The sequence below is a fragment of the Protobothrops mucrosquamatus genome, unplaced genomic scaffold (genome assembly GCF_001527695.2).
Source record: "Protobothrops mucrosquamatus isolate PMUCROS unplaced genomic scaffold, P.Mucros_1.0 scaffold1915, whole genome shotgun sequence".
Classification (NCBI taxonomy): domain Eukaryota; kingdom Metazoa; phylum Chordata; class Lepidosauria; order Squamata; family Viperidae; genus Protobothrops; species Protobothrops mucrosquamatus.
The window spans coordinates 237,121-305,425 of NW_015388039.1; the positions used below are offsets into that span (position 1 = coordinate 237,121).

The following is a 68,305-nucleotide window of genomic DNA, read 5'->3' on the forward strand; positions in this document are numbered from 1 at the left end:
TTTCAACTAGCAGGACTGGCCTAAGGGGAAATTTTTAGCGGGGTTTTAAAAACAATTTTAAATTAACAAAGGCCAAATCTAATATTTCATTTTAATTATGTTTTTAACGATAGTATTGGGGTATTTTTTGTATTTGTTTTTATCAGGCTGTCAGCCGCCCTGAGTCCGCAAGGAGAAGGGCGGGGTAAAAATTCAATTATAAATAAATAAATAAAAAATAGTCAGCTAAGCAATGGCCAGGGCTTAGGAGTACCCTGTGTTTAGGGCATCAGTTGGCCTTAATCCAGCCCTTGGTAATCCTATTTTCATATAGGTAGTCCTCAATTTACAACAGTGACCGTTCAAAGTTACAACAGCACTTAAAAATGACTTATGACCATTTCCATACTTACAACTATTACAGCATCCCCATGTTCAAGATTCAGACACTTGGCAACTGACTCACATTTGTTACAGTCACAGTACCCCAGGGTCATGTGACCACCTTTTGTGACCTTCTAACAAACATAGTTAAAGGGGAAGTCAGATTCATTTAACCACAGTGTTACTCATTTCATAAGTGCAGCGATTCACTTAACAACTGTGGCAAGAAAGGTTGCAAAATGGGGGAAAATTCACACAACAACTGTCTCAGTTAGGAACACAAATTTTGGGCTCAATTGCTGTTATAAGGCAAGGACTACCTGTACTTCAGGCATTCTGCACACAAGCTATGGATATACATGCAGCATGTATTGGAATAACAGAGTTGTGAGATTATTGGGGCATGGCTTATCAAAACTACTAAGAGTAGGTCATAGCTGGACGTCACCACATTTCATCACTGAAACCACTTCAACATATGATGACAGTTTTGCTTTCCCCATGTCCCTCAGAGGAGTATTTCTGTTGCTAAACAGGCTGCCTCTCTAGTCCCTAAAAGCCACTAAGCCACTCCTCCATTTCATCAGGATTCAGATTTAGTTTATTAGCCTTTTTGTCCATTTCTGGCTTCCAGTAGCGATAATCGTATTTTCATGGCTTATAGTTTTAAAATGTTTTCACCGTATGCTTAAAAGCAACTATAAAAGAAAAGGAATCCAGCTGTTTTCAACTCTGAGGCACGGTGTTTTTCTAGCAAAAAAAAAAAAAGTGCAAGATTTCATGATACAGCTTTAATTTAGCATGGAAACAAATTTACTCTTATCATGTTATTTGTATTAAAGGAAGCAAGGCAGGAAGGAAGTGCTTCATTGCAAAAAGGAAACACGAGGCAGTGTCTAAGTAAAGTTGCANCCACAGAACTGAAAGGAGAGAATCTTATAGAAAGTGAAAATTGGAAAGGAATGACAGCAATCTTTTTTACCAGGGCTAAATGGTCTTTTGTAGGCTGTCTTAATGGCTGATCTTTTAGTACCCTCATAGCTGCTGTTCCTCTCTGTATATGTTTTCATTTGTCTGAATTTTATTAAAGTGTAATGCTGGATATGATAATTAAGGTAGGGTCTGACTAGAGCAGGGGTGTCAAACTTGCCAGCCCGCAGGTCGGATGCATCATGGCAAAACTGCGCCCACCCCAATTGCCGGCAATGGAAAAAAAAGTCACAATACGTCACGACACATCATGTGACATTGTGAGTTTGAGACCCTGGACTAGAGTGAAGTAGAATAAAGTGAAATTTCCACTTATCCAGGTTGAAATACCCTAAAGTTCCACTTGCCAACATGTAGTCCAGTGATGGCGAACCTTTTAGACACTGAGTGCCCAAACTGCAACCCAAAACCCACTTATGCATCGTCGAGTGCCGGGTGGGTGTGGCCCATTGGCTGGGCGTGGCCAATTGGGGTGTGTGGCCCATTGGGTGGACATGGCTGCGGTGGTAACGGCAGACTGGGTGGAACTAAAAAGTTCAATCAATCAATTCCAACTTTGCAAGAACTTTTTTTCCCCGCGAGATGTTGAAATTGACTGATTGAACCTTTTTTTTTTTTTTTGCACATGGCGGCCTAAAGCGAAAAGGTTTTATAAAACCCAGCTGAAGGCCTAGGACTGGGGCGACGATGCGCATGCCCACAGAGAGGGCTCTGAATGCCATCTCTGGCACCCGTGCCATAGGTTCGCCACCACTGATGTAGTCAGTACTAATTTTTTTTGACAGAAATACTAATGACAAGCCATGCAACTTTGCATTTGTTTCTGTTAAATTTCGTTCTGTTATTTCTGTCCTCCATAGTACTAGCTATTAAACCCAGTTTTGTGTTATCTACAAATTAGCTAAACATCTTCCCATTCATGTCATTAAAATATTGAAGAATAATTGGATAGTTGCTCAAAATTGCCTAATGCAAGGCCCAAAAATCAATAATCAAGGCTCACTGCAGTAATTATTCAGTAATTATTCTGGAGGAATTCCCTCCAGAAAATAACAGGAGGGACTCCTACAGACAAAAGGATGCACTCATAGTTATACTTTTCAGGTAAGAAGGATAAATAATAATTGTGCATGTGCATGGGTAAACAGATGATGTAAGCACAAATATTCATAATTAGCAAACCTCAAGCTTGCTTTCCCACATACCCACTGCTACTGTCCTCAAGGAAGTTATTGTCTTAGTAAAGAGAGAATGCATCAGTTCTGTTGCCATAGCAATTTTGATAAATGTACTGAGAACTGAGGACTTCAAGATTGCCCCATTAGCACACATTACTTTTATGTTTCTATTTTGCTAACATGCTCCCACTTCTCTAAGAATTTGGACATAAGTTTAATAAAGAAATAAAAATTGCACTCCATTTGGCAATTTTAATGTGAGCACTCTTATTATTTTTCTGCCAGTTATAATCCACTTACCTTTCCTGCCATCCAATCCATACTTAATGAGCTTACTAATGAAACCGTCATGGCATTATCTAAAAAGGTCCATCATACTGGATTTTTGGAATTGGCAATTTCCCCAATAAATGCTTTGAGTCTCAAAAAGCTTCTGTGATAAAGAAGTCATTAGTTTAAGATGTTACAAAACTAATATTTTAATTTATTGTATTGTTTACTGCATCCTCCAAGAAAGATCAACACTTGTCAGCACAAATACTAGCTGGATTGCTTTTTGGAATAACTTTTTATTTTCTTTTAATTGAAAACAGAAACTCTTGTTTATAAAAATCATTTGACTAAGTCAGCCATATTTATGACTGAGTTAGTAAAATAAACACAGACATGAAAAACTAGTTCTGAATTTTGGTTTACTTTGATTTTTTTTTAAGTGAATTGTTACTTCATCTATTGCAATATAACAGAAAGACAATCTTGAAAAAAATCTTGAAAAAAACCCCTAAAATAGCTACAAGTTTTTTTTACAAGTTTTTTTTTTATTTTCTGTTATTACATTTGATTAGTGCATAATAATCATGTTGTCTGGGTTGTTTGCTTAATAATACAAATTACATTCTTAGTCTCCATCCCCCTTTTTTCCAACCATTGATAAAACAAATTGCATGTTTGAAAATATTCTGTATCTTCTTTCTCTTTGATCCTCAATGTAAGTCTGTCCATTTCAGCAGTCCAATATCTTCTTATCTCTTCGTCTAGTGGTATTTCTTCATTCTTCCATTGCTGAGCAAATATAATCCTTGCTGCTGTTAATACATGCAATGTTAAATATACACTTTGCTTATCAAATTTTTCTGATATTATGCCTAATAAAAAGAGTTCAGGTTTAAAATCTACATGTTTTTCTAACATCTTTTCTAACCAAGTGTGTATTTTTGCCCAACATTTTTTTGCTTTAACACAAGTCCACCGCATATGGTAATATGTGCCAGCTACACAATGTTATGTGGTATAGCGTGCCAATACTTTAGGGAGTCAGCATTTAAGGCTTTTGGTGGAGCTTTTAAGGCTTGCAGTCAACCCAGAAGCGAAGAAAAAGGTCCAAAACTGAGCGAGTGGCTGCTGTTAAAAGCAGTGTCCAAATTTCAATGCAAAAGGACAAAAAGCAGCTGTTTAAAATGTACACATGTTGCGGCTGTACAAAAATCTTGCTTGAGATTAAAAAGAGCAGATAAGAAATAAAAGCAACCATTGGATTGAGGGTGTAAAAAAGTGATGTGGACCAGGTGTGAGTACTATTGCTGCAAGCGTCCATGTGTGGACCCAGGAATCTTCACATTTGAGTTAAGGAGGGCCCTGCAGAAGATAATTTAATTCAAATAGTACCCTTGTTTTTCTGCAAGTGTTTGGCCCCCATGTGAGCCCCCCCCAAAAGACAGGGCTCCTCTGAAGAGGCACTGAGAGATCCTGCCAAATATTGTATATTTAGAGGCATCTTTTACACTTGAGATCCCTTCCTGAGAAGTTAGGTTTACAGCTCTCTTGATGAAGAATCAGGAAGTACTTCTGGTAAAGATACTAAAAGATTTCAGAGGCAGATGAACTACAGTCTAATGTGGCAGCATGTAGCTGATCATGACTGAACTCACTAACCTAAGCATAATTAGTCTTGATTATTTCATAGATAACAATACACTGAGTAATCCCCAGGGCTGTAAAAATTTCAGAGATGTTAGTTTATAGAAAAAACAAGAAATATGGTAACACACACCCACGCACACCCACACACACCTATAGCAAAGGTTTGAAGAGGTGTTGTAGGACAAGAGATAGGCAAATGTTTCTCCAGTCTTTGCCAAAAACAAAGACCTGGGAAAACTCAAGTAGATCAATCCATTCGATGTAGAACATTATACAACAATTTATAAAGTATCCCCTCGTTACACATCTTAGCAGGAAAACATTTGTGTGCCTTCTTTCAATTGGAATGCTAAGCTTAGTGGTTTACAGCAATGCTGTCTGCGTAGATTGTATTTAGTTTCATCAAAGCTACTGAACAAATTCCCTATCTTATTTTAGTTAATAGACTAACTATATACAGAATGAATAACAATACATGCAGGTAGATAGAAAACTAATTGAAACAGTGCTCCTTCTGAAATTGGTGCTGGTGCTGGTAGGGGGTTAAAGCAGAGTGTTTTGGCTAGAGAGCACAGGCATCCTTGAGGTCAGGTAGTAAAAATCACCCCGTCTTCATTTTTTTCCCCTTCTTCCCAGTTTCCGTTTGGAATTCTTGTACCCTGCAAATTATGAATAATGTACCTATAATTTTCAGCAAGCATCTTGCCAACCCTTTCAAGAATACCTCTTAAGCTCCACAAAGCATTTCTTTCTATGTTTATAAAATGATAATTAAACAGAAATGTTGTATCTGTTTTGGATTTTCATTTGTGCCTGGAATGTGCTGGTGGCCCCTCTGAAAGGACCAAGCATTCTTCAAGATTCTTCCCAGGAAAATGTAAATTTGTCAAACTGTAATACACAAATGCTCTGACCCCCTCTTGTGGTCGGTTTTGAACACTGCAGGTTTGGGTGGCCAAAAAAAAAAAAAAAGTTTTTCTGGACTTCTTTCAACATGACACAGTATTTTAGAAAGTTCCTATATAGGAACTTGATAACAGTTTTGGACTCCCCCCCCCCAAAAAAAAAATCCTAAACAGGGAATCTGATCAAAAAGTGCCTTCTCTTTTCATGTTTCTTTTGAAATACTCAAAAGGGAGCTCTAGCAGGCAGGATAAATACATACTGGATTTTTCTTGTTGCCCTTTTGGTACATTCTCTCTAGATTTAAAGAGTCTTAACGGTGGTTAAGATAAACTGATTCATGCTTAATTTAGGATCTGGGGCTAGTTATTAATTCAGAAATGCTTTCAGATTTGGTACCAAACCTAACCTAAAATAGTCCTCCTAAGTACAATTCATGGTGTTGCCAATTGTCGCTCCAGATATCTTTGGCGGGGAATATACTATAACCCGTCCATAACTGGAGAGTCAGGATTAAATTTGTACCAAACCTAGGAAATATCTGCAGGAAGCATGCTGCTTTGTTTCATTTCATAACTGTTTTAGAAAAAGATGCATATATGTTAAATGGTTACATTTAAAATATGTAAGAAAAGAGGGTTAGAATGAGGATCTAGAAGGCATTTTCCTCACTGACTTTGTGCAATCCCAAATCATGTTTTTAAAAAGGAACTGAACATTTCAGCCCCTTAACTTTGAAAGGCTCAGGTGCCTAAAAATGGGGTTCTTTAGAACCGTTAAAGACCCCTTTTAGAGTTTATTTCGATTACAGCAAAGAGAGACACTCATTCTTTGGGGTGACTGATTCAGTTTATCAACATTAACAGAGAGGAAAGAGGAGAGGTTGTGGTTAAGAGGGGGAGGAAGGAAGAGGGAAGTAGGTAGGAAGGTTGAGGGAGTGTGGATGCAGGGGGGGGGGGGACCGCCGATTATTTCTGAATACTTACTGAGTAGGCTTTTTATGTGTTTGTCTCTCTAATGAAATGCACCATATTTGTATTATTTGTTCATATGTTTATTTGAAAAATTAATAAAAAATTGTTAAAAAAAACATTAACAGTGACAGCCCACATTATAACTTTTAGTGGAATCCTCCAAATATAATAAAGCAAAGTGCACCTTAAACCTTCCCTTTTTGATTATTATGGTACATCTAAACACGTATCGTCCCTTTAAGAAATAAAATGGTTAGCCATAAAACTGTAAATGTGCTTTTCCAGCATCCAGATGTGTTCTCTTTAATTTTCATCTATAAAGTATCACAAGCTTTACAAAATCAAGTGATTTCTTTGATCTCCACATGCCGAATTCCTCTGAAGCTAAGATGGCTACCATCCTTCAGTTATCACAGTACTGTACCTTTAGTATAGACAGCATCAGCACAGTGATAACTGAGCCAGGGCAGCCTGTCAATCATTGCCTCTCCTTGGAATAACTGACTTCATGTAGAACCATCAGATAACCCCAAGGTACAGGTTCCATCAGTTGATCCACAGCTGTGGGTTCAAAAAAATGAGACCACAATGAACTCATAACTTCATGAAAGCTTTACGTTGCTTGTCTCAGACATACCTGATGTGCATATAATTAAGTACATATAAGCAGAAGTCTTGCCTGAATAGTATATCCATTCATTCAGAGTGCTTAAGGTTCTCTAGTTAATTATGCATTAGATAACTAGAAAATTATTAAACGAAATACTGTTAGTATATTTATTGATAAAATGGTAACGGAACCATCCAGATTAGTGCTAGCAACGTAGATTTCCGATGAGAGAAAATGAAAACATCACCGGAACGTAAGTTTTGCTGCAACACATATCGACAACATGGGTCTTAGATTTTTTTTCTCACAACTTTGCTGAAATTAATGTCACTTAAGGATGCACTAACTATTCTGCTGTTTGTCTAAGCCAGACCCGTGTTTTACAAAACAGATGTATAGGGTTTCCCATAAAAGAAATCCCCAAGGCACATCTTCTATATAAATAAAAATGTACCGTAAATGTTTGTTTGTTCAAAATCTTAAATCTCCAAAAGTTCTTCACCGATTGCTTTGAAATTTTGGCACAACGTTGCATTAGAATACGCGCGTGTTTTTATGTACCTACTATTATATAGATGTCACACCTGTGACAGGTAAAACATGCTTTTTTTGAAAAACAGCGCCATCTGTTGGACGTAAATTTAACCAGACTGAGCCACAGTAATGCATGGGCGGGTACAGCTAGTTACAAATAAAAATACAGTTTAGTGCTAAACTTGGGGCTCCTATAATTTTTATCTCAGAAGCCCGCCAAAAGCTAAAACACGTTCACCTAGTTGAAAAAAAAAAAGACACTTCATCTGACAAATGTTTCCCCTACGCCTGACACAGCCCACTTACTTACATCAGTATGTACTCTACTGGGGTCCTTTTTGTATCTTAATGTTTTTAAGTGCAGTTCCACACAGCAAAAGACTGGATTCACCTGCTCTTATTATCCATAAGGTATTCCTAATTATCTGCTATAAACTTAATAATTTTTGTGGCCAGTTATGCTACAACTGGACTTTTATGTTATGTTAGGACTGGACTTTTGGACAGAGTCCAGGGAACAGAAGTGGAAGAAACTTACCTCTCCTCTCCTGTTCTGACTGAAAGATGTCACATGATGCACACCTGAAAAGAAACATTTTTTTAGAAAACCACAAGAGGGCACTAATGAAATGAAAACATATCTGAAAAATGCTCAACGCTTAAAAAAAAAAGTTAGGACAAAACACAGAGACAACCCACTGAACTGATTAATTAGCACCTGGCAGAATTTAACTACAAGTAGTGCTTGCTTAACAACCATCCATTCAGTGACCATTCAAAACTATGTGTTTATAGCATGGGACATTTACAGCATGCCCCCAGAAATGAGAGAGGGTCCTACACTGCCAACACTCCCTGCTGCAAATACTCCATGCCAAAATCCTGCTCAATGACCACTTTGCTCAACAACCAAAGATTCTGGTCTCAGTTGTGTTTGTGAGTCAAGGACTATCTGGATTTTAATTGTGTAAACTCATGTGGATCTTCCCCAAAACCCATATTAGTCCATTTTTCCATGGAAAGTTTGTGCCATTAAGTTTTGATAACAATAGAATTGACCTTAGGGGGAAAGATGGCTCAGCAGTTTAAAGACTCTGAGCTTGTCACCTGGAAAGTGATTTTGAGACCCCAATGCTGGGTGACGGGCTGAGCTCCTATTACTTGCCCCAGCTCTTGCCCCTCTAGCAAATGCGAGTAGATAAATAGGTACCACTTTGGTGGGACGGTAACAGTGTTCTGTGCACCTTGGTGTATAGTCATGACCACATGACCATAGAAATGTCTTTGGACAGCACTAACTCCCTTGGTTAAGAAATAGAGATGAGCAACATCGCCTACAGACGGACATGAATAGACAGGGGAAACCTTTATCTTTAGAATTGACCTCAAACAACAAATTGGGGTATAATCTCCAAACAAATTTAAGCAAGGTGTCCCCCCCCAATATTTTTCATATTCTTCCAAAAGGGTTTGCTGCAGCCTATTTATCATTATGATTTTGAAATTTTGTAAGGCTTTACTTCACTTTAGCCCAGTGTTTCTCAACCTTGACAATTTTAAGGCATGTGGACTTCAACTCCCAGAATTCCACAGCCAGCATTGCTGGCTGTGGAATTCTGGAAGTTGAAGTCCACATGCCTTAAAATTGTCAAGGTTGAGAAACACTGCGGTTTAGCCAGACTAGATGCACTGTCCTCAGCAATATTTTTTGGATTTTTAAGGATACTGTAACATATTTTTGGTTATGTCCATGTGGTGAGGGCTCAGTAAAAACTCTATGCTACTCAACAGAAATACTATGCTACTATGCTACTTCTAGTAAAAAGGACTGCAGAAAGATCTTCATTCATCTGATTGAATTGAAGACATTTCTGGATAAGGAATGTGATTTCTACTTACATATTCTGTTACATATTTCAGATCCAGACTAAAAAAAATCCTCCAAAGTTTTGTGCTACCATCTGTACAATTCACTTAAGTTTGCAACTTATACTATGGATGGAAACTAATCAAGGAGAGAAGCAACCTAGAACTAAGGAGAAACTTCCTGACAGTTAGAACAATTAACCAGTGGAACAACCTGCCTTCAGAAGCGGTGAATGCTCCAACACTGAAAGTTTTTAAGAAGAGACTGGACACCCATTTGTCTGAAATGGTATAGAGTTTCCTGCCTGAGCAGGGGGTTGGACTAGATGACCTCCAAGGTCCCTTTCAACTTTATTATTATTATTATTATTATTATTATTATTATTATTATTATTATTATTATTATTATTATTATTATTATTATTATTATTATTATTATTATTATTATTTTCTAGACTCTAGCTCTTATATTTGTTGTTTTCCTTTTACATGTATAGTACATAACAGTGCTACTATTAGATATTTTATTATATCATGTCTTACCATTCTAATAAATTAACTGATTAACTGATAATGATTAATTCATAACAGCTCACACATTGAAAGGACTGGAGGACAGATGCTATCAGGCCTTCTTGGTCCTTCTTACTGTTATTGTTAGAATAACAATCATGATAACCCAACAATAACTTGCTTCAACATATATATTCACGCTACTATGTTTTCTTTCTCGGAATGTTTCTGTAATGATTTCACACCATGAAGGATACCACATCTCTTCCTTTGTGGTTATCTTGGTTCCTTATCAGTTGTAAAGCAATTTTTTCTGGATTTGAGATCTTCTGCTAGTGTATATGCTTGCTTGGATAGTCTTTGAGTAATATTCTAGATAAGACCTGTGCACATTTTGTCATCTGATATTACCAGGAGACCGGTGACTTGCTGTAATCTGTTAGCTTTGGACTATAACAATTATTTACCCCCTCTTCAATTGTCCGTATTTGGTGATAAAGTTTTCTATCACATAACCCAATATTTATGAAGTTCAACAACTTTAAGATGTGTGAACTTCAACTCCCAGAATTCCCTTGGCAACATGCATGCTGACTGGGGAAATCTGAGAGTTGAAATCAACACAACTTAAAGTTGCTGGTGGTTGAACAACATTGATACAGCTCATCCAACTCAAAAAGGTCACATTAAACTATTATGTTCCTAACTAGTTATTTTCTCTACCAATGACTCATTTATTTATCCTTTTATTTTGATGCTCTACATCAGGGTTCCCCAACCCCTTGGACCGTGGCATATCAGTAACCGGTACACACAAGCAAAGCCCCATCCACGAGATGCAGGCAGTACACAAAACCACGCACCCTCCAGTCCATGGAAAAACCTCTCTCCACTGAACCGGTCCCTGGTGCCCAAAAGGTTGGGGACCTCTGCTCTACATCATGTTATTTTGTCATTTTAAAAAGGTGTCCTGTATTTTGCAAACCAATGCCAAGATAGTCAATTTATTTGCCACTAAGACTGCTGCCATTCATTTTCCTGTATCAACTAAAGATGTAATACATGAGCTTGGAGACTAGCAAGTATTAATCTGATTTATACTTGTACTTGTTAAAGCTATATCCCACATTTTCTCCAGAAATTCAAGGTGCCTTATGTGGAAATCTTCATTTTATTCTCCTGGTAATTTGTGAAAAAGTTGTGCTAAAAGAAAGTGACTGCCCTAAAGTCATCTAGTGAATTTGCACTATTGAAAGTGGACTGGACCTGGATCTCCTCAGCCTTAGTGTAACACCTTAATCACTTAATTCCTAACTTTCCCCAGGTATTCATGAGTTATAAGCTACAGAAACACTCTAGTGTACTAGCATAAATGCATAAAAACAGAAAGAATATTCCCTGTGTAGATTAGAAAATAAGTAGGCCAACAGAAGTTAATATCTTCTACAAATAATTCACTATTTTATGCTTTCTGTGATCTTCACTCACCTTATATTTTTAAATGTCCAGACTTATTTTTCTGCCAAGAAATGGAAAAGCTGGAAAATGCATTGAGAAAGAGGTAGCATTCTTACTTAAAACCTGTAGCAAAAGACAAATGAAGCAAACTCTTATTTTAAAAAGCGGTAAACACTTCAAAAGATCTCATAGACTAAATTCATATGATGTGTTTAAAACATGCTGTGGTTTGTTTGTTTTTGGTTTATGGTGACATATTAAACCATTAATTATGTTTCAGCATCATATGAACACCAGATCATTATAATTTAGTCAACAAACTAAGTTTAAAAATACTGGCTTAACTCTATACGCATACATTCATGCAATTTTATTGACAAAAATAAAGACAATATTTCCCATTGCTTTTTTCCAAGCTAATTTTTCAGTGTAGCATATAGTTGTGAGATTTTCTACAAAGTTCTTATCCAACTACCAAATAAGTCCAATATTGCTTAGGTTTGGGGAGATCAGCCAAGATTAGCTAAATGCTATCACATGCTATTATGATTCATAGCATACTCTTTCACATATCAAATTCATCAACTGAGATATGCAACTGATTTCATTATTCCTTCCTCTACTTTCCTCTAGTACAGGCTGCATAAATAAATACTTCTAAGGCTTCATATTTTGGACTTGAATTACTGGACTGCAAGAAAAAACAACCTTGAAGCTTATCCCCCCCCCAAGTTTTAATTATAATTTTACAGGAACAAAAGAGAATATACTGAAACAAATTAAAAAAAACATTAATATATACACATCATGGCTGGCTCAGGAATTCTGGGAGTTGAAGTCCACGAGTCATAAAAGAGCCAAGGTTGCCTACCCCTGGTCTAGAACATCTAAATATATCACATATTGAGTCAATCAGTTAGTAACTAAGTATCAAACTATACATAAAATTTATTTAGAACTTTCTTAATCGATGCCTTTTAGAGTCGAGAGGAAAGTGTTGATACCTATTTCATTATTTTTTCCCAAAAAAGGACACCTGTACAAAACAATCTGGCCAATGTTAACTGCAACTCATGAGAGGGCAGAATCAAAACTGTACGTGGACTTCATAAAAAAGCAGCTTGCTCGAATTTCAAGGACAAATGTAATTCCCTAAACCTAATAGGCTAATATTTGTGAAAACACTTTTTTTTTTCATCAAATGAAAAAGTGTTATTGCCTAGGAATGTGCATATAAATTCTGAATTCTTCAGACGATGCTGACATGTTGGGGAAATAATCATAACAAGATGAGGTTATGGTTTCCCTCTGCTCAGAAATAGCATTCCAAAGTTTAAAATAGACTGTAGCATTTGGACTGGGTGCAATTTTTTTGCTCTACAATAAAACACATCATTGTAACCTACTTCTTTATATGCATTAGATTTCATATCCAGTTGAAATCTTTTAGATAGGGGGAGACTCCTGAAAAATTCTATTCAGAACAAACAATATTAGAATATATAGACTAGTAATATATTTGGTCTAAAGAAGCTTGCTTCATTCCTTTGTATTCCTTATTATTATTATTATTATTATTATTATTATTATTATTATTATTATTATTATTATTATTATTATTATTATTATTATTATTATTATTATTATTATTATATGCTGAGACATTATGGATCAATATCAACACTCAGATTGGAACGTGTGGACATGGCTGCATAGAAAATGAAAGTTTTATTTTGCATTTTAAGTCCAAACATTAATATACATAGTTTATTTAAGGTGTGGCGGTAACATTATTTTTTTTCTGGTGATGTCTTCAATTTAGTCATGAAGGACTGGGGAACTCATTCATATAACATTAAATCATGGATCAGTACAGGCATTCTGAACATAGTAACCTCTTAGTTGTTTTAGGAGACCAATTGCCAGAATTCCCAGTCACAATGGGCTGGGGCAGGAGTAGGCAACCTTGGCTCTTTTATGACTCGTGAACTTCAACTCCCAGAATTCCTGAGTCAGCATGGCTGGCTCAGGAATTCTGGGAGTTGAAGTCCACAAGTCATAAAACAGCCAAGGTTAGCCTACCCCTTGCCTGGGGTGTGCCTTATATCTAGCTTTATTTGTGAATTTATACTCAGCTTTCCATTCAGAAACTTATGGGTACATACACTACGCACCTTCTCCCCATTTTACCACATAACAACCCTGTGAGATAGGTTTAAATTGAGCTAGTCCAAAGGCACCCAGGGACTTAGAAGTCAAGACTGACTCCATATGACAGTTATGTCTGGCACTTCACCTCAGGAAAACAGTTTAAGGGAGACTAAGATTCCTCTTCCTTCTCAAGTTATAAACAACGCATTCCTCTATAGAGCGAACTTTCTCAATCCTGGCAGCTTTAAGACTTCAGTTTCTAGAATCTCCTCCCATCTTTGCTAGCTACATTTTTGCTAGCTAGCTACCCACCCAATGGGTGTTATTATGATAGACTGTTAAATATGCAAATGTGGAGGCAATGTGCCAAAGACAAATCTAAGTCCTTCAAATATTTGATTAGCATTCACTGATATGGTTGCTACAATGATTGTAAGAGATTAAAAAGTAACCATAACATCTGTTGTTAAAATGCCCTGAAGGTGGGCTTTTTATCCCCAAACAATTTAATTTGGTATATTTGGGAATAACTTTTTTTTTAAGTTTGGTGAAAACCTTACTACATGTTTTGCCTAACGTGGTTACTCTGACTAAATTTATATGCAAAAAAGCTATGATAGGCAATCTTTATACTGCTAAAATTCTATAGTATGTTCCTATACTGCTGCAAGTTACCAAACATACAATTGAAAAGATATTCCATCTCTGCCTTTAAATGCATAATTTATCTTTCTTTTCAATTTCCACAGATGTACTGGTCATTCCTTCTGCATAGCAGCATGAAGTTTTTCAGTCTTTATACTTAACTACTTTTAAATTGACAGAAATGCATTAGAGAAAGAGATATTAGTAAGAATTATGTGTAACCATGACCAAAATATGAGACATTATCATCTGGGAACTCATTTCAGGAAAGTTTGAGCAGAAGGTGTTCCCAATTTAACCATTTATGCCTGTTGCATGTAATACTATTAACGCCTGAAAGCACTGTAGATGCTATGAAAAAAGAAAATCTATAGATCTGAAGCTGATAAATTAATTAGGGGTGAAAAATACAGATATACTCAGAGCAACATATTGTTTAAGGCATTAAGTATAATCAAAGCCAATGTATTTTTCTATAAAATTAAATTAGCTAGATCTCTCCCATATATTTTCTTTTTTAAAAAATAAATAAATAAAACCTTTTGGCCAAATTCTGTCTTAAAATACCAGTCGGTAATTAAGACTTCTTTAATTTACATTTTAATTTTTTAATTTTAATTTTAATTATTTATATTCTACCTTTATTCTTTTTACAAATAACTCAAGCTGGTGAACATATCTAGCACACCCTCCTTGTCCTATTTTCTGACAACAACCCTGTGCGGTGGATTGGGCTAAGAGAGAGGGACTGGCTCCAGGTCACCCAGCTGGATTTCATGACTAAGGCAGGACTAGAAGTCATCCAACTGGCTTTTATTTTATGGCTAAGGTGGGACTTAAACTCACAATCTCTCACTTTCTAGCTTTGTGCGTTAACCACCAGACCAAACTGGCTCTAATAATTACATGTTACTTTTAATGTACTATATTTTTACTTAGTTGTCTTTTGTTTGCTCTCTTTTCCCATATCTGATTTCCCCCAATTCTCTTTCTAGACAATAGTTGCTGGAGATAAAAGGTGCTGTAACCAATCTGGGGATTACATCTTAACCACTCAAGATCCACACTGTACGAGCTAAACCTAACATGTTTACTTAGAAATATTTTAGGTCAAGCATACAGTTATACTGCAGGATTAAAAATACCACTGTTTGCAGATAAAGAGCAAAACATAAGAAACATTGATAAATCACAAAATCATACAGGCATCACACCCAAATCTCAACTGCACCATCTATCTGCAAAATGTTGTACATACTTCTTGCTAACTTTTTATTTTTAAAATTCCACTCTCTTCAATGACATTATTTTTAATAATTGTTTAAGAATTCTGTGAGACAGGAGAAGTGCCATCCACCCCCAAATGATACTTCTCTTATCAAGACCACCAAACAAATATATAATTCAACACATTCATCTTGCAAGCACCTTATTTCTGTCAGTCATAGTTGACATTCAGTCCTAGTATTTTTTTTCCCCATCAAAGTCTCATAGCCCAAATCAACCAGTCCACAAAGACAAATACTTACAGATTTGAGGCTGGCAACATTAGGGGCTGCATTCCTCAGAAAAAGGTATAAGGTATCTTATGCTGCTTCACTTCTTCTTTGCCTATAGGGGGTAACAGAGAGAAAGGGAAATAATAAGACTAATAAATATAGAGAAGTCAAATTCTATTCACAAATACATTTAGAACTTCTCTGTATTTAAAGACAAGTTTCATGAAAACCACAAATGCTGCAATAAAGGAATCAAGGTCAGAGACCTGGACTTTTGTTACTTACTGGCCAGAGAGAACAAACACTCCTATATTTTGTTAAAATATAACCCATTCCATCATTGTGAAGCAAAAAATTGGATCCAACAATCCCAGCATTGCAGCCATTCTTCTTCAAGATATGAACAAGGGAGGCCCTGGACAATCCTTCACTTTGCTAGATTTATTTTAAAAATCCCATGTTATAAAGCAAAATGTAACCAGAGGAAATAACACAGATGATTTCCATAAGATAGTGAGATACAAACTTGTCAAGCACAGAAGTATACATTGTAACAGAAAAACAGTAAGAGAAAATGGAAATGTCAACTGGATTTTTGAATTAATATTTCTGGGGACTACTTACATCCATTATTTTTAATATCAGAACGACAAAGGCTATTAAGACTTGTTTAGATAGGGTTGTTAATTTCTGGAAGGAAAGGGGCAGCAGCTCAGGCCTACAAACCAAACTCCCTTGTGGGAACTAGTGATAGTAAATCAGTGGGGGATGGAAAGATACTACAAGGATGCCGCAGATTAAACAAGTTTAGGGTTAAGCCTGTAAACACAAACCTATGTCTCTTATTGTATTGAAATCTAAGTAAATATACCTAGGATCAGTCAGCATATCAGGTTTTTTTCTTCTGTAACAAGTCAAGACTTTATGTCCTTTCTCTACTTATACTTAACCAAACACGGCCAGTAAGTGAAAAAAGTCACTTGGCATTGCTGTATCTTTGTTATATTGCTTTCACTTTGCTCCTGCCGAGGAGTAAGGCAAATTAGCTGTACAGGGGATTAAGCAGTATATTGCCACTCATTCTAACATCAGTCAGGACGGTTTCAAGGTATATAACATTTGCCTAGTTCCTTACAGGAAGTTAGGTGGTAGGCAGTGATTTTAATCAGAGGCAATAGAGCAGGGGTGTCAAACTGCCGGCCCCGCAGGCCGGACGCATCATCGGGAAACCACGCTCACCCCATTGCCAGCAATGGCGGAAAAGCTCTGATCCGTTGCACATCATGGACGTCGCGAGTTTGACATGTCTGCAATAGAGGCTAGAAATTTGTATGGGGATAGTAGTTATTATGCTTATTGTATATAGCTTTTTGCAGATTCCAGAATGGGTGGTTAGCACTTCATCTCAATTGTGGTGAAAGTGTGATACAGGGGGAAAAAAAAGATACTGAGACATAATGATACAGTCAAGTGTTCACGAGGTAGCTAGGATAAGCCAATGGTTAAAAATGTATTTCGAAGACAAAATATATGGGAAACATGAAAAGCAAGGCTTCTGGAATTCTTTCCAAGGCCCTAAATTACAGCTGTACTCTGGGAAGGAAGGGGGCTCAAAATGAGTAGCCAATAGCATTCTGAGCCGCTGCCCAACTACTTCTCCCATGGGGATACATTGGGGATTTGCATTTCCTGGCCAGATCCAGCCCCTATTCCAACTCACAGTTCTTCTATCGAAATTTCCTGCCAACAAATTGGTCCAGTTTTGTTTTCCAAGAGTTATCCTGTTGATAAACAAAGTCCCAACTCTCTTTATGTAATCTCTATCCTGGATTTTGCTGGATTGGAAAGAACAACAAGGTAGGGAACACATGTAGAACATGACTTCTGGAATTCTTTCCAAGCCCTGATCATTCACCCTGGGTCATGTGACCAGGAAGGAGGCAGGAAAGGAATCTTAAGATGGAGCAACCAGCAAAAGTCTAAATTCATGCCTTTCCCCAAAGGAATGCACTGGGAAATTTTGATTTTTTCTTCTTCCGCAGACTCCAAACCTGTTTGGCCATTCTCAAACTCAGCCTTACTTTGCCAGCTTTTTTTTCACCTTCACCAATTTTGGGCCCATCCATTCTGCTTTTGAAAGTTTCTGCTGATGGACAGACAAATGGGTGGACAGAAAGTCCGGAAAAGTTTATTTACATACTTTCCTTCCCATATTTCATTGGGTTGGGCAAAATGAAAATGCCAAGAATGGTGAAGTAACTCATACCGGTGACATCGGCTTTTTTTTTAATATCCAGAGTCCTCTTATACCAGGGGTAGTCAACCTTGTCTCTTTTATGACTCGTGGACTTCAACTCCCAGAATTCCTGAGCCAGCTGTGCTGGCTCAGTAATTCTGGGAGTTGAAGTCCACGAGCCATAAAAGAGCCAAGGTTGACTACCCATCTTATACATTCAGGAGTTGTGCAGATACATGACTTTTGGCAGAGGCAGCATTTAAAAGTTCTATTAATCCTGGCTTGTTAAGATCTCTTCAAGAAGCAAGGATGCTTCAGGCTTAGGTCCTTCCATAGTTACTTTAACAAGCAGGACACAATTTTGCTCTGTATTTGGCAGACGCAAACGCCAAGCAATGGTGGAGACAGAGAACTCTTCCCACCACCATTATTAAAAAAAGACAAGCATGACAGCTAGGAGGGCAGGATCTTCTCTGCAATTGGGAAAAGGACGAAAGCAGCATAATCCCTTTCCCCAAGATGATGGTGTCTTCTTGGCTGGGAATCTGGGGATCTGCAAGTCCACAAACCCGGAAAGCTCCAAGTGAGAAAAGGCTTTAATAACACCAGAGAACAACCAGGTGCAGCTGCTTTATTGGTGGGAACCCGCTAAGCCATTCCACCTTAGCAGCTCAAAACCGAAAGGACCGGGCTTAGAGAAAAGAGAGAGGCCGAGATCGTTCTGGAGGACAGTCAGAGCAACCAACTCGCCTGCTAGGCAGTTCGACCCCAGCAGCCGCGGAGGCCAGCAAAGCGGCGACGGCCTGGGTGGGGAGGCGCTCGCCTCCAGCGCAACTACCAAACCGCTCGTCCGAGTCTCCGGGCCCCAGTTTTACTGATAGCTCCTCCTTTTGGGATAAAACTCACCCCTGCCAGCCTGGGAGCCTCCTCCGCCTTCCTCTTCCTCCTCTCTGCGCTCCTCCCCCTGGATAGTTCATGTAAACAACATCCAGGCTATATTTACAATCACTTGACTGGAAAGGAACCGGGCCAGGAATCTTAAGGAAAATAATAGTGCGCCACATTTTAAGAGCCACACACACACACACACACACGCCCCTCCGGAGAGGATGCCGTCCTTTCCTCGCGGCTCCCTCCTCGCTCGCTCAAGCGCCGCCGAGCAAATCTCCGTCCGAGGAAGCATCCATCCGAGGAAGAGGCTCGGGCCAGGGATGGGACGGCTCCCTCCAAGTCCCGGGCCCCGAACCTCTCCTGTCTTTTAATCCCCTTCGCGCGTCCAAGGAAGGCAAAACGCGAACACCCGCGCCTCTGGCCAAAGCGCACTGGCGGGTCGGGACGCCTAATAGTTAGAGCGCGGAATCCTCCGCTGCGAGGGGAAAGGCGGGCAAAAAGCTCCGCTAGCCCAGCTGTGCGTCGTTGCTCCGGGCGGCCGCGTTTATTAAAAGAGCAGGGGGGGGGGGAAAGGAGGACAAGCATCGACACCTCGCCCCAGAGCCTGGCGCCGCCGCCGCCGCCCCTCCTCCCTGGGGCGATAAAAAGCTTTGCCCCCTCGCGTCAAAATCCACCAACCTCTCGCAGGACGTTTCCCGGGGCTCTGTGAAGCCGAACTGCGAGCGGGCAGATGGGGGAGTTGGGATGCCAACCCCAGTGCCCTGCAATAAACCCGCTGGCTCACCCCCCCCTCCCTAGTCCTCCTTCCCCCGCCCCCCCTCCCTCCTTCCTCGCCCCGGGCGCCTGTCGGCTCCCCGCGCTCTGGCAAGTCGCTGCCTCTCGCCCACCCACCTTTCCAGACGCGCTCGTTGCCCCCTCGCGCTCTCTCTCGTCTTTGTTCTTAGGCTTTCTTTGCGCGAAGATTATCTAATGACGCAGCACAGAGTCGCCACAACGTGACTGTCGCCATTTTTCTGTTTTTATTGTATCTCTCTCGCACACTGCCATGTGATAGAAATTAAAAAAAAAAAAAAAGGGAAAGAAAAACGAAACACCAACCACCACGCAGAAAGAGACGCGCTCACACACAAACTTCCGGGTTCCGTGACTGGGTGTGGGTGTGGGTGTGAGTGTGAAATTAAAAAAAAGGAAAGCGGAGAGCGGGGGCGAGCGAAGTAACTTCTGGGCAAGGCGGGCGGCGCGCCTTTAGTCTCGCTTTCTTTTTAACAAGCGGGGCACTTTCAGGTGACGCTGGAGAGTCGCCGTCTGCCTCAGTGATTGTCTTGGATGCTGACAGTTTTTGATGGCACCGAAGCAGAACAGTTTCTGCCTGATCCGACGTTTTTGTTGTTTTTTTTTCCCCATTCCGAACCAAATTGCGAGTTCTGCAACTTGCCATGGATTCGGACGATGGAGTGCCAGGTGTCCACTATTTGAGTGGACAGTCCACTTTTTTCACATTATGTTCACTATTTTTTTTCACAAAATAGTGGGCATTTTTTTTATTCAAAAGCTTTAGGATGAAATGGTACGTAATCTAAAGCTGTACAGTCTACTTTTTTTTTACTACTTAACCCCCCCCCCGCTTGTCCGTTATTTTTTGGAAGCAGACCTGGCAACCCTAAAAGAGGCGAACTCGCTTTTCGGTTGGAAAATCTGCGTTGGGAGTAGAATCGTATTAAGGGAGTGATATTGAAAAGACAAGTTTCCTGAATTGCAGATCCTGAGTGTGAAAATGGTATTTTAGCACCTTGGGGGTATTGAACCGGTTTGCGCCTATACTGCGTTTATCAATGGGATACTCGAAAGAGTGAATGGTTGCTACTGAAAAGCATAGCAACAGGGCAGAAGATGGAAGGCAGTGGTTCGTTCGCACAACATCACATGCTGACTCTCCCAGAGCCCACATTTGTCAACGCGGCACCTGTTTAACATGTGGAAAACTTTCATAAGCATGAAGAATTCATTCCGATATGCTCACTGATGTTTCTGCTTCGGAGTCTCCATAATTCAGCTGTAGGCTTCTCAATACAAAAACACATATTCTGGTGTGGTTGGGAAATACTACGCACATTTATGATGCTATAACACCAGATAATCCCAGTATTTTTTTGTTTATATACCCAGCTCAGATATAGGCAGTGTTTCAACATTAGGTCTCGGGTGTTAAAACTATTTTTAAAAAGGATTATTACTTATGAATGCAGCATGTATTTTAAAAAGCTGAATAACAACTTTAGGAAATAGGGTTTGTTTTATCAGAAATATGGAAGTGTATTAAATGTACACATCAAAATATCTATAGGAAGAAAAAAAACCTTATAATAAACAATTGTGTTTTTTGATTATCAATATCTTTTGTTTCATTTTTTTTTCAGATCATATAACACTCCCCCTTCTATACCTATTTAAGAAAAGCTATATCAGGGATCTTCAAATGTGGCCCTTTTATGATTTGTGGACTTCAACTCCCAGAATTCCTCAGCCAGTGTGCCTGGCTGAGGAATTCTGGGAGTTGAAGTCCACAAGTCATAAAAGGGCTAAGTTTGAAGTCCCCTAGCTATATGGTTGCCCAAGTCACTCTGCATGACTCCAGGACTCCAACAAGAATAAAACCTCAGTACAGAAAATAATATCCCCACACACCCTTAGCAACAACAATTGGATGAGCCACTTGATGGATTAAAATATTAAAATAGCATTTTAATATAATTATTCCATCCTGCTTGTTCACATTGATTTATCAATTCTTTAATTCCTATTAACCAATCTACTTGCCTTATCTTTATGTTGCTTTTAAGATGCATGAAAAAGTCCTTAAATAATTCAAAAAGTTGTAAGATAAAACTAGGGCAGAGAGGAAATTTTCAGGGATGGCAGCCAGCTGTGCTGTCCCAATCTCTCTCTTCTCCTCTTCTCTTCTCTTCTCTTCTCTTCTCTCTTCTCTCTCTCTCTCTCTCTCTCTCACACACACACACAATGGATGTAAGGAGTTTTTATTAAGGCTTCTGAGCCTGAATGGGTTTTCCCCAGCAATTCCCTGTGCTAGCACCAGCTCAACCCCAATGAGTTCCATAGACCAGTGATGGCGAACCTTTTAGAGACCGAGTGCCCAAATTGCAACACAAAACCCACTTATGCATCGTCAGGTGCCGGGTGGGCGTGGCCCATTAGGTGGGCGTGGCTGCGGTGGTAACAGCAGACTGGGTGGGACTAAAAAGTTCAATCAGTCAATTCCAACTTGGCGAGATCTTTTTTTTTCCCGCGAGAAGTTGAAATTGACTGATTGATTGAACCTTTTATATTTCTTTTGCACACGGCGGCGGAGGCCTAAAGCGAAAAGGTTTTATAAAACCCAGCTGAAGGCCTAGGACTGGGGCGACGGCGCGCGTGCCCACAGAGAGGGCTCTGAGTGCCGCCTCTGGCACCCGTGCCATAGGTTCGCCACCACTGCCATAGACTATTCAAATGAAGCCAACGCTAATCCTCCTCAAGGCAAAGAAAAGTCCAGCGCATTAGGCCAAAGCAAGTTCCCAAGACAAAGGCAAGCAAAGGCAACAGCTGAAGAGATACAATCTGAAGTTCAAGGCAAGAATATGAAGCAAGAAAACACATTTTCCCAGCATTACTTCCATCTGTCTGCTGTGCTAAATAGCCAGCTTCTGGTGCAGCCCATCAAGGAGGGTGAGGCTTTCTCCTCATGAGTAATCTGGTTGACCTTCTTTGCTCCTGCCTTTTCTCTACCCTACATGTTATTGGATTAGGTGCAAAAGACAGTTCCTCTTCTTCATCACTGACTGGCTGCAGCTGCGTGCTTTCCCCACCTGAAGCCCCAGGGTTGTCCTCTCAGCCGGCTGCTCAGAACCATTGACCAACATGCCTGGAACTGGTTCATCCTTCTCTGAGTTGACATCTGGAGAGGTATCTGGGGAAGTGTCCAGGGGAATCATCACACCAGCTGAAAAGCCAAGAAGCATACTTAGGCATTAATCATTTTTCCAGGCAATACAAGATTAAAAAATGTCAACAATGCTATGCATTTTGAAAAATTAAATCCTGTTGAATTCCTTGCCATTTGATCTGGCTTCTAGCACCTGAAACTGAATTGTCCCTGAATTGCTGCCATTTATCAATGAATAGTAGCTGAACCCGAGAAAGCAAGAGTTACAAAGCTGTGAGCAAATATTCTTGGGACACCTATACGGTTGTTGATTTGAACCAACTCTTAGAATACTTTGTGGCAAATTCAATAATAGGTATTTTTTTTATTTAAGTTAGGTGGTCATTAGCTTCTTATCACACTTGGCCATCAACAGCATACCAATGTAATTATGAATTTATCACTCCTTTTAGTAATCTACTTTATGTTACAGCAGAGTGATTGATGGTTATTAATTGCTATTAGCATGTTGCAAAAGTTACAAAAATACTGTAACAGATATACTGTAAATCTAAGAAATCTGAAAAAAAAAACCCTCACTGAAGACTATGGGATGTAAAGGATCAGAAGCAATGAATGGAAACTTACCAAAGAGACATCCAACCAAAAACTAAGAAGGAATTTCCTGAGAGTTAAGAATTAATCAGTGGAAATTATGTGGGAACTTCAGAAGCTATGGCTGCACCATCACTAGACAGTTTTAAAAGGAGATTGCACTGCCATTTGTCTGACATGCTATAGGATTTCCTGCTTGAGCAGCAGGATGGACTAGAAGACCTCCAAGGTCCCTTCCAACTCTGTCATTCTGTTCTGTTCTGATTGGAAAAAACATACATGCTTGGCTTAATGGAACTTTGAGCCACTCTTTTATTTTATGAATGGAAGTTTAGACAGCAACCTCCTGGACATTTGTCAGCTTGCCAGATGTTTATCTAGAATCAATTTATGACAGAAGTTCATAAAACAATAAACTCTTGTAAGTGCTACCTTTCCAGTAAGAACTGTAACAGGAAAACATTAACAGTAAGAACTGTAAAGAGCCACTTTGGTCTAGTGGTTAAATCACCAGACTAGAAATGAAGTGTGACTATGATTTTTTGGAATAAGAGTTTGGTTTCGTGCTTAAGGTGCTGGCCTCGGAACCAGGAGATTGTGAGTCTTGCCTTAGGCATGAAAGCTGGCTGGATGACTGACTGACTGTCTGTCTGTCTGTCTCTCTCTCTCTCTCTAACTCAATTCACATTGAGGGTTGTTGTGGGGAAAATAGGAAGAGAAAGGAGTACTACGTATGTTTGCCTCCTTGAGTTATTTATAAAAATAATAAAGGCGGGCTTAAAAAGAGAAGAACTGAAGCTTATTAACTTAATAATGGCAATGATTCACTTAATAACTGTGGTAAGAAAGGTCGTAAAGTGGGGCAAAACACACTTAATAAATATCTCACTTAACAACAAATGTTGGGCTCAACTGTGGTCATAAATCAAGGACTACCTGTATAACAAAAATATATAGGCTTTGCTTTCTTCAGAGTAATTAAAAAAAAATAGAATAAATCTTACATTTTTTACGTGACCAATAGTTCTACAAGACTGAGCATGAAGTCTTATTTTAGATGGCTGTTTTCAAGGATAAGCATCTTAAACTTTTTTCTCTTCATTTAATATATTAGGTCTGTTTAGTCACTACAGATATAAAAGACTCAGCACATAAGAACTCCCTCCTAAATTCAGGAGTATCCAAAGTTAATAATTGAGCAACTAACCTAACTCAAAGATTACTGTGACCTCTGACACAATGAGTATGAATTTGAAGTTACCTTTCTCCTACAGCTTCCAAATGGAGGAACATGGAGATAAGACAATAGGAGCTCAACAAAAGGGACTCCCTCTTATAATTGCATCTTTTTTCTTCTTCTTTCAGTGTACATCTTTACAAAGGGCAGGTAAAGAAAAAAAAGTGGGGGAAGTTAAACTATAGGCTTTTAAAAAAACCCAAAATAAGCCACTACTAGTTTCTTTTAGGTCCTTTTGCTCTGATAAATAATCTCCTCAGGCATAGTGGTAGATCTAGTCCAGGGGTCTTCAAATGTGGCCCTTTTATGACTTTTGTGCACGCTGGCTGAGGAATTCTGGGAGTTGAAGTCCACAAGTCATAAAAGGGCCACGTTTGAAGACCCCTGATCTAGTTAATCACCAAATGAAGGCATGGATCTAATAAATTTGCAATGAGATTTTATTTATGGTAGACACCATTGATAGATTGATAGACACTACCAACTTATTTACCAATAATTGAAAAGAAAAGTCTGAAAAAGAGATTGAAATAGAATCTGGGCATGTCTTTGGAAAGCAGGAAGAGGTTCCTAAACTTGTGAGCTGATTATGTACCATGTTGCCTCCTAAAGAGGTCACAGATATTCTCCAGGAAGACCTGACCTCAATTGGTCCTTCAGATCTTCCAATAGCTCACCCATTTCTGCTGTAATTGAGACTATCCACCTTGCTGCTGGCCATTCATTTCTCTTTCCTTCCAATTTTCTCTGCATTATAGATTTTTCAAAAGAGCTAGAGTTTCACACGATGTATCCAAAAGTTTGAGAATACTAAATGGATAAATAGTATTTTTGTAAAAGTTGTAGAATCAAGAAACTTGAGTCCCTAGGACCTCAGGTAGAGTCTAACATTTGTAAAAAAAATATATCTAATTTTAATGTACAAAAATTATTACAACAGAATAATTTATCTGTTCTTACATCGTGGAGCCAGTTTAGTTACTATTGTTTTTTTAGACAGGAAAGATAGGAATCTTTTTCTGAAAGACTTCGGGCCACCAAATGTTACACATCTCTCTTTTGCAAAAATCTGGTGTGGGTGTTAAGGTACTGGCCTAGAACCCAGGAGACTGAGTTCTAGTTCCATTTTAGGCATGAAAGTCAGGTAGATTGGGGTCCCCAACCCCCGGTCTGTGGATCAGTACCAGGCCGCAGCCAGGCCGCACAAACAAGCAAAGCCCCATCCATGGGATGCAGGCAGCACACAAAACCACGCCTCCTCCGGTCCACGGAAAAACCTCTCTCCACGGAACCGGTCCCGGGTGCCCTCTTGGGGACCTCTAAGGTAGATGACTTTGGGCCAGTGGGGTTGTTACTGTGAGGAAAATAGAAGGAAAAGGTATGCATGCTTGCTGCCTTGAGTTACTTATAAAATAATAAAGGTGGGTTACACAATCAATCTAAATTGTATTTTCAGAGACAAAGATGAAGGTTGGCCGTTAAAAGTTTCTTCACCTTCCCTAGCAAGCACCTATATTTTTGTACTTTTGCAAACTTTGGAAATCACCTCATTAGAAAAAACAAACAGGTTTAAACATGCTTCGAAAGAAACACGCTTCCACCCATCATCCTGGACTCCCCATTCATTCTCATTAAACACCACTTCTTTCGATTTCCTTGCCAGTAATGTAGTATTTCAGAGACTTTACCAAAAAGAAAGAAACGATGAAGGAAAAAAAAAATAGTTATTTGAGGAAGAACATTTCAGGGTTAAGGTTTTTGTTTTTTTTTTTAATAATAATAATAATGCTTTTTAAAAACAAAAACAAAACGAGGCTCACGACCTATTTAATTCTGTCTGGCTAATCCCCTCCCTTTCCCACATACGCATCTCCTCCAATATTTGCAACATTATAAAACAGCAGCACCTATTCTGCACACCGCCCCCCCTCCCCGCACGGCCCAACTACACCTACATTCCAGCCTCTCTCTCTCTCCATCCAGTCCTACGGCAAGGTGGATGGAAAAGGGTGGATCGCAATTCAGATTGTACGGCTTCTGGAACTGGTAGTCGAACTAAGCGGCAAGCGTTATTGAAAAGCGCCCGACAAAGGGCCGTTCAGGACTACAAAACCCAAGACACCTTGCTCTAGAGGGGGGCGGAGTTCGTTTTGCTGTTGACTCCAACTGGTGGGATTCCTCCCTCCTCATGATATACTGAAGCGTCTGTTGCTGCTGCGTGCAATTGGGCAGAGCAATTGGGAACAGTTTGTCTTTGCGAAGAGTCTCTCTCTCTTTCTCTCACTTCTCTTAAAGGCGCAGGCGGAACTGTGAAGTGTTGCTTTTCTGTTTGATTGAACGAAGATTGCGAATATGTGAAACAATCTGTCGACTATTTTAAAAAACGCCATTTTGCGGACTTATTTTGCCGCCCCCCCCTTCTTAGGATTTGTGCGCTTGCTTTCTGTTGCTCAGAAGAAGGGGTGAGTTGGTTGTTTGGTCTGCTTTAACAGAAGAGCTCTTTCAATCGGGGCGTGTTGCATTTGCGGAGGGCCGATCTGAGTAAACGAGATGGCAATCGGTAATTCAAAGTTTGCACGGGAGCCGTAAATCAGACCATCTGGGTTCGGAGGTGCTTAAGAAGCCCGGTGCTTGTAACTTGAGCGTTTCTTACCCGGAGCCCGGAGAAAGTTTTCGTGCGTCTTCCTGGCAACCCGGTCCGATCGTTAAGAGGCGTTTTTTGGAAAACTTGCTCACGTGCAACTCCAGAGAAAGCGCCCGGCGTCCCTTCTCCCCAAACTTTTGCAACGTTTTTCTACACGGTTCTTCGCCTTTCCACGGGCGCGCGTCTCGCTGGGCTGGGGAAAAGGGTCAGGAAGTGACAAACCACCATTCAGCCCCGCTGAGTGGCAGGCATTCCTCTTCGGCGTCCAGGGGTGACAGGGAGGTGTGGGGTGACGAGTTAGAAAATTTAGCTTCATCCACGCCGTCGAAATCGTGTTCTCACCAACAACTCACCGCGGGCTCAGATCCTGGTTTCTTCTATGCCAGACTTCCAGTGACTTTTAAGACCTGCCGGTGGTTTTACGGGTCTCTGGCTTGGAATAAGGGGAAGTTAGGGAAACTGATTTTTTGGGGGGGATTGGGATTCCTGCTCTTCTCCTCGCCGTCGGCACGGGTGCGGGGTTCCATCTTCCTTTCGCAGGTTTTGAATCGGCATCCTGGCGCTTGACTCTTGACTCTTTTTTTCCTCGGTAGATTGATTTGCAATGGCTTCCAAGCTTCTGCGAGCCGTTGTCTTGGGTCCCCCGGGATCCGGCAAAGGGACCGTGTGCGAGAGGATCGCCAAGAGCTTTGGTCTCAAGCATCTTTCCAGTGGGCAGTTTTTGCGGGAGAACATCGAGGCGAACAGTGGTAAGTAAGTAAGTGGGTGGGAGAGGACGGGCCTCCTCGGCTTTTTGTATTCCAGTACGTGCCTCCTTGCATGCAGGCAAACGGGGGGATCTCGGGGCAGATCACACCCAGCTGTAGATGGAATCTGCATTGACTTCTTAAAAAGTGCGCGTGAGTCTGTAGCCCTTGGAGGGGGTAAACGGATTGGCATGTTATTTTTGGGATGTGGGGAAGGTATTTGCTGTTTTACAGAGTTTTGAGCCTGCTGTTTTGCAGTCTGTGCTTTGAGTATTGGCAAATTAGGACTCTGACAAATATACTGGTCAGGCACGATATAAAGATAAAAATGGTACTCTGAGGACTTGCAAAGAGGAATGGAATAACTCTTGGACTGTCCATTTTTAAATGCTTTGATCCGAAGCGCCTGCATTACAGCAGAGTAGAATCAGTTGTATTGTGTGTTATATATCCCATACTTCATAGAGAAGCATTGATTCATGCACGCAGTTATATGCTGACACAATGTGTACACTTGAATGGTTTCCCTCTTTTAAATAACTTTTTAAGTATCTCCAGAAAGCTTAAGTTTTTGGATTGTTAGAATTAGCTACAACCCTTCACCCATTTTTCTGAAAGAGAGGTCCACTGAACTTAATGGGGCTTAATACAGTACTATATATATACATGTAAGATTGTGCTCTAACTTCATGAACTTTTTTTGAAAATAGATAGTTCTATATGTGTATTTCTGAAAGTAACTTAGAAATATGGAAGAAATAATCCAAGTAATCCAGTAGTTACTTCACTTAACTTGGCATTGGGCATTTAGTATTTCTAATAACTTTGTGTTAGAACTATAGGTAGTTCTTGTTTCGTCATGGTCTCATTTAACAACTGTTGATAAAGTAACTTTATGGCCAGTCTTTCTGTTTATAATCTTTTCAGGTCTATAAAGTAAAGGAACATTGAAGTAGGATTTTATAATTCAGGCTGTCAAAGTTGTCGGATTTGTTTGTGCTATTCTTTGAAATTAATTTGGATTTATGTAACGCTGTAACATTAGCCCATACCACAAGCAAATATAGGTGCTTATTGCAAATACATGGTTAAAGAGTTCTTTGGAATCTGGAGTCTTACTTGGCTTTTGCATTTCATGTTAGAAGTTGTGTTCCAGAAAATAGGTGGACAGGGGAAACACTGCATTCGATTAAATGAGAAACAAATTGATTTAATATAGTTAACATGATTAGCCTCTGTGCAATGAATCATTTTCCTTTCCTTGTGTTACAAATAATTATGACTGTGCATTTTAGAACTGCCTTAGGGCTTCATGCAACCCTTGATTTGCAGCTTGGGCAACCAGATTTAATTTAGTTTGTAAGAAGCTATTTTGACTCTTTTTTCCCTTTTGGAAAGCTATGGAATTATCTAGAATTATATTCAGTGATGGTGATGTGTATTTCTAAAATTGTGCTTTGCACCCAAACCTTTGTTAGGCTTGCAACTGCTATTATTTTGACTGTCTGTAGAGTGCAATATTCTTATCTCCTGAAATTACCATCAATTTTATTTGTTCATGTTATTGAATGTACAAATGATAAATTAAGCATTAGTGGTTCCCATTTGATTAGCCAATATTATGCTAAAAGTAGAGTGAAGACAGTACTTGTTAAACATTGTGATAAGTAGAGGAGTGTATGGTTCCTGAAGTATGAATTTATTAGTATGAAGATGATCTATCTCAACTACTGTCATACATCTTGCATTTAGATTTCAAAAACAAGATCATATGTGGTTGCTGCTGCTGTTACTTTTTGCTGCCACTAATTCAGCAAATTAGCTTTCAGGACTTGATAGTATTCAAGATCTCTCTGTCTCTTAACGCAGAGAAGATAGTGGATCTTTCTAGCATTTATAGAATAAATCCCTAACTTCTAATACATAGCACTTTGATATGTTTCCAAATCTTGCTAGAGTTGCAGGTCAAATTGTTGCGTCATAAGTCCTTGAATCACATCTACTGCAGAAAGGATATGACCGAGTTATATATCCACTCTTCTTTAGGAACTCCCTGGTGTTATTTTACAGGGCTGCCCCTGAGCAACTTTTCAACCTAGTTTCTCATGCCATAATATCTTATTTATACTTTCTATGAATTTATTAAAATATATGTTTTGAGGATCGGGACAATGCATTTGACTACAAATAGTCCTGTGGCAACTAAGTGAAGTTTGGTTGTTCGCTGTGGGCTGGAAATGGGAAATAAATGCCAGTTTCTGGCAAAATCGTTGGAAATTGTGGTCATGTGACCATGCGGCGTTGTAAATGTGGGCCAGTTGCCAAGCATTCAAAATGCAGTCATGTGATTGCAGGGGGGGGTAACATTGAACTTTGAAACTGGAGGGGGGAGTAGCTTTATGGGTAGTCATTTTGTTTGAATGGTGGCTAAGCCACCAGTTGTATGGTTACCTGCTTCTACTATTTTCTTAACTAAATCTTTATTGGTTAGTATCCAATCTAGAATAGCCAACCAGCTTGGACAGAGAGTGGTAGTGGTACTGTTTAATTAGGTACAGTGCCAGCTGTTTTGAAGTAAGCTGGAATAAAAAAAACACATGTCTTGCTGACCTTTGAATGTCCAGCTGCTTTAAGTAAGACTAAGTAGGGATAAAATAAAGTATCAACACTGGCATTTAGTAATAAAAATATGTTATTATTATTGTTGAATTAACTTGCTAGCAAAAACAAAAAAATATTTTTATTTTATTTTTGGTGCTTTTGAATAACTCTGGCAACTACACGGACAAGTCTGTGCACTTTTCTTGGCAAGGTTTTTCAGAACAGATTTGCTATTGCCTTTTTCCTAGAGCTGGGAGAAAGTGACTGGCCCCAAATCCCCCAGCTGGCTTTGTGCCTAAGGCAGGACTCAGATTCATGATGTATCAGTCCCTAGCCCAGGGGTAGGCAACCTTGGCTCTTTTATGTCTCGTGGACTTCAACTCCCAGAATTCCTGAGCCAGCATGGCTGGCTCAGGAATTCTGGGAGTTGAAGTCCACGAGTCATAAAAGAGCCAAGGTTGCCTACCCTTGCCCTAGCCAATGTCTTTAATCACTACAGCAAACTGCCTGTTTTTCTCTCAAAGTTCTGTAAATTATGTTTTTCTACACATGGGTATTGTATCTGTTTCAATGTTACACTGATTTTCTTTGCTAATTGTGCAAGGAAGTGAATTTAATTCATTATTTCATCTGAAAGACAAGTACTAGCTAGGACTGGGAGAAGTGTTTTGGACTTTCCTAATTAAAGTAGCCCCCTTTCCCCCAAAAAGGGTTTCTCAAGGAACTGGAAAAAAAATAAGCTGCTTCAAGAGTCATATTAACTTTGATGTGTCAACTTCTCAAAACAGTGGTGTCTTTTTAAAAGGTTTGTGTGAGCAGGCTGCTTTAATAAATAATAGAGAGATGTTTGTTCCTGTGAGTTCTGAAGCACTTCTGAATCCTATCAGAAACTTAGGTAGCCTTCCTGGTACAATAAGATATTTTGGAAATGTCAGATAAAAGCATTGTATGATCCAGAAAACTTGGATGATCAGGAATAGTTGAAGAGATTCTTATTGTGCATGGTCAACTTGTGACCTGCTTGAAAATGGAAAAAACCACAACTGGCCGGTTTTGCATTAGGCCTACAACTGCTAGTTTACAACTCTTAATGGTTGAATTCACACAATAAAAGCCAGAAGAACTGTTCAGATCACATCATGCACCCAACTTATGGAAACCTGCTTTATCAACTATCCTTTCTGGAACAGAAAGAAAGTATTTCTACATGCTGGAATTCTTGTAAAACTGGGACAGGAAATAAATAAAATGTTGACATCGGAGCACCAAGAAGATATGCTATATATTGTGTTTTTTCCTGGTTAAATAAGGCATAGTCTTTTAGTAGTTCTTTTAACAACGTCCTCTGTAGTCATAATTCTTTCCCATTTCTTATTCTGACAGACAGGGCTGCTGTTGTAACTTGATTCTCCTTGAAATTTCTTCCACCAGTGAGGTATCTTGGGAAGAGATTTATTCATTTTTAAACTTTACATAATTTTTCATACACCGATATTCCGGTGTTGAACGTTGTTGGCCTTGAATTATAGAAGTTGGAGGTAATAAATTCAGACTTCATTTCACTTGATATGCTATATATAAAAACACACAGAGTTTTAATATCATGACTTTTTGACCTTTTCCAAAGAGCCAAATGTTGAGGCTGAATAGCATCTGCTGTTTGATTTATTATATCTCTATGCTCAAACCAGATTTGTGTAGATTTCTCTCTGTCTCTTTCTCTCTTGGTATATACAAATTATTGTAAAAGAACAAATGTCACTGTAACTAAAAGATAGAAATCTCTTTGTGTATGTGTGCGCGTGCGCAAATGATTTGATTTTTATCTTTTGATTGCAGTGACATTTGCTCTTTTATAATAATTCCAAGCTCAACCTTGATTTCTTTTACATGCATATGGACATTATACATTATACATTATAAATTTCTGTACTAAAGACTCTCCCTATAAACACAATAATAAATTAAAATGGAATATATCTCAGCATCAGTGTAATTTAATACCCAAGGTATTTGCAAACTTGGAAGACTGCTTAAATCAGTTTGAGCTACTGCTCAATTAGTGAACTCCTTCTATACATAATTCTGTCTCTCATTTCTCCATTTTCATTCCCCTCCTTTCCTTTTTTTCAGCAATGGCTATGTGTATCTATACTCTTAAGATTATAGTCCGTACAGCAAGGCAGTGAACTATGATACACAAAAGTTGATGCTAGAATAAATGTACTGCTCTTGCTATGAAAGGTAAATATGGCTATTTTTTTTTTGAAAGGAACTACTACTTAAATATGGTGTTTTGTATTTTGTGTTGCTGACACTTAGCACCACTACAACTATCACCACTGTTGTCTTCTGGTTCTTGTCTACTACCACAATATCTGGTTGACTGGCCAGCATCTATCTGTATCTTGATGTGGAAGTCCCATAGGATCTTAGCCATTATTTTTCATGACCTTTTGTGAAATCTTCTATCTGGCCTTGGGACGGTAGTGTATAGCCCTCTCTAAGCCATTTACAGAGTCAGCATATTGCCCCCAACAACCTGGGTCCTCATTTTACCGACCTTGGAAGGATGGAAGACTGAGTCAACTCTGAGCCGGTGAGACTCAAACTGCCAAACTACTGGCAGTCAGCAGTAGACTGCATTTTAACCACGGCTTATGTTGTTCCTGTACATACAGTAGTGTTAGGTTCTTGGGTTGTGCCATTCAGTGTATGCTATTCATGCCTGCACCTTACACCCTGCCACTGTGCATTGGACTGTCTGAACCTTGGGTCTTATCTACTTTGGTAGACTCCTGCATCTATGGATTTCATGTTTAGTGCCTATTCTTTTACTCAGTGCCTGATCAATGCCTCAATGCTGTTTTTTAGTCCAGCCCTTTTCAGCCATTGGTAGGATTTCCCAGTGTCTGTCACCTCAGCTATCTGTCGATGGTACGTCCCATCCAGGTTTTATCTTGTCATGGCACTTCCTTGCTTAATCTTTCCATTTTTTCTTCCATCTCAGGCATTCTCAGTAGTTCATCTTTGGGTTCCATCTGGCTGATGTAGTCCTTGATGCCCTAGGTTTCATCCAGAACGGTGGCTTTGACACTCACCAGAACCCACCTATCTTTGTTCTGACTGGTGTACAGTCTCTAGTTATTGAACTTGGGATGGAAACATCCATGCGTTATGAAGATTTCCTGGGTCTTCACATTGGTAGCTTCCATGTCCTCTTTGGACAGCTCACTATACCAATATCTGATGCTTGGGAGAGTTTACATATTGATAACATAGATCTTGTTCTTTCCATTGAAAGAACTCTTCAGGACTTGTTTTAACCTTTGGTGGTTCTTTGATGTTGCTATCTTCCTTCCCTCTTCATTAGGGTTCCCATGTGACAGTGGGATACCAAGGTAATTGTAGCTAGTCTGTATGTCTGCAATAAGGCCTGCTGGTAGTTCCACCCAATAGTCTTAATTACCTTCCCTCTCTATACTATCATCTGACCACATTCTCTAGTCCAAATGAAATCCCAATGTTCTCACTGTTGATCTATGTCAATGGATCAGCGAGTCAATGTCTCGTTCACTCTTAACATACAGCTTAATGCAGCGGTTCTCAACCTATGGGTCGCGACCCCATTTGGGGTCGAGCGACCATTTCACGGGGGTCGCCAAGCAAGGCTGTCCGCCATTTTTTCCCCCTTTTCCGGCGGGTGCCTTACCTCCCTTGAGCTGGGCCAGCTGGTGGTCAGCCTGCTCCATCTCTGCCGCTTGCCAGCTACGCCTCGGCTGGCGCAGGGGGCGGAACCACGCATGTGCGGCGCTCCCAGGCAGGGAAAGTCCTCAACTTACGACCGGTTGGGTAGTCCTTGACTTATGACCGGTTTAGTCCTCGACTTACGACCGGTTGGGGGTCGCGGCATTAAAAAGGTTGAGAACCACTGGCTTAATGCAATCTATGTAGAGGAGGTGACTGATGGTAATTTCTTTCCTGGTCTGTGACAGTAATAAAAAAAATGGTAGTTTCAGTCTTCAACTTATGTGTATGTGTATGTGTTTAAATTCTCATTTAGTTATGGTTAGGAAACAAACTTGAAGTTGTAAGATCTAAAATTACAATTATAAAATATTTTCTTTTAGCACCACCAGAACACATTACTGGAAAACATCATCAAGAAACTTTATTGTGATTTCTGGTATGATTGACTGGTTTTGATAGTTGAGCTATAACATTCTTAGTGCATTATTTACTTTGGCTGGTGTTAAATTAACTATAGCAGATGTCCATATATGCTTATTAATGTACAAACTTGTTAAATCAGTAGCTTGCCCTTGTTTTTTTTCCCCAAGGAAAACAAAATGTTTTACCTTGAAGTTTTTGGACTAGGTCACAATGGAGAGAAAACTGTATTTTATATTTAAGACAAAAAACTAGGATTGCTACAATGTTTTTAACTTTATTCTAAAATAATAGTTGTCTGAAATGCTGTTTTATTCATCATAGGAAAGACATAATTGTTATTGTGTACTTTGTACATTCTTATATACGAACCTGCCATATTATTACCTTTTGGGCAAGCAGTTTTAATGCAAAGCACAGAAAAAGTCATAAAAAGAAATAAAAAAACAGGATAAATGGCAAAAAAGGAAATTAAGTAAATCTACTAAGTTCACTATTTTTTTCTGTGCATTTTTATTCATATGCCATAGATCACGGGTCGGTTGCATCATGTGGAGGCTGTGCCCACCTCAGCTCTGGCAATCTGAAAAAAGTCACGATACGTGACGTGGCGAGTTTGACACCCATGCCATAGATATATGTAAAGCAGTCCCATCACGGTGACTTTAAGATGGGTGGACTTCAATTCCCAGAATTCCCCAGAGGTTGAGAAAAACTGCTCTGCATACACCTGTGACACTCTGTATCATCATTCTTTTTATTCTGTTCCATACAGCTTACATATTCCCTTTTTTATATATGTAGTACCCAATCAGTTTGTTGGATGCATGTGTGTGTGTTAATCTACCCTTAATACTTTTTCATTAAGGACTCATAATTTTATCTTTTTGTAGTCATTTTACTTTCAGTTGCATTTCTTTCACTTCTTCCTCTTTTCTTGTTTGTTTCCCTCCAGTTTTGCTTTTGATAGTCTGACTCAAGCCAAGAAACCTTCCTTGACCCTTGAATTCTTCACTAAGCCCTTCAGTCTTTACTGTAAACAATAAAATCAAGCATGTTTTTAGATTTAGGTTAATTACTTTGCCATGGCTATGCATGAAATAGACTTATTGTTCAACCATACGTTAAACAAACAGAACTGTTACTAAGCAGATACTCATCAGTCATTTTGATTTATTCTTGGACACGATTGCTGCTTTGTATTCACCTAGTTTGCTCCCAGTGATCCATTTATATCACCTGACATAGCTTTTTTTCCTTGATCACATTTGTACAAAACGTTTTTCTAAGAATTTATATTTTTTTCTTTCATTATTACCATTCACTAGAATGAAATATGCAATTGCCACCACTTTTGAATGCCTATTTTCTTAGGCCCACAGGAACTATGAAAATTTTATGCACAAACTCTTGAATGAACAGAACAGCTACTTTTAGTTAGTCCATGACCAGGCTGAGATATACATGCTGTGTTCCAATCCCAGTCTGAAAATGGGTGTAAATTTGAAACATGGCTGTTCTGGATAGAAGTGTTCTGAATATCCTGTTTTAGCTGCTGTGATTGGAAGTTGCCTTGCCTCTTCTTATTGGGTAATGGACTTTGGGCTTTTTCTCTCTGGGCCAATCAGTACACAGGAGGGATTGTTCACATGCTTGTTGTGTTTGGCCAAGCATGCTGGCTGAGGAAAGTTAAAGTCCACAAGTCATAAAAGTTAAAGTCCACAAGTCATAAAAGGGCCAAGTTTGAAGACCCCTGGCTTAGACTGATTGGTGGGTTATCTGCTTGAAATTTTAGAGTGAAGCAACAGGCATTTAAGGAGCACATGAACTATTGTGATTCCTTTTGTAGTAACTGCCATTGGAGAAGATCTGGAGAGTAAGCCACAGAGAAGTTACAGAATACAGAATTACAGAGTCGGAAGGGACCTTGGAGATCCTCAAGTCCAACCCCCTGCTCAAGCAGAACTTATACTATTCCAGACAAAGGGCTGTCCAATTTTTTCTTAAAAACCTCCAGCAATTGAGCAGTTTCTGGAAGCAAGGTGATTAATTGTTCCCACTGGTAGGAAATTTCTCCTTAGGCTTAGATTGGATCTCTGCTTGATAAGTTTCCAGTCATTACTTCTTGTCCTGCCCTCAGGTGCTTTGGAGAATAGGTTGACCCTATCTTCAGGATTGACAACCAAACTCAGTCCTGCGGTGGTCCTTCTGCTGCAGGGACTACTATTGGAAACCGGCTCCTGCCTGCATCTGTGCCTGAAGTCCTAATCCCAATTTGTTCTCTTATTTTTTTATTTAAGTTTTGATTCATACATTTTTAGACTAATAGAAAAATATAGAATGATGGGTCTCACCACCCCTTGTCATTTTCTTATTTTCCAAATCAATCAGTTTTTGAATTAACATTTCCCCTCTCCAAAATCCCTATAGATAAATCCATTCTTTTATATAGTTGTTTGTACATATATGATCACTGACACACATATATTAAATAGAATCCTTTTTCTTTTTAAAATGAAGCTTGCCTTTAAGCCCCCCCACCCCCGATTCTTCTAAAGCTGTTAGGTCAGTTGTGGTTGGCTAGGTCAGTTCTTCAGTAACTGCCTTTAAAATTGCACCAAACAAATCCTGACTGGATAGCTATGCTGCTAGTTAGAGAGTCAAAAGGAGAGCAGTGCTAATGTTCATTGCGCAAGGTTTCTTAATTTGAGCCCATGGAATGCCCTAGGAATAATGGCTCAGATGCACCAGCACCAAAGTGGGCATCTACGTTTCATGGTGTGGAAGGGCTTCAAGACATGGTCAGCAAAGGAAAGATGAGGGATAAGGATGCCAGATTTGAATTACTGTTAAGAGTTTTTCTTTATCTTTTTGTTGTCTAGAGATGGCCTACTTTTTTGCAGCTCAAGAGGATCATGCTGAATCCCAAGAACAAAACACCAAAACACAAATTTTGTTTCAGAAAAGATGCTCTTGGCCTGAAACAGATTGACAGAACTTTTGGAATTCAGTGTTTTGTTTCAAACTGGGAACCAAGACACATTTTTCCATTTTGTGCAAGCCTTTGTTATTTACCCCCAGCAAACTACTTTCTGACATAATTTTACCCCTTTTCTTCATTTTGATCCTACACTTTGGTTTGCATATTCATTGATCCCAATCTACAGCATCAGGCTGTTTTCAAATTTATTATATCTATCCCTATTTTTTAACTGCTCCATGAGATAAGCTAAATTAAATTTTAAAAAATGGATAAAATATATTTATGTTCTGTGCATTCTGCTTTTGTAAAATCATCAAGCATATAAAGATAGTTAAGAAATGTGCATTGAAAATAAACCCCAGCCATGCTTAACCAAATCACTCCCCTTCTCCCACCAGTCTTAGAGTGAGATGAACATAATGAGATCTTATTCCAGGGGTCTGACTCAAACTTGGCCCTTTTATGATTTGTGGACTTCAACTCTCAGAATTCCTCAGCCAGCGTGCCTGGCTGAGGAATTCTGGGAGTTGAAGTCCACAAGTCATAAAAGGGCCAAGTTTGAAGACCCCTGTCTTATTCCAACCACAAAGTTGCTTTTATCCAAAAGTCTTCAGGATGTATGTAAAGTTTATTTCCTATAGAAGTAGGACTGATATTATAATCTAATAGGTGATGACCGAGTGCTTTGAAGTGAATAATCAAATGTGTATATAAACTCTCAAGGGCTTTGTAATAAAATATCAAAAATAATTGCAATGATGTATTTTAATAAGGAAGCAATACTTGATCTCAGTGAGCAGATCATAGCTATTTCCCAGACTTAAGTCTGTAGGCATATACAGTATACAAACATATGTATATGCTATTTTAAAACAAGCTTGCAACATACATTGTTGTGAAAAAATCTGCATGTACCAAGTGTTATTATAGGTCATTTGCAGTCGTTTGTTGCATAACTATTTTGCTTACTATTTCTAGTGATCTGAATCAAGCTTTGTAAGAAGATTACGAAGAAGGGCATGAATTGCTGTAAGAAACAGGCTAATGTCATGTGTGCAGATATGTGGATTTATTTTAATTTTTTTTAAAAATCTCTATAGCTCTTCAGTGACAAAATATACACACTCTCACTCTTGGCCTGATTTTAATGACACTCCTATTTATTTAATCTATGACTAACCCTTCTGCTATTCAGTTGGTTACCAGTTTTCCTGATATATCATTTTCCATATAAACATTGTAATTTAGAGTGATCTGAACTTATCTTTTTAAAGCTAACTGATAGGATTCTTACTTTTTTTCCTAATTTCTTTCTCCTGCATATATCCAACAAGTATTAAAATAAGTATTCCAAATAACAAAAATAGGATTTTCAGGGGTTTTTTTTTTTTTTGGCTTCTGCCTTTTGATTGTTACTAACATTAATGATTTGTGGTTTTTCTTCACTTGATTGTTGTGGTTACTGCTTTCAAAGGACTTTGCCTTATGTTCTCAAGTGACTTCTTTTTTAAAGGGAACCATCCTACAAGACTTACAATATGCAGTTAACACACATCTCACTTTTAGTGTGGTTCACACAACATGGTAGGTTATAATGTGACTTGCTTGGCTTACTATGTTGTGTTGAGTCAGCATGTTAGGTAAACCAAAGCAAGCTGTGTTTAAACAAACTAGTGATTAATACAAGAATCTAATTGTATTAGTCTTAAATTTGGGATTTACTCTTTATTGTCCAAAGAGTAACTAAAATGGGTTTCTAAGCCATTCAGAACAATATTTTTTTATAATAAATGAGAATGCAGCCATAAAACAGTCATTGAAGATGTAGATTAAGGATCAGAAGCTCTGGGTCAGAATGAAGAGCAATTCCTGTTAGATAGGTTTCTTTTAATATGTTGATTTGGGGAGTGTTCATGATTTCTTCTTTGTATTTTGTAATATTTTATTCTATTCTAATTGTAAGCTGCCCAGAGGCATTAGAAGTTAGGCGGCCTATAAACTGTATAAACAAAACTAAGCTAATAATTAAATGTACAGATAGATAAATATGTTATGGCATCTTCTCCATGAAAATTGCAAGGGAAGTGTGAATGTGTGTGTGTGTGTGTGTGTATTCACACTTCTATATAGTAGAATTTAAGAGTCTAAAAGCCTTCATAGATTTAATACACCTCAACTTTTGAGCAAGGGGCCTTTGAAAAAAGCCACAATTGGAAACTTTTTAAAACATAGCCAGTTTTGCATAGGACTAAGTGGCCTTGAGATTTATCTAGGCCTCAAGCCATTTAGGGATTTGAAAGGAAGGATTGAATTAAAAACCATAGACAACCTTTTCAGGCTTCCAAAATAAAAGAGAGAGGTGAACCGATCAGCTTCATTAGAGTTGCAGCTCTGGCTGCTTCCTTTTTGTATGAGTTGAAGGTTCGAATTCTTTTCCAAAAGTAGCTCCATGTATGGTACATCATAGAAATCTCATAGGAAGTTCAATTGGCTCTGGTTAACCAAGCTAGGCTATCCCTGCCAGGTGTAAGCTGCAGTTACTCAACCAGTTGTAACTGGGAAGAGTGGGATTCGTGGCAGAGATTCTACTTGGATGTCTGATGTTAAAAATGAACCCAGAAGGAGTGTTGAACTGAAACATAACTGTGTGTGTTTGTGTATTGAAAACAAAACCCCAACCATGCTCAAAGGCTACATGTTACGCATGCTGGTTAAACTTTGAAAACAGGCACAGCCCAGGGTCTCTGGAGCAGTTTCAAATTCCCTTTATTTCAGTAAGAAGGAGCCAGTTTTTAACAAAGAGGAATAAATAGAACTACTCATAGAGGAGAGTGTTGAACTAAAGTGAATATGCAATTGTTTCTTTCACAGAATATTTAATGACCACAGAAACTATATTCTGCTCCTTTGGTGTCCGAAATAATCCTGTCCTTCGGGACTTTGTCCAAGTTTCATTTCTTTCCTCTATAGAGTTAATCTCTAGCCCACTGTCCATCTGTGTCTTTTCTTGACCTCACAGGAACAAAACCATCTCCCACATTCTTTTCTTCATCATTAACTCTGAATTCATTAAGCTTTCTAGTTGACAAAATCTTTGTCATCTCCCTATTTAATATTAACCCAGATTTTTCACTTTCCATTTTACTTTACTAATGAGCTCTCTTCTGAATCTTTCAGCCAACAAATTGTCACTACTTTCTTATCTCAGATTGTAAGAATTTCATCCTCCAGTTTTGATTCATGTGCTTTGTCCCCCTCAGATCCATTATATTACATTTACATTTTATTATTTACACATACACACACACACACACACATATATATATATATATATATATATATGTAGAAATTGCGATGTATTATAATTTATTCACTGCTTGAGTGAATAAGCTAATATGGAGATAATTCTCATCCTTCGCTCTTCTGAACCACTTTCTCTAAACTGAGTTCTTACAGTAGGTCCTTGTTCATTGCAAAGGTTTCTCAGAAGATTGATCAGATGTTCTGACACATCCATTAGCATTAATACATGTCACATTCTGTTATGGATGCAATCTCATCTTCATTTTTGTATTATTATTTTTTTGTTTGTTGCTGTCCTTCAGTCATATAGCTTTCTCTTTTTATGCTTTACACTTTGCTTGTCAAAAGCTAGCTCTGAATGTTGCAAATGGCAATCATAGGACTCTGGGATGCCACAACCGCCATAAATGCATGCTGGTTGCCAAGAACCTGAATTTTGATCATATGATGGCGACGATGCTGCAATAAGTATAAGTGTGAGGCCCAGTTTGAGTCACTTTTTTCAGTACCGTTGTAACTTCAAAGAGTAGCTAAATGAATGATTGTAAGTCAAGGACTACCTGTACAGTAGAATCTCTGCTGTACATCTATATTCAGTTAATCCCAGGACTCTCTGTTCTGATAGCTCAGTGGTGGCGAACCTATGGCACGGGTGCCAGAGGCGGCACTCAGAGTCCTCTCTGTGGGCACGTGCGCAGGTGAATAAAGAGCCAGACAAGTAGACTGGCTCTTTGATAATTCCTCTCTGGACAAAGAGAGGACTTGAGATCACCCACAAGTGCTCCAGGCAGCTGCTCCTTATGAGGTGACTGCAAAACAGTTGTCTCTGGTGGATTTAGAACTTTGGGAGATGAGGGAGTAGCCATCTTGCTCCAACTGTGGTGTTGCCTTTGAAAGGGCACTAAGTTCACATATTTCACAATAATCACTTTACCTAATCACTTTCACAAACTGCTTGTTAATTGCTTTTCAGCTATTAGGAATCTTTGGATCAACTGGGTGAATTTCCTTCTGTACTTACTGAAAGTAATTTTAATTTCAAGTTTAAGAACTTAATTTGTTTTTGAATAAACAGCCAAATAGTGATTAAAACTTTGTTTTTAGAAAGTTACAAATGGACTAAGGGTCCAGAAATAAGATTTTGGAATTAATTATAAAGAATTTTTTCTGTAGGAAAATGCTTTTATTTTGATTTTTTTAAAAAACAAGATTTTAAAAATCGGATGATAGAGGAAACTAAAAAGATTACAATTAAAGGAAAAAAAACACTCAAACATGACTTATAATTACAAAATGAAGCAAAATATTCTAACATTGGACATATTGAATATCTTTGAAGAGTGGTCCCAGAAGTTAATTTTAATAGTGCCTGACTCTGTAAATAGATTATGTCTAAAATATGTTATCAAAGGGGAACAAGTTCTACTTGACAAGATTGAGACTGCATTGAAAATGGATTTAAAAATGACTGCAAGAATGACATGGAAAAATGTTACACTGGACATACAAAATAAATCGACTGATGTCTTAAATTTAATTAATTCTTAATTAATTAAAAAGAATATAGAAACAACAAAGAGAGTGACCTGGATAATTTTCTTGTATTAGATTTACAAAAGAGATTTGTTGAAGCTTTGAAGAATTTTGTAGGAAGGGACAAAAAAATGAAAAGATATCAACATTATTTGAAGGAAGTAAAAATCAAGATTATTAGCAAAAAAGGGAAAATAAAGTTGGTTTATTTGATTAAGGCCAAATAGGTATATTATCTCTGGTGACCCTTGCTGGATTGCTTTGCTGACTTCAGGTCTGAAATGAGAGAGATTTTACAGATTTTTTTTAAAATAGATAAGAGATGGGTTATGGGAAGAATAGATCATTTGTTGCATTTTAAGAGAAGGTGATAAGTTACTAAAATTGTTTATACTTGTGAAGAAGATGAAAATGGGAAATCACTTTTTTATATATATTATTTTTCTTTACTATGTTTTAATTTTTTTCTTTCCTCTTTCTCTTTTTCCTTTTCTGCTCTTTTTACCATTTCTTTTAGTTTTTTTTAAAACTTTGTATGAGTTATTAGTGTTGTAATTATAATTCTTAATAAAATTACCATATAAAAAAGATTTCTGTTTTTCCAGAATCCTCATTTCACAAAAGGGAAACCTTCCCCATGGACCCTTTCCCTAAAATAATTAAGTAAAAGTCCATGCTACTCATTTATTTGGCAGTTACTATTGGGAGCTGGAATTTTGGTAATGAAAATTAGAGAAGCAATTAGTGTATTAGTTATTAATGCCAATACGCAGTTTATCTAAATACCTAATCTGCGGCATCAAGTTTTCTAGAGGAAAAGAAGGGGAGATTGTTCAGAAGTAATTGCATAATCTTTCACATTTAGGTAATTTATTTCTCATTTCTGAACAAGCTGTTCTCTGACTACACTGGTATTATAGCAGAAGAAAGAGACACAGAGAGAGAAATCCATTTAAATGCATAAGAAGCATTAGAAATACTTTGGTTAAATGCTCACAGGCTTTTTTCTACCCACAAACAGATATCGGTATATTGGCAAAGCAACACCTTGAGAAAGGTCTTTTGGTACCAGATCATGTAATTACACGTGTAATGATGACAGAACTGGAGAAAATGCAAACCCAGCCTTGGTTACTGGATGGTAAGTGATTATCTTATTTTTATTTTTAAGGTTAAAACACCAAAAATCCTTTTCTTCTGCAACAAATCCTTAAACATTTTACTTAAATATATACTCTATCATGTAGTGCCAATAGTTGATATTACATTGTACCAGAATTAGACTGAACCAATATTTTTAGTAGCTGGTAATAAAATAGACAAATAAAAACACATTGAGAGCATCTAGGAACAGAAGATTCTTAGTTTGACTTTTGACAAATATTTATTCATCTGTTGCTGTAGATAATTATATACTTATAAATTCTGTTTTGAATATACTGTTATATACTTCTATTTTGCCTCAGTCAAACTGACTTTAAGAGGCATTTTACAATGCTGTGTAAAATAGAGCAAAAAGAATAATGCAATACAATCATAACAAAAAGATATCAAGCTCTTCTCTGTTTTTAGGACAGGTGTTATAACAACATTCTTTTCTGAAATCTTTTTGGAAAAAAAACCCATGTCTTTATCAGGTGTCTAAACACCAGAGAAGACATCAATTGTGCCTCTTTGGATAAGCTATTCCATATCAATCCCCCTTCTCCTTGTTTCCAAGTGCCTTCTCTGAAATTTCTGTTAGGTGGGGACCATCAACATGTCCTCTCTGATAGAATATATTGGATTTGGAATGTTGAGGTATGGTTTCTGTCCCATGCTTGGATCTGACCTGAACTGAAGAGACTAAGTAATCATCTCCTTCAAAGGTTGTTTGCAGTTGTCACCTCCAATCTTCTCCAACATATTCCCCCAAAATGGAAATTGTAATTGTGGTTGCAAAACATAACCCTTTGGCTTCTTCTTTTAAATCAATTTACTTAGAGTTGTCTTCAACTTTTAGGAGTTTAAGGGAATGTATTTTTCTCTATTACAGTGACCCTTAATGAGATAGATTCAAAGAAAGTACCTAGCCCAAACTTACCCAGTGAGTTTCCAATCCTGAAGATAGATCCCCTACTTCTAAACCAGTGGTTCTCCGACTAGATCCTGAGATCAAACATTATGATTTTGAGACCTAGTTGTGGATGATGATTGAGGACTCCAAACTGCTTTGGTTTATGTGGGCTGTGTCTATTGATTTTTACTCTATTATAAATTAAAGCTGAGAAATTTTTAAATATTTGATTTTGTGGACTCTCTAAAAGAGTCTCAGGGACACCCATATTTTGAAAACCACTGTTCTGGATCTTAACCACTAAATCATGTTAGCTGTCTTCTCTTCCACCCAGAAGTGGTATATCAATATCTTGTTTATCCCCAATGCTTGGGAATGTGACTACCGTAAGCTGTCAGATTCCTTGATCTGCCTTCTGTAACATGAAACAGTGCGCCCTTCATGTGTTCCTAGAGCGTGACAAGTAGCAACTGGTAGGTGGGAGGAGGGAACAGAGCCAAGATACATTGCTTATAATGATATCATTTTATGCTATCAACATTTTTAGTGATAGCTCACTTTGGCTAATTTGCATCTTGAATTTTAAAAGGAGAAACCTCACCCATTTTCTTTTTTAAAAAAACAACACAGCTTTATTTGACTACAGATAATTTGAAGCTTCAACAAATTATTGTAGGGAAATTAGACAAACTGGATTGCAGAATCTTGATTCTGTCTTTATTTTTTTAAAAAGAACTCTTTAAAAAATGGAATAAATTTATTTTTGAAGAGTAGTATTGGCCCATGTATAGAATAGAAGCTACTTTAAATAAAAAGGCGTAAGTTGCTGTCTCAGGCTACCTAAACCAATTAAAAATGAGAGCTCCTGGTGTCTTAATGGGAAGATTCCTTCCACATATATTTAGACAAAGGGCGTAAGAGCCACTTGTCATGTAAAAAGAAAAGCTTCACAGGCATATGAACCAGATTCTCTTTCGATTCAGTCAAATGAGCTGATGTAATGCTAATTCATTCTTAAACTGCAAGCCCTCATATCACTTAAAAATATTAATCAGAGGCTGTCTGGTACTGTTAAAGAAATCTGTGCACTCTTTAACTAAGCCATGGGTAATAATGGCTTCAGGTCGCGGTTTTGGGGGAGGTAGTTGATTTTCTTTCATATCTGTGAAAGACAGTAGAAATGGCCATGTGAAACCCAGGATAATTAATGGAAAATGGGGAGAATTGTAAGCAAGAGAGAGGTTTCTTTAGCTGGCCTAAAGAAATAATTTTAAAAATATTAGCAGAGATCTGGAAACAGTCAGGTATCTAAGTAAGAGTTGGTTCTTGACTCAATTTCAAACTAATATCAGCTGATGAAATGATGCTTCTATCCAAGTGGCTTATAACTGAGAGACAACTCTGAGCCTGAATATGTTTTGTGCATGCTTATGGTTAATTAATAGTTACCTTTCCCCCTTTTTTAAAATTAGAATACAGATCTGGGGCACTTACTTATTTTATTTAAAGCATTTACATAGCCACCCATTTTCCAACCAACTCTGAGTAGCTCCCAATCATAAGTTAAAACAACATATAAAGTCAAATGAAAATTATAAATCTTAAGCAGATTGAAATAAAACGTTAAAAACAACGGTTGACTTGAAACACACTATCATCAGTGAAATACTGTAGCTCATGGAATGGGAAATGTTCCCATGTTGCCCTCTTGCTATATAATGAAACCAGTGTAGGCTTGAGGTCCTGGGAACCGATGTACATGGCTTGCGGCATTTTTGTGAAAGAAGGTGTTGTTCTCTTATGAATGACTTAGATTAATACATGATTTCCCTATATAGTAATTCACACTGTTTTAAGAAAAGGCATAAATGAGTCAAACGTGCTGGTGGAAAAAGAAAGCTGTGTGTATTTATAGGAGAAAAAGGAAAACATGTTTATTTTGTTTCATGTTTTCTTGCCATCTTGGTTCTTTCGATAGTTGCCTCCTTTATAGGTAGACAAATGGGCCATTTTGCACAGATGGGAAAAGGCAAAGCTTCTGGATGCATCCTCTAAAATATTTGGATTTTCTAGAACTCAAAGATGTCACTAAATTCAACTTAAAATATAAGCCAGTATAAGATTACAACCTTTGAATTTATGCAACACATTTGCTTGATTGAATGCAAACCGTAAGTTACTTTTGCCTTTTTCTGAAGAATAAAGAGCCTAATGCAATTGACTATTTTTAGGGAGGTGTCATTGTAAATAGTTAACTGCTTGGCCACTGTGATAAATTTGTAAAGCACATGCAGTCAGAATTGCTCAGATTGCACTGCAACATTCACCCTGGCTATTCCCTCCCTCCCCCTGCCACAGGTCCCCCTAGGCACTAGGCCTTGGATACTCGCCTTGCAAAGATTGAGATCCAGTGCTTTTTTTGTAAAAAAAAAAAAAAAAAGGTGCCGGAACTCACACACGTCATATAACCCGCCTTGCCTACCCTACAAGGTTCCATCCAAAAAAGGTGCCAGAACTCCGTTCAGGCGTTCTATGACAAAAAAAGCCCTGTTGAGATCCTTCACTTTCTTGGCTGCTCCAGGCCTTCGGTGGGTTCGCAGAGAATGGAGGCCTAAAGTAATGCAAGATCATGTGAGATCAGTTGCATGAGATCTTGTGTGATCTCACGGTACTTTAAGCCTCTGTTCTCCAGAGGCCCGATCCGGGAATGGGAGGCTTTTTTGTGCTGCTGCTTCCCGGAAAGGAGGGAAGGGGATGCTTCCATGGACCCCCGGAGGTCCGTTCTGAGCCTCAGAGGCTTCCTATTGGCCTCCGAGGCCCAGAACAGAAGATGGGGGAGGCTTTTGCATGCTTCCGGAGGTCCATTCTGGGCCTCGGAGGCCTCCCTCTGCTCTTGCCAGGAGCAGAGAAAGAAACAGGCTGGAGAAGAAACAGATCTTTACAAGGTAAGTGACTTAGCACGGCAGGATTGGGTAGGGGAGCAATTGTGGAGATCTCAGGGGAGGGAGCATGAGATATCTCAGTGGGGAGGGCTTGGGTATTCTGAAGCAGATGGCTTGTTCCATTACTAGTCCCCCCCATGGCCTTCCCCACCCTGAGATACCTCATGTTCATTTAACGAGCTGCACATTCCCCCACATTTTAAATTTGCGAATGCGTGGGTGAAAGCTGGGAGTGAATCGTGTTCTTTCAGTACATTCGTAACTCGAGGAATACCTGTACTATTTTAAGGCTATAAAATATTAGTTTTTTTTGTTAACATTCTGAGCTCATTCTGCAATTTATTATTTTTAATTCACTTTTTCATATAGGTTTTCCAAGGACATTGGGTCAAGCTGAAGCACTTGACAGGATATGTGAACTGGATCTAGTGATAAGTTTGAATATCCCATTTGAGACTCTTAAAGACCGACTTAGTGCTCGTTGGATTCACCCAGCAAGTGGCAGAGTATATAATCTGGAATTCAATCCACCTCAAATCCATGTAAGATAATGAACTATGATTTGATAAGAGGAAGGGTAGGCATTCAGATAATTCAGTATCCTATGCCTTGTATTTTCTAGATAGGCTTACACTGACAGGTTTACATATTTAGATTACATAAATGAAAGAGGAACAAAAACAGTGGGAATCTCAACTGGGGGAGGGAGGGAGGGCAGGGGGAATAAGTAGGGCCAGCTGAATGTCCAGCTCTCTCAGAATTGATTTTGAAATACAGGTAGTCCTTTATTTAAAGACTGTTCTGTTTAGCAACCATTTGAAGTTAGCAAGGTACTTAAAAATAATTTCATGACAGGCCCACACATTTATGACCATCATAGCATCCCTCACGTGACCGTGATTTGGGCGCTTATCAAGCAGTATGCATTTATAATTGTTGCAGCATCCCACAGTCACATGGTTGCCATTTTTATGCTTCATATCTGGCTACTGATAAGCAGCGTTAATGGACTGGCCAGCAATACTATAAAATCACAAGTTGTGGTCACACGACGTCTTAATGTCCATGGATGATTTGTTTAATGATCACTGATGTCTCATGTAACCCATGTTATTTAGTGACGGATTTGCCAATGAGTTAAGCAAGGACGATCTGTACTACTTAATGATTATCTTGCAATATGCTGCTGATTTCTATTAAACAAACAAACAGCCTTTGATCAAAGGCCCTTAGATCACAAGAGACACAGATCATCCTTGTGATGGGAAAGAGACCTCACACTTCAGCAGCAGTCTAGGGGGAGTACTGACTGCCACAGCCTGCTGATGGGTTAACAGAATTAATCTGTGCACCTTCGGATGCCTAGCTCCTAAAGACTGCCTTATGTGACTACACTGTTGATTTCAGCAGGCTGCTCCAGGACTGTTTTTACCCAAATCACACAAGCCAGCTAAATATTAATTCCAATCATTGGAAGGGGTTTGTATCTCTGTATATATTTCCTAAACAGCTTGCACTGGGTAGAGTTAAAAAGAGATTCCAAAACTTACATTCAAGAATATCGTTATACATGTCATCCCTATAGACTCAAGTGCAGAAAAAGGGTAAAATTTCAGTCAGAAATATAGGGAATTGTAACCTTCAGATTTGGGGAGATGAGCTATTAATCTTATTGCAGCCTAGTGAATGGTGTAAATTAGGAAGTGTGTCTTTTCTCTCTCTCGAGAGGTAAAGACCAATGGGAGCAAACTCTAAGATGTAACAAGACTGTGCGTCAATGGAAAGAGATAGAAATTTTTCAACTGACAGGCATTTAAAACTTACAGTTTCCTACACAGTGTAATTCACACCATATTTTAAACAGGGTATTGATGACATTACTGGTGAACCATTAATCCAACGGGAAGATGATAAACCTGAAGCTGTTGCTGCTAGACTAAGAAAATACAAAGATGCTGCAAAGCCTGTAATGGAATTGTACAAGTGAGTTGGAATCTAAACAACATACAAACAATTTTTAAAATAATATAAGAAAAGACATGGAGTGTCTCAATAGATTTTTATTTTTTAAATAATAAAATTAAAAGTTCAGAGAGAATTGTTTTTGTTAGAAAAATAAATAGTAACGTCCCCAATTAAAGAAGAAAAAGGAAAAAAGATATATAAAGAGATGATTTCTCCCTTAAGAATAATCTCTGTGTTTCTCTCTGCTGTGGACATACCTCAAATATATATATATATAAGAAAGCAATAGTTGGCATGGTTTATTAGTGTCTGCATTAACTGCAAAATATGACAACCTAGATAGGTTTTAAGAAATACTTTGTATTGCAATATACAAATTATTTTTTTATGTTTAAAACTAGATGAAAGTCACAGGATACAGTACAAATAGTTTTGGACAACACAAATTTTACTGAATAATATTTTCCCTTCGTTCTGTTATTCTACATCAATTGACATGTAAATATATGCCCAGATGGAAAATAGTTTCACACTGAAGTATCTCATTAGAAAGGTCCTTTATTTTCTTTGTTCAGTTACAAACATGTTATCTCATTCACAACCTAGAAGACCTCTGGGAATAGTTAATGGCTTAATCATGATTACACACAGTTTGTATTCAACAGTTGCTAAAAGACTTACATAATTAATACAACTGAAATGAGAATTAGCAGTTGATCATTCAAGTATGTTTCAATTGATTCTACAATGCGGTCTTGCGCTAATTGAAGTGTTTAAATAAAAGATTAAATTAATGCAGTTTTAAGATTCTGGATTTAATGGTCCCATGTCCCCTTTTTTAGAATGTAATGTGTATTACCACATTTTCAAGGAAGTTGAATAAAAATTGATGTGTTTCGCGGTCCTCCTCCTGATAGATTGAGATTGATCCTAGGTATCTATTCTCAAATCCTACCATATAACTATTGCTGCTTTAAAATGGTGTAAATAGTGCAAGATATTTTTTTATAATGATCAAGTTAAGTGTTTGAGAAGATGAAGGAAACATGAATTAACAGTTTAGTGTGTAGTATCTTTTTTATTACCTATTTTTTTTGTTTTGTAAAAAATATTTAAATTTACAACACAAACTTATACGTAAAGTTCAAAATGGCATGTTTCATAAAAGAAAAAAATCTAACAAAAAGATAGAAATAAAAAAAACAAAAAATAAGGGTGTGAGATATGTCTACTTGTCCAATATTAAAAAATATGAATTTATTCAAATCATTACTATTCATATTTTAAACACTAAGCTAAACATGGATAATAAAATCATATTGTCAGAACTTGACTCTCTACTGAAACAAAACTAATTGCAAAACAGAGTTGACCAATATAATAGAACCAATAAATTAGTAAATAATAAGAAACTAGTGCACAGGCATCTTTCCTGGGGGGCCAGTATCACTTTCTTTGCAACAGTTGTCAGACTTTATTCGGAGTTCTTCACAAATTGATGCATTCTAATTCTTTGTTTAATTTTGTTTAATATATTAAATTTTACATTCAACTGTGAGGTTACAATACAATATAAATGCAGTTTGACTTGCAGATTTTAGTGAGTAGTGATTTTACATTTGGTTAGCTATTTTTAATTGTTTTTTGTTATTATTACATAGTTTTATATGTTAATGTTTAATATAAACCCATACTGCACCTTACTTATGATTTTATACTTTGGCTTGTAATTTAAAGCTCAGACATTTCTCACAATGCGTAGACCGCATTTCTATTATAAAGGGATTGCATGTAGTTTTATCATTGCTATTTTATGACCAGAGTAAGGTACTATTATATTTTCAGTTGGTTACATGGTGGAGAAGAAGGCTAAAGAATGCAACAGAGGGGCAGAGTCAAAATGGATGAGATACCTTTTACTGATGCATCTTCTTTTCTATCAGTTATTCTCATTCTGTTTTTGATGGTTTCTCGGTCTGAAAGCATCAAGCTGCAGGAATAGGACCGGTTTTTAACAACATCCTGAGAGAGTGTGGTCTTAGGCTTGAGATATATTTCATATGCAAGAGATATAACCTGCACATGAAATGAAGTAAGGGAAAAAAAGATGTTACAATTACTACATATTAAAACAACATGTTTGGTTGACCAATTGATAAAAAAGTATTTATGTATATACTAGTTTTTCTGTTTATTTAGAAAAGTAAATTGCAACTTGGTTATTACAGTGAGGGAAAAATTATTTGATCCTCTGCTGATTTTTATAACTTTTTTGAAATGCGTTTTTCCGGATTTTTGTTGTTGTTCTGTTTGTCACTGTTAAACCTACCATTAAAATTATAGACGGATCATTTCTTTGTCAGTAGGCAAACGTACAAAATCAGCAGGGGATCAAATAATTTTTTCCATCACTGTAAATAAATGTCCTTTTAATAAGCCTTTTTATTGGCATTCTATTCATATCTACAATTCCTGGAATTCAGAACAAGTTGCCTAAAGTCATAAGTAAAATTACTTATCAGTAAAGGTATGCACACTGGCAAATATAAAACAGACAGCCCTGATTTATATTGTTACCTAATTCTTTTGGCTTTTACTAAAGAACACAATAGAACCTGCAATACTGGTTTCCTTAAAACTATTCATTTGCTCACAAAATGTCTAATCTCTATTTCAGAAACAGAGGGATTCTTCACTCATTCTCTGGGACAGAGACCAACAAAATCTGGCCTTATGTTTATACTTTGGTGTCTAACAAGATTCCTCCAATCCAAGCAGAAGAAGCTAACTAAGCATCTGTAAAATGGGAATAAGAATTTTATGTTGTCGATTTTGGTCTTGTTTATCACGTGCTGTATCTGTCCTCTACTCTTTTTTTAAAGAGTAGCTGTTCTCTCTGATTCTTCTGGAGAATAATTGTGGAACTCCATCTTTCAATGATTACTCTGTATGGGAATTCTACTTCTTGCCATATAAATACTTGTGCATGGACTTCAAATAATTGTAATTGATATGCAGAGACGGTTACCCCTGAACAGTTCTGTAGAATCCATTGTTCAGTCTCTCCAGCTACTTTTAGATCTTTGTACTTAGTGTGCATTTTCATGGATCCTTAATCTAACACTCCATTTAAATGGAAACACTATTCTAGGTGTATCTTCAATGCGGTAAGCACTGTGGAAAAGACATGCCTTATGCAGGTCAAATAATGTATGTTTTGAGTACTTAAAAAACAGAGAAGAATCAAGGTGAATTCAATCTCTTGGTTTGCTAAGAAGACAACCTTAGATAAATGTCTGTTATAAAATGCTGCTGTAAAATAAAATTAGACTTTTAAATTTAGGCCTTTCTTTGTTGAAGAGCAGGCCTGTTCTGATTCTAAGAACAGTTGCACTACATAGTTAATAGTTTTAAAGCTTTGATTTTATAATATAATACAACCAGTCACTAAAAGTGCAGTATCTCAATTTTTTGCTCCGGTAAATTTGTCCCAATTAGCCACCAACCAGGCAAATGATTATGTGGGCAAACATAAGTCAGACCCAGTCTGTTGTTGATGTAATAAGTAGCAAAGATCCATTGCTGTAGACATGGCAAAATATATATTTGCAGTTATATGTCTGCATTTTAGAATTTTCCAGGTAACTCTTAAAGCTTGGTCACGAGCAAAAAATGTGTATCAAGAGTATGATGATTTAATAACAAGAAGGAAGACCTCTGACTTTATTGCCTATATTTCCAGCATCCTCTTCTTTTCCTTACTAAATGTTTCTTCAGTATCTGACTGAGGCTGCAGGTAAGAGAAAGCTTTGGATAAATAAAAACAGATGTATCTACTGCAAACCTATTCCTTAATATTCACTCTGCTTTTATAATGTTCTTGAGTTTATATGCTGTGAATGGTGCAGTTAATGTGAGTATTGACCATATTCCTGTCAGCTGATTTTAAATAAAGAGCTGAATAGATATATTTAACTTTTGGTATGTTTGTTTAAAATTACCTTTTCTCAAGGGATCAATTGCTACTCTGCAATGAATATGAAAAAAAACTGAGGCTCTGCTGTAGGAATCTCTACAGACTTTGTAGGATTCAACACTGTTTTTTGATAGATGGTGCTAATGGTCCTTGTTGGCCCATGCTAAGTCCTCGGGAGAGTTGTCCTAATAAGGTCTATAGGATATGTAAAAACAGCATAACTTTGCTAAATTGTCGCAAGTTGCCTTATTTTATACAGTAGAAAAGGGATGAGGTGAGGTGGAAATCCATTTAAATAAATTAACCTTTTACGGAATTATTTTCTCTTGATGCTTTTGATATCAAAATTATGCTTTTTGACAGAATAGAATTAACTTCCACATATAACAAAGTAGAACAAAAGCCCTAATTCCTCTAATTAAGGTTGGAGCTTAATGTCATTTTTTCTGCAATGCTACAAACACACATTATACATTAGCTGATAGTTGAGGGGGAAATGGCAATTGCAATTCATATTTTCAAAATTGAATTGACAAAGCCCTAATATTAGTATAGTACATTTAAAACTGTTAACTATTATTAAGGAATCAAGAAGTTTGTATAGTTATTTAACCTTCCTGCATAACGTTATGCTACTACACAGTTCATTTTTGATCTGAACTGAATCACATAAGCATATTTTTAAGTACACTTATAAGTCTTCCATGATTGGGAAACTTGTTCCATCTATGTCAGTGTAGCATCCGTCTAATAGGCCTACTAGAGCTTAGTCGCAATAATTACATGATCACTAGATATCAGCAGATGAAGAAAAATTACAATTCCTAGCTGCCTTCTCAAATCGACAGTGGTTCTCAACCTTTTTAATGCCGTGACCCCAACCGGTCGTAAGTCAAGGACTAAACCGGTCGTAAGTCGAGGACTAAACCGGTCGTAAGTCGAGGACCACCCAACCAGTCGTAAGTCGAGGACTTTCCCTGCCCGGGAGCGGTGCGCATGCGTGGTTCCGCCCCCTGTGCCGGCCGAGGCGTAGCTGGCAAGCGGCAGAGACAGAGCAGGCCGACCACCAGCTGGCCCAGCCTAAGGGAGGTAAGGCACCCGCCGGAAAAGGGGAAAAAATGGCAGACAAAAAAAATGGCGGACAAAAAAAATGGCGGACAGCCTTGCTTGGCGACCCCCGTGAAATGGTCAATCGACCCCAAATGGGGTCCCGACCCACAGGTTGAGAACCACTGTTCTAGAAGTAATGCAGATTTTTGAGCCTAGATCTGGTAGCCTTTCCTATGAAGATCTTCATGTTGGCCTAGTAATGATATACCACTCATTTTAAAAAACATACATTACTATATTATATAAAACAATAGAAGGAAATTGGTTTTCATTTTTGTAAGAAATTTATTTTTACACAAAGCATTAAGAGGAAAAACCAGGCTGCTGTCCTATATCCATACTTGCCCAGGATCAAGTTTTCTTGAGTTCTGTGGATCTCATAAATCAGGGGTGTCAAACTCGCAACGTCATGTGACGTATCGTGATGTATCGTGACATTTTTTCCATTGCCGGCAATGGGGTGGGCGCGGTTTCGCCATGACCCATCCGGCCCGCGGACCGGCAGTTTGACATCCCTGTCATAAATTGTTATGCATGGTATTGTCCACTTGCCTTTTTAAAATTTGCACACAGATATCGTTACAAATACACTATTTTGTTACTTGTTAATATTTGATTTAAAGAACTACTCTAGCAATTACTTATGTGTGAGTATGCAAATACAAGTTAGTTATTCACCGTTGCATTCGTTGTTTTCATAGAGCAGTTGAAATAGAAGCCAAAACATTTAAGAGCCATTGCATCACAGTAGAGTATTCTCAAACATTTAAATCATGAAGCTCGTGCTCATAGCACAGTGTGGATGAAGTCCACAAGAGTCATGTATATGTCAAGCTTGTAGTATGATCTACTTCAAAAGCAAACTCTTGCTTTTGGCTGATAGCTACTTCAGCATATCACAGCACATCGTACTTTGATTTATTACTGCCATTTAACTCTCAAGCATACTGTTGAATTTTTACCTATTTTAATACCTTGAATCTTTAAAAACATTGCCTTTTTAGTCTATGCTGCATTGCCATTTACTCTCATTTTTTTAAATGATGTATAAGCATTTATATGAAGCAATGGTTGTTGTCATGTTATTAAGGAAACCAGCCCAAGGTTTTTACTTTGTAATGAAAAATAGACTGCAGTCTGTTTACTAGTTATATATGTTACTAGTTTACAAATTAATTGCTTGCCGTGCTTCAGTGTCTTTGACAATTCATTAATTGAAGATTCCATATAGGTAGGTGCAACCCATCAACTGGATTTTAGCATGACTGGTTTTAGAACTTCTTAAAGAAACAAATTACCCACCACAGTATATATTTGGAAATATAGCTTTTCAAAGGTATTATGGCATTCTTTTAAAAGACCTTGAATCATTTCCACTAAATCCCATTAACTCTCACTGTTGGTACTTCAGGGAGTTATTTCTGTGATGCCATCAATAAGTGGAATTCAAAGCATCACCCTTTTCGCAGTTTTATAAAGTTTAGAACCTTCAATGTAAGCAGCATATTTAAAAGGAAAAGGAAACCCTGTTAAATATTATGTATACATTAACTGTTTTGAAGATAACAAGGTATTGGCTATTCTTTGTTTTTATGAATATTATGATGCACATCACCCAGAATCACTTGTTGAGCTGGGCAGCTATAGAAATCAAATCAATAAAATAATAAACATATGTTTGTTGCAGCTTTTCACTGTAGAAGGAAGGTTCATTTCCTCCTAAACTACTCCTGCTCAATGTCTAGTCATTTAGAGACCGAGTGCCCAAATGTCTTTTAGAGACCGAGTGCCCAAACTGCAACCCAAAAGCCACTTATGCATTGTCGGGTGCCGGGTGGGTGTAGCCCTTGGGTGGGCATGGCTGCAGTGGTAATAGCAGACTGGGGGGGACTAAAAAGTTCAATCAATCAATTCCAACTTTGCAAGATCTTTTTTTTCCCGCGAGAAGTTGAAATTGACTGATTGATTGAACCTTTTTTTTATATATACACGGTGGCGGAGGCCTAAAGCGAAAAGGTTTTATAAAACCCAGCTGAAGGCCTAGGACTGGTGCGACGGTGCGCGTGCCCACAGAGAGGGCTCTGAGTGCTGCCTCTGGCACCCGTGCCATAGGTTCGCCACCACTGGTCTAGTGTAACCAAGAGATAAATGATAAGTGTAGTGTAGACTTCAGTGACAGTTTCTGGAGACAGCTCTCTTTGTTGGTTTCCGTGATGGGTTTATGCATTGCACTAAATCAAGATATAAAGGCCTGGTTCAAATGTCACCAACTCTTAAGTCTCAGTGGGTGAATATCTTAGCCCCAAGCAAGCATTTGGTCTAGCTTTCTACTCTGCCACAAATTTCTTTCTGCTTGGTGTCTAATTAGTGTCAGTCTATTATGAGAAGGGACCTTAAATGTAGGGCTGGTTATGCACATTTTTCTGTGCTCCAAGCACATAGTTTAATAAATTTAATAAATAAATAATAAATAAAAATAGTGAAAATAGCATATAATACCACAGTGATTTATGATTTTCTGAAGAAAGGGTGGACACAGTTCTGATCTTAGGTGGACTATTAATTTGAACCAATTCTATATTTCCATCCATTGCCATTCTGTATATCGTATTAGCTTGAAGAAAAATCTTCCAAAGAGACTTGCAAAATGATAAAATAAATTTCATTTGGAAGAATGAAATTGGGAAGTCCAGTACATATATCACTGGATGTTGTGACAGCATATAACTGGCCTTGGTTAATCTTGAAAAGCTAACTAGAATCTGTTTAATGGTTGAACAGGAGATCAGCATGATATGGCTGTAGGTTAGTTTGGGAAGTTGGAAAAACCTGCTGAAAGATATCAATAGTAAACATCTATCTTCCAAGCAAAGTACATGGATATTCCATCAAGTCATCCACTATTGATTTCCCCCGAAGGAGAACATTTACACTTAGATATTGGAGGAGAATGAAAGCACTCTTTTGACTGTAGTTTATAAGTTTTAGAATGTTGACTTGTAAAAGTTATAGGAATGAATCCACTCCAAAATCCATATTTATGGCAAAGGGGTAATTTATAAACACATTATATTGCTCTATGAATCTTCTGTAAGTGTGTGGAATTAAGCGCATCAGAATACGTTACAGGATTAAAATACCTAGTTGGCTCTGAATTGTACACATTCATTCCATATATGGAATATTCAGATGCTACTGTCTTCTTGTGATACCTTTTCCCCGCAAATTATTATCTTCTGTAATTTACCATCATTTTCACCTCACAATGTCAGCACCTTACTGTGAATCGGATTTTTTTTTCTAAACTCAGCAATTATTATATAATGACTGTATAATGATATTATATTGGAACTTAGGTGTTCTTTGATTAGACAAGTGTTGTAATCAATTTTTGTCTAGAATAACATCATGGGAGATGCAATTTAGTTCTGCATTGCATAGTCTTCTCTCCCCTCCCTCCAAATATTCCATATAGTCACTGTATTAGCATTTGTTGTATGTTAATAAATTATCTTTAATTTAGTCCATGCTGTGAGAAGTGTGTATTGTGTACTGTAGATAAGGTAAAGGTTTCACCTGTCTAGTCGTGTCCGACTCCTAAGGGGCAGTGCTCATCTCCTTTTTCTAGCTAAGGGAGCCAGCTTTGTCCAAAGATGCTTCTGTGGTCATGTGGCCGGCATGACTATATGCCCAGGCCCACAGAATGCTGTTACCTTCCCATCTAAGTGGTATCTATTTACTTGGATTTGCATGCTTTCGAGCTACTAGGTTGCAGGAGCTGGAGCAGGAATGGGAGCTCACCCCATCAGGCAGTATTTGGGTGTTGAACTGCCAACCTTCCAGTTGATAATCCCAGTGTCTTAACCGCTAAGCCACCACGCTCCTATTATGTGGATAGAGGAGTGTAATAAAAACAGGCAATGTGATTCCTGTATGCATAGATTATACCTGCAGACCTTTGTTTGGCAATTGGCCAGTTCTGTCCCTGACTTAAGTTTCAATTTTGATTCAGTTTTTCTAACTAAAAAAATAAATGGAAACTTGGTGTGCTTCACCATAAACACTGTTTGTTTATAAGAATGCCTCTTGACATTATGTTAGCCTCCTGTCTATTCCTAGAAAACAATACTGATGGGAAACTAATACCTGGTCTCCAGAAGTGTGACTTTTTGCTCTAAAAAAATAAATAACAAAAGTAATCTGAAGAAATAAAGTTTTTCAGATTCCTTGGAGAGATGGCAGGAAACAACCTTGTTATTTTCTTCTGATCAATGTGTTTTCTTCCTGCCTTCTCCACCATGTCAGCCCTTTTATCAGAATATGCATGGCATGCTTTCCAACTCCACATGGGTGGACTGCTATACCGCAAAATAGTTGCTTGTTCCTGGCTAAATAATGAAAAGCAGGTCTGGTTTTCAAAATATTTGTTACAATAGAAGATTAGGCTGAGTCTAGAATGTACTGTTGTTAAAGACTGCATCCTTACATAATTCATCCTGCTTTCCCTTGCAATAAACAATAAAGGTCATATATTGCAGGGTATTAGTTGGTATACTGGATTAAGGCACCCATCCAGAAACCAGGAGATTGTGAGTTCTAGCCTTGCCTTAGAGATAAAGCTAATTAGATGATTGGGGCCAGCCCTCCTTTCTCAACCCTAAGAAGCAAATGATGGCAGACCCCTTCCAAAATATTGCCAAGAAAACTGCAGGTTCTTGTCCAGGCAGTTGCCAGAGTCAACACTGACTCGAAGACATTCACACAAATCCTCACCATTCTTATATTATGTCATCTAAGGAGGAACAAATGATTACAGCAAACAACATTTGCCTATGTCCATTCCAATGCACGGGAGAAGTGGCCAAGAAAGATACATCAGTTCTAAACAAGTATCATTTTGTTCCTTTGGATGTTCTCTTTGTGAAAAGAAAAAAAACCCCTGAAAAATAAATACATATGTTATATGCAAAGATGAATAATGAAAAATCATGGTAGACAATGGTTTGTCAAATTCAGAACTGGACCTATGCTGGAATGCTTTAGTTCACTTTTCTGATAGTTATACTTAATTATACTTGTACATGAGTCAATATGGATCCATTAATGGTTTAAAATAGCAGTGGATAATTGAATTCTTAGTATACTATATACATACTAAAAGAGGAAAATAGATTGTTCACTTAAATGCTTACATGATTGTACAGGGGAAATTAAATATGAAAGGATTCAGAACCGTTACAAACATCTGAAATCAAAACCAGTTGAGAATGGTACTCTGAATGACACATTCTCCTGTTAGGCTTACATTTATCTCAAGTCACAAATACAGAAAAAGGATGAAAAAGAAATCAATACACTATATTGGAAAAGTTGGGTTAAATCTGCACTTGACAATATTGAGTTTAAATTATAAAGATAAAATATTAAGCTTTCAAGAATCATATTTTAACATAATAAATTTTAGATGTCTTCATGAAGCAGTGAATATTAGATGTCCTCACTGAGAGGCTTCGGAATTATAAAAATGTGCGTGACACAACTAAAAAGTCAAATGTCAAGGAGGGTAAAGGCAGAAAAAAGCATAAATAATCTAGCTGGGAGAATTACAGCCAAGGTAACGTTTGTGACCATCTGCCAAGAGATGTTTCATGGCATCACATTTGCTAAAAGTTGTCTCCTGCAGGAGGCTTCCCTTACCTTTACATTACTGTCTGAAAGTCTGAGGAATAGTGAATGTTACCATTTCTCTCTGGAATAAAATAGAAAGAAAGAGTTGGTTTTTAATTTTGGAAATTATGTTAATCCTGGCTTTCCTGTCACAGGAACAAACCAGCACAATACCAGCTTCATTACTCGAACAGCTTTAAAACTATAATAGACACACCTCCCAATACAAGTGGTCCTCGACTTACAACAGTTCGTTTGGTGACCCGTTTGAAGTTACAACAGCACTGAAAAAATTGATTTATGACTGTTCTTTACACTTATGGCCATTGTAGCATCCTCATGGTCAAGTGATAAAAATTCAGGCGCTTGGCAACTTGGCTCATGTTTATGATCATTGCTGTGTCCCAAGGTCATGTGATCATCTTTTTGCGACCTTCTGGCAAGCAAAGTCAATGGGGAAGCTAGATTTCACTTAACTGCATTACTAACTTAACTGCAGTGATTCACTTAACAACAACAAGAAAGATCATAAACTCACTTAACAAATATCTCATTTAGCAACATAAATGTTGGGCTCAGTGGGTTGTAAGTTGAGGCCTAGCTGTGAATGACAAGGATGTGAAAGTGTGAATGACAAGGATGTGAAAGTATGTGAATGACCAGGAAATATTCATATAATCAACCATGTGGTCTTTTCAAAAGCTGAAAAGATCTCAAATTAACCTTAGAAACTTTCTATAATCAAACAGAATGGACTTCACCTCTGTAGTACTTCACAGAACACTATGTATCTGCAATTTTTTTAATTAAAAAATGGAGCTGAATTTTTTTTTATTTCTTCATCATATAAAAAAACTTTCATTTTGTAGTATTTATCAGACTATCAATGCTTTATTGAGGGTACCCACACATGTAATAAGAGAGGAGAGAAGATGCATAGAAAACCTAATTTTTTTCTCTCTGCTAGGCTATACTTTCATATTGTTGCTAAATATGCTAGTTAGTTTTTAGACTCAAGTAAATTTTAATATATATTGGAATAGTTTTAGGAGAAAATGACTGAAAACAGGATCATGATTTCTGAATCACAACTCAGCATAAATGAAAATTTGATCAAACTTGACACAGCAAAGCCTTAGGACTCCTTTTTCTTCATCTGACATTCTTGTTGAGATTAATTAAATAAGCCAATTATAAATTTCTTCTTAAATGAACAAGTGAAATAGCATCTACTGAAATGAACTGAGAAAATCTTTGACTCCAGATCCTGTTCCATGCCAGATTTTATTAAATATGTTATGTCTTCTTGCATCCCATTCTTCGTCTGATTCTCTATAATACAAACTATAACCCAGGACTGTGCATCGTTCCCTACAAATTAGCATCACATCACTACCCTGGATGGAGAAATGCAGCCTTTGTGACCTATGACTGGCTGTGAATGACAAATCAAAAGTCAGCATTTTAGAAAGCAGCTGGGTTTTTCTTTTTCCCCCCCAACTGAACTGCAGCAAGGAGAGAAAAGGGAGCATGAAAAAGTCAGAAAATAAAGGTAAGGAAAACCTATAACTGGGAACATATCTGATGTTACAAATAAATGCCTGAATATATGTATTGGATTATAGTGTTTGCTGTTCGTTCTGCTGAGTAACCTTTTTTAAAATGGCATTTTAGAATTCTACATCTTGAAAGCAAAACAAGCCTTGTTTAGAAATACATGCAGTTATATAATATATAGCAGAGAATAGGCTGTGCATGGTATCTTACCCCAAGTCTTCGTATTTGCTATTTTGATAGACAGATTAATACCATTTATTATCTATTTTTTACATAACTATTGAAAAATTATGTGACTGAAGCTGTCTTCGAACTGAGTTTGTTTGTACTTTAATGCTATCTTATTACTACCAGCCAAGAATAATTGGATGGCTTGAAGTTTAAATAGTAACAGCAGCATCTGATCTGCAGGAGATACTTCTCTCCCCTTCAAAAGAAAACACAAATGATAAAAATGCTAAGGGTTTTTTTTTTTTAATACATTATGTCTGAATCATTTTTATAATTGAATCAGTGAGATGTTTTCTGAGATCAAGCATCTCTTTGCAAAGCATATCCTTAAATCCAAATCGTAGATAATTTCAGAATGCAGCCTACATTAATCCAGCTCTGAAATTCACAGCTGCTCAGAAAAAGTGAAGAAAGGCTGCTTAGCAGAATGTATGCAGTGGTGTGAAATAACAGTTCTAAGGCTAGATGGCTGTTCCCAAATTTGGTTAGGAAGAGCTGGGCCTTTGCTGCAAGGCTTCCTACTTACAAAATTTAAATATTCCTCTAGCAAGCAAAGAAATGAATCAGGTATCAATCGAGATAGTCAAGGCCTCCATCTTCTCATGTTCCTTAAAGGGGAAAAGAGCTGCGAATCTTGACCCCAGCTTCATTTTCTTGATAAAAGCTCTGTCATTCTGCTAATTTAAAGGCTGCCAATAGCAGCTTGAAGACAATGCAGAGATGTGCTATATTTAGCCAACTGTGTTTCTTTTTTTTGGGGGGGGGCAGAGGTGGCAAGATGTGCCACACAGCTGAGACAGCCTGCATTTTTAAATCTCTTTAATGAGGAACTCTAGCATTTTGCCCTTGATGCTTGTTTGTTTTCCTGCATGCCAATGGATATGCAAGCAAATTACTGATCCTTTCTGTGCAGAGCTTTTAGCCAGCTGAAAATTAATCCTCAGAGTAGCAAGAAGGCCTATATATCATCTGCTGTGTGAATCTACCAGCAATTTTCCCCCTCCCTCTTTTTTTAAAGCAGATATATCTTCAGTCGTTTGTCACGGTCAAATAATCCCAAAAATGATTCTTGGCTCCGGATGGAAAAAATAAATTTGAAAGTATGAGTGAAGGAAATATCTTTGGTGATAATCTGAATATAGGTAAGGGAAGGAAAAATGATTTTCCTGTCAGATAGCTATCCAATGTTGTGCCCTCAAACATAGACTGGCTGGAGGAGGCTGAGACCCACATTGCAGGATAGCCTTGCTGCCCATTTGAGCAGAATTGCACCACAATTCTATTTTTTTTTCTCTCTCTCGGGGTAATAATCTCTCTACCTGGCATAATAATCACATTAACCAGGTCAGTGGAGAGGGCTGCTTAAAGAGTTAGTACTGGCAGCCAAATCAAATGGCAGTGCTCTTCTGGAGCTGTACCATTTTAGTTGCCAGGGGTGCCGTATTTGAAGATTCCTTCCCAAATTCTGAATCCTTCCTGCCTGTACAAAACCTTGGCATATTCAGAGAAAACCTAATGGTGGTAACCTCATCTCCCTTTGCTTTGCTCATATATTTTCATTTATAAGGCTCGTTTCCTCTGTGATTTTTCGACAAGGATTCCTATGCAGAATACTCACCCTCCCATCTGTAGTGGTATAACTCGATGGTAAACATAAAGGTAAATGCTGAACTTCTCCATGTAGTTTTCCTGGCAACAATATAGAAGGTTAACAAGGATCTTTCCTCAGTTTATCAGCCTTGGATGTTTCTTCAGTTTATAGCCTTGGAATTCCATCTTTGTCACTCCTTCAAGTTAACCAAGCCTGACGATGCATACCTAGCTTTTCCTGATCAATTCAAAGTCAACCAGGTGCTACTTTTCTAACTGGGTATTGATTGTGGTAACCAACCTAGCTCTTTTTTGGGATCTCCAGGGAATCTTCCTTGCTGGAAAGGCAAAATAGTTAGTATTTGCGTGGGAGGGGGGGTCACTCTCTCCCTAGCATGGCATATGACTCATGGCTGGTTTAACAGAAACTTTCCTAGGATTCTGGGAGGTGAGTCATTTGCTTAAGCCATCTGGCTACATTACATAAACCTATTCCTTTTTATGGGTGTCTTTGACAAGATAATTATTTTCCTGCATTTTCTTAGGGTCAAAAGCTACAATATGGTTGTAAAACTTGTATTGCACAATTAATTAACCACTGAAGTATATGCATGAAGAAAGATGACATATGGAGTAAAATGCACCTAGGATTGCATGATTGGTATATGATGCTGGATTATCTGAACTTCAAGTTGCATTTAGCCTCATAATTCTTTAGGGAAGCCACTAACAGATGCTATGAACAACTTATAGTAGCAAATGACAGATACATTTTACTCCTTCCTTTTACTCCTCTAAATCTTTTAGATAATTTATTTATTATATTGTCTCTCAGTTTACCCTTTCTGCAGGCTAAATATATACCAGTGGTGGCGAACCTATGGCACGGGTGCCAGAGGCGGCACTCAGAGCCCTCTCTGTGGGCACAAGCACCGTCACCCCAGTCCTAGGCCTTCAGCTGAGTTTTATAAAACCTTTTTGCTTTAGGCCTCTGCTGCCATGTCCCCCCCCCAAAAAAAGGTTCAATTAATCAGTCAATTTCAACTTCTCGCGGGGAAAAAAAAGATCTTGCAAAGTTGGAATTGATTGATTGAACTTTTTAGTCCCACCCAGTCTGCCATTACCACCGCAGCCATGCCCACCCAATGGGCCACACACCCCCTAAATGGCCACACCCAGCCAATTGGCCACACCCACCCTGCACCCAACGATGCACAAGTGGATTTTGGGTTGCAGTTTGGGCACTCGGTCTTTAAAAGGTTCGCCATCCCTGATATATACAGTTTTTAAAATCATTCTTGATAGAACTTTGTTTCCAACCTTTCAAAACATGGATAGTCTTTCCACTGAACTTATTATGGTGGTTGGTTGCAGAGTCCAGTTTAGACTGGATTTGACAATTATTTGATTTTCATCCTGCCTTTATTATTGTTTATAAATAACTCATGGCGGCAAACATACAGAATACTTCTTCTTTCTATTTTCTCTACAACAAACTATTGTAGATGAGGTGGGTTGGGTTGAGAGAGAGTGACTTGCCCAAAGTCACCCAGCCAGCTTTCATGCCCAAGGCAGGACTGGAACTCACAGTCTTCTGTTTCCTAGGCCAGCATCTTAACCACTAGACCAGGGGTTCCCAACCGGGGGTGCTCACACCCCCTGGGGGTGCCAGATGATATTCCAGGGGGTGAGAAAACTTGGGTTTTCAAAATTATAGTGTATATGCATAATTCGTTGCCGTTATTTCAAACTTTTGTAAGGGGTGCGAGAATATATCAGAAGCGTTCTAGGGGTGCGGGGCATAGAAAAGGTTGGGAGCGCTGCACTAGACCAAACTGGCTCTCTTATTCCAGTTTGTCAGTGTGCTTTTTAAGTTGCTTGGCCAAGGCAGAATAATAATATGTGATCAGTATACTGTGTCAAGTGTACTTCCTGTGATCTGGATTCTATGTGCCTGTTAATACAGTTAATAGATCCCAAAATAGCAGCTGCCTTTTAGCAGCTGCATCACACCACTGTCTTATGTTCAACTTGTGATTTATTAGAACACCCAAATCTTTTTCACCTGTACTTCTGCAAAGCCAGGTCTCCCCCATCTAATATTTGTTTCCTTCATGTTTTTCTTCCCAGATGCAAGGTTTCGTACATCTCCCTGGTAAATAACATATCCTTTCAGCCCATTGTTCAAGCCTGTCTAGATCTTTCTAAATCTTGTCTTTCTCTTCTGAAGTGCTAGCCACTCCTCCTACGTTTGAATCATCTGCAGATTTGATAATCATCTCCTTAATCATTTCATTCAGGTCATTTAATTTGTCTGAAATGGTATAGGGTTTCCTGCCTGAGCAGGGGGTTAGACTAGAGTCCCTTTCTATTCTGTTATTCTGGTTAATAAAAATGACAAATAGCACTGGGCATTGCGCTTAATCTCTCTCTCTCTTTATCTGTTTAGCTGCACCTGCCTCTCAGAAATTATAAGATTGCTTTACAAGGTTATATGATTAGTTTTCTCCATTCTTTCTGATACTTTACAATTACATCCATATAATAGTTTCATCATATAATCTAAACCTTATATTCTACTATTTTGTTTTGCTTAGTTCAAAGTACATTATATCCATGGGATTCCTCAGGCCATGATGACATCAGGTCCTGGGGAATGCACAGTTAGTTAGTTAATTAATTAATTAATATAGCTAATCAATTCATTCTCAATGATTCCAAGTACAAAAGATACAACCCCAGTATAAAAACCAATAACAGACCAGCCACAGCAATTAGACCAGCCACTTATTATATTATTATGATTATATTCTGGGCAGAACCATATCTTCAGGGCCTTGCAAAAAGAGTGTCAAATTAGGGGCCAATCTTATCTCTACAAGGATGGTGTTCAATAGGGAGGGAGTCAAAACAGAAAAGGTTCTTTTAATTGGTTATTTAATAAAATATTAAGGAGCTTAAACCTGAGATTGTGGATTTCTTAACTAAAATATATAACCCGTCTCTACACTTGGCTTCAGCAGAGAAATCCAGGAAGTTATAACTTTGTCAGCTTAACTTCTCTTCCAGGGAAGATAGTGGAAATTGCTATTAAAGATAAAATTATCAAATATTTGGAGACACAAGCTTGTTTGTTTGGGACAAATCTGTGCTAACTCTTGTTATTTGTTCTTATTTATGTATTTATTAAATTTACGTCACTCACCTCACTCTGAAAGATTCCTCGCCAAGCATTCACAAATATCTTGGAGACTTTGCCTTCTCTGAATGTCGGGATTGTAACTTTTCAGGTTGTTCCCCATTTTTTTAAAGAATAGGGACAACATTGGCTTCCTTCTGCTTTTCTGAAACCTTGCTTTGTATTGGATATGTTCGCTGCCTTGAGTTGTTTGTAAAAATAACAAAGATAGGATACAAATAATTAAGTAAATAATACGTTCTCAGATACTGCTATTAAAAATTCTGTGATTCCCTTTGCTGGTTCTTTCACTTCTTTTTGATGTACTAGTCTGTACAGTTTTTGATAACTGCCTTATATCATTTTTTTAATTGCACATCACTTTACAAGTCTCTTTTCCTTTGCAGCCTTTTAGAAAGCTACATCTTCAGTACTTCACAAGTTTTCCCATCCTTTCTAGACATGTCTCTCCTTCAGGATTTCTAGATGACCTATCTTCTGCTGGAGTTCACTAAGATCTATTTTTAAAATTCTAACATACACGTTTGATTCTTCTCTTGATTCGAAGATAACATGCTCATTCTTCCTCAAGGTTCCAATCACTTTCACTTCTTCAACCAATTCCTCCTTGTTGCTAAAAATTAGGTCAGATAGCAGATTACTTTTTTGGTTATTCCATTTTCCGCCAAATGAAGTTGTTAGCAAGAGTAGACAGGAATTTGTTGGGTCTCTTTGTTGTTTGATTTCCAGTCTATGTCAGAGCTGTTGAATCTTCTATTCACACGCCCTTTTTAAAGCATATGATCTGATGCAGAAAGGCCTTACCTATATTTTCTATTGATCTGGCAATCAATAATAAGCTCTCAAGATGTAATCATTTTAGTTTCTCTTTTCTTTCACCTAAACACTTTCAATAGGTTTGTTCTTTGATTCATGCTTTTTTTAACATATAGGAAAACACCATACCTCCTCCCTTTCTCCTGAATTGTTCCTGTTGTATGAATTGTAACCTTCCAGGGTTATGTTCTGATCATGTGGGTCAACCCAACAAATTTATGTTATTTTCCCCATCTATCATAGCTTTTAAAAATAATAGTCTTATCTTGTTAGCAGGAGTCTTTTTTTATATCTTGTTAGCAGGAGCCTTTTTTTAATCCACTTGGTGTAATAACGGAATACAATGAGAGACAGTTTGATGTAGTCGTTAAGGTGCTGGCCTAGAAACCATGAATTTTAGTCCTTCCTGCCTTCCAGTCACTCATTCTCAACCCAATCCACTTCACAGGGTCATTGTGAGGAAAATAGGAGAAGGAAAGAGTATTATGAATGTTTGCCACCTTGAATTACTTATAAAAGTAATAAAGGTGAAATAAAAAAATCAAATCAATCAATCAATCAATAAAGTCTATAGCAGTGATGGCGAACCTTTTAGAGACCGAGTGCCCAAACTGCAACCCAAAACCACTTATGCATCGTTGGGTGCCAGGTGGGCGTGGCCCATTGGGTGGGCGTGGCTGTGGTGGTAACGGCAGACTAGGTGGGACTAAAAAG

At 38.0% G+C, this 68,305-nt stretch overlaps 1 protein-coding gene across 2 annotated transcripts; it reads left to right on the forward strand.

Annotated features, from left to right (window-relative positions):
* Nucleotides 1-26,685: 26,685 nt before the first annotated feature.
* AK4 (adenylate kinase 4) lies at nt 26,686-53,413 on the forward strand. 2 transcript variants are annotated; one of them, XM_015823570.1, is made up of 6 exons: nt 26,686-26,964; nt 27,740-27,895; nt 43,504-43,623; nt 47,850-48,022; nt 49,345-49,463; nt 52,123-53,413. In XM_015823570.1, exons 2-6 carry the CDS (start codon nt 27,751-27,753, stop codon nt 52,235-52,237), a joined length of 672 nt encoding a protein of 223 aa, XP_015679056.1. In that variant the 5' UTR covers nt 26,686-26,964; nt 27,740-27,750; the 3' UTR covers nt 52,238-53,413. The 2 variants fall into 2 exon arrangements, with proteins under 2 accessions (XP_015679056.1, XP_015679057.1); XM_015823571.1 differs by lacking the exon at nt 26,686-26,964 and adding an exon at nt 26,973-27,062.
* The last annotated feature ends 14,892 nt before the right edge of the window (nt 53,414-68,305 follow it).

What these genes read in the sequence shown, in the direction of transcription:
- AK4 (XM_015823570.1), top strand. Translation starts at nt 27,751, where the DNA reads ATGGCTTCCAAGCTTCTGCGAGCCGTTGTCTTGGGTCCCCCGGGATCC. An exon ending in CCAGCCTTGGTTACTGGATG is followed by an intron (nt 43,624 to 47,849) that starts GTAAGTGATTAT and finishes TTTTTCATATAG; the next exon opens with GTTTTCCAAGGACATTGGGT. An exon ending in TCAATCCACCTCAAATCCAT is followed by an intron (nt 48,023 to 49,344) that starts GTAAGATAATGA and finishes TATTTTAAACAG; the next exon opens with GGTATTGATGACATTACTGG.